Genomic DNA, 60710 nt, shown 5'->3' with positions numbered 1-60710 from the left:
TAAAGTGTACCAATGATATAAAATCGTAGATGGATTTTTCCAACAGGATACGGACGTCCAAGAACCCCACAAACCCAAGTAACACAATCTTCAGGAGTGGAGAGACTCTTCATGTTTTCCGGAATATGCTGTATTCCTTTCTCCTCCAGAAATGAACTGGTGAAGCGGGTGGTGATAAAACAAATTACAATGTGATGGACTCACAGAAAAACTTGAACGTCGATATTAGAATTAACAATTACCATTCAAAGAGAATGAGGCTATGATTAACATTTTTCCGAGCAAACATTTATTATTTTCATTCAAAACAGCACTTATATTCCAGTTATTCATTCTCAACTACCACTTATGAATTTTCTTGGCTAGCATTTAACTTTCAATTGGATGTAGCTGTGAGCAATGATCCATATTTGATACAGTAATTATGGAGAACGTGTTTCAAAAGGTTATACAAACTGTATTTTTCCATCTCACAATTATTTTATAAATTAGCATTGCTGGTTCACCAAAACAGAATTGAAAAATTCATTTAAATTAGTAGTTTGAAACTTTCAATGATCTTTGGTTCTATTATTTCATTTGCAAATCCTCAATATTGATCTATCAATTTTTAACACGCGTACTGGTGCTAAAAGGGAGCTCAAGAACTTTTGACTGTATGAATAAAAGAGAGAATTCAATGACGTTAGTTCTTCCCTAAAAGTTTGCAAGTTGTCAACTTTTTAAAAACAAACCTTCGTAGATACGTAAGTTCGGTGTCGAACTTAATTGGCAAAATAATTGTTGAGTAACTTCTCTGACTTTCAAGTTAACAAACTCAACTTTGCATCATGACCTGAATTATTATATCATGGACTTTCCTTGCAAAAATTTTGAAATATTGACTAGTCGTGGAGAAAATAACCGTTAAAAATAGAAAACAGATAAGAATGAATAATGTTATTAGAATTAAAGCTCGTGAGCTATATACAGCCCGATAGGGCGTAATAACCACTTGGTTTTCAATGCAATTCCAATCCATACCCTAACTTTTATCAGAAGTTTTTGTTTTGAATATTTTGTTAAAATTGAACAGAGTTATTTGTTTGAATAATTATCAGAAACTTCTAAAATATGATGTATTATGTGCGAGTTGTTATATAATATTATGTTATTACTATGTTTGTGAATAAACTCATCTGGATGCAAATCATTGGCAATCAGAGAAATTATTATTATAAATAATTGCCACTTTTATCTAGCGAATCTTCAGAGAAGTACGGTAACTTTTAGCTAGAAGTTTTTGTCAATTATAGGTAGTACCATGGCTTACTTTAGAAATAGATTCTATCTATAGTAGGCTGTGGTAGTACCTGTTGGTAGAGTGTTGACAAGTATACACTATACACCTATTTAAGCCTGGCAGTCAACATTTTCAGTTGTGGTATGGTATGTCTGACTAGTGCTCCACGGGAACGCGCAACCATTCATAATGCATGTTATAATATTGTTCAGTTTGTATTCTTTTTTAAATAATATGTTTGTATTTTTTGTCTCATGAATAATTTGGGCTCTTAAAGTTGATAGGTCGGTTAATTAGATCGGGGAGTCCGATCTTACTAGGCATCAAACCAGCAAAACTGTAGAAATCAATGTGTAAAAACCAACGATCTATATATTTATACTAACTGGATAGCGAACAGAGTAGGCTTTGCCAGCCGAGAAACGGTCCGGCGCCTTTTCAGCCATCCCCTCCACAAAGAGGCACATGAGTAGCACCTTACTGCCAGCCAGAGGCCTATGAAACATTGATAAATTTCATTAAAGCTCCAAAGGTCGAGCAACTTACAGGATGGTTGCTACATGTTCTGCATATAATTGCACCAACAGATTTAAGAAAGGAAGTGATATCTTATTATTTTATCAGTAAGTTGAATATATTTATTCTTTTATGAAGATTGAAATACCATTATTCTAACTATTCATTCTTCCCATTCTAATATTATTTTTTTCTACACCGAGTATATTCTGTAAATAGTTTATTTGGGCTATTGAAAAGAAATAATTGTCCATTATCCAGTCATATAGATTGTTTAATAATTACTAATTTTATTTTCCAGATTATATAGGAATAAATTCATGAACTTCCTGCACATATAAATTAACTGCCTTCTAACCACACTTAATCAGTCAAAGTTTGATACCGAAGACATCTTTATTATTATGACATATTATTAGCTATATTATTATGCTATATTATTACTATATTATTATGTTATATTATTATTACTATATTATTATGCTTTTATAGCATTTAATTGGCTCTTATACATTATAACAATAATATTGGGGTACCGAGCTTCGCTAGTAGTTATTTATTTATTGATAAACAGAACAAAATTCTTTTAAATGATTGGGGAAGGACTAACAGGCTCAGCCCAAAATTTTCTTCCCCAAATTTGTATTTATACACTATAAATAGTCCAAAAAGTACCTAGGTTATGTTCCACACACTTGAATTCTGGTCCAATTTTCAGTCCACAAATTTGAAAACAGAAAAATTTTAATTTAGATTGTTTACAAACCAAATTGGAAAACAAAATAACACTCACTAATCACTTAAAACTGTAATAAAACTGATTAGGTACCTACATTGAACTAGATAGATTGAACTTTATATTAATTGTGAAATTATTTAAATTTAATTGACCAGTATGATTATAATTATTTTATTTCATTAAGGTATTTAAATTTCATTTGAATTGAATTGTAGATTACATGCTAGATATATGTACCGGTACTGCAAACACAAAATATGATATGATGTGTTTAATTATTGCTTAATAAATAAATATATTAATTCAGAATAGGTATTACATATTTTGTTTTTACATGCTTTGTGTGTCTACAAAGTTTCCTTTTTATCAATAAGTAAGATTATTGAGAATATAAAGTGAATTTTTGTAAAGAAGGGTTTGATAGTGCAATAGAAAAGCAAGGGTAGCCTTCCAGCGCTTTGCCTTTCTTGCCTCTTTGTGGTGGGGAGAGAGCTCAGCCCAGCCGGACCGGTTCTTTCAACATGCAGTTCGCTATCCAGTTAGTATTTATATAGATCGTTGGTAAAAACAAACCAATTCTGAATTGTGGTTGAAATGAAAATAAGCTATTGTTATTTGAATATCATTATGAACTACATATCGATATTAATGAGAATAAAATCATTTTGAAGTTTTTATTTGAACTATTTGTAACTTACTGATAAGAAGATAACAAGATCTGTATCAGTATCTCAATATTTTGGCAATTAACACACTCATGCAAGGGAAACGGAGTGAAGAGATGCATGATTATTGAAGATTAGGCTACTATGGTAAGACTCACCTATACTGTCAGTATTGATTGAATGTGATGCATTGATGTCAATCATAGGGATTTCTGACAGTTCATCGTGAATCTCACTATAGCTAAACGATTAATACGGTATCTATCGAATTATATTATCTCATTGATAGAAGATCATAAATTAAATTAAAATAATTATCAGTAACTTCCAGAATATGATATATTATGTAAGGTAAGTTATTATAAATTATTATGTTACTAAGTTTGTGAATAAGATCCTCTGGGTGCAAATCGCATTGTCAATAAATTAGAGAAATTATTATTATACATCTGCCACTTTTATTTAGCAAAACTTCAGAAATTAGCAATATTTTCGAAGTAGGTAGCCTACCAGATATATTATATACTATAGTATGACCAAGTAGACTACCTACAACACAATAGAAGCATTGCTTTCTTTCAATTGGCCCCTATATAGAATAAGAGATGGCGTGTTAGTGGCCCTCAAGTAAATTCCACTTTTTTTACTTGATTTTCAAAATTGAAATAAAACCTGCACGACTGCGGAGTTCCTTACCACCACCACAAACAAATGCTGCAATCAGTCACATAATGTGGGGGAAAGGTAGGGGTCAGACCTAAATACGGTAACTAAAGTGCGAGATAAATTACTTTTAACATGAAGAGGAGAACCCCATTTCTCCCTCCACAGTTTGTAGCGTAGACACAGACAGACATCCTGCGCTCAATTGGATGCACCATGTCATTTTGCTTCATGTTCTTGTGATGAACACATCTCCGTAACATACACAAACCAATATACCTGCTGACCAGTTCACTTCTTGGAACATTGCCAGCAATAGATGGAGGGGAGTGTTGCCGCGTCGCGTTACAAAGCTCTCTCACTCAGACACAAAAGAAGGTGAATGCTGCTAGGTAGTAGGAGTGATTAGTGGAGGATAGAGCATCGGACCTCTCCGTCTTCGAGAAAGAGCCGTGTTAAAAGTAATTTATCTTGCACTTTAATCGGTTTCTATTACGTAAGTTAATTACGGAATGCAAGAATAATTATTCCGCAGCTAGAAAAAAGATTTATTTTGACGTAATGAAAGAAAGTCCTATCACAGGTCAAAAACCAAAAAGCGAAATAAAAACAAATTATACAAAACTGTATAATTAGGTTAATTGAAAGTCAAAATAAAAAAGTACTACATTAGACCTACTTGCGAAATCAGCAACTAATCAGTGCATCACCAGCACCTTAGCAGATCTGCGCTGCTAAATTTGAATCTCCCGTTTTATAACTCGGGCGCTGCATGGATTTCATGTGAGTTGAATTCTCAAACTTTCCACTGCAAGCAGAAAAGAAAGTGAATATTTGTTGAAGAAAATTATATAGTTCCATAATGTTGAATCTTGCGGGTGCGTTTCTTTTTCTTAGAGCATTTTATCTAAACAGAACAAAACTGAAGCGATACATATTCATCCTTGAATATTTCCGGAAGCATATAGAGGTGAGATTTGAGTTTGTGCTAGCAATGAAAATGAATGTTTTGTTCCAAAGTAAATTCAAACTCATTTATTTAACAAAAAAAAGATTATCACTACTGTACCTATAGTGTGGTCCACGTTATAATGGCAGTAGATAAAGATAGAAGAATAGCGATGCCGATTCTCTGCATTAATTAATTTTATTTCTACACTGTCAAAATCATAATTGTCATCGTTGTGGACCTAGAAAAGGATAGTACAACCGGCTTTGTCGAATGATAGACAAGGATAGCAAAACCAAAGTTGATCAAATTCTGTCATTATAACGTGGACCTCACTATAGAGCACTCTACACTCTTCGAAGAACTAAAAATTGTACACTCTTGACTTGAGCAATTTTACTTTCAACTTTTTGTTGTGTTCAGATAAGACTCGCTAAGTAATAGTCCCTATAAATTTACATTAAACGTATTATAATTATTCATCAAGAATATTATAATTTATTGATTAATAATCTTTCAACTCCATAAACATGACAGAATAGGAAATAATTAGAAATGAGTTTCATAATCGATTGGAGTTGAGAATTGACAATCGATTACAAACGAATATGATATCAAGACGCCCTTTTCCGTCACATGACTTGTCCGCTGCTGGGAGCTAGTCTTCATTCGGTCTGACTTATTGGAAAATTTTTTAATTTTAATCAAAGTCTTAAAAATGTGGCAATCTCTAATGGAAACAGCTAAATACAGCCCTTTTAAGAATCCAGTCAGCATCGCTCATTGTGAACCTGCAAACAACGATAAGATGTTATCACCCGTACCAGGACGTACTATTGGATTTGCAGCTACACCAATTCGTCAGCCAGGAGACAGTTGTGACTTTGGCTCACCGAAATACTTCGCATTATGTGGACTTGGAGGTATACTATCATGTGGTCTTACTCATACAATGGTTGTGCCATTAGATTTGGTTAAATGTCGATTGCAAGTCGACCCTGGTAAATACAAATCTTTAATCCATGGTTTCAAGGTTACAATCGCCGAAGAGGGCTCAAGAGGCCTTGCTAAAGGATGGGCACCTACATTCTTTGGCTACTCTGTACAAGGGCTTGGAAAATTTGGTCTTTATGAATATTTCAAGATCCTGTACTCTGATCTTATGGGAGAAGAGAATGCTTTTCTGTGGAGAACTTCACTATATCTTGCAGCTTCAGCCTCCGCTGAGTTCTTTGCTGACATTGGTCTCAGTCCATTTGAAGCAACCAAAGTAAAAATCCAGACAACACCTGGATTTGCTAGCACATTCAGAGAGGCGGTCCCAAAAATGTACGCTCAGGAGGGAACCAATGCTTTTTTCAAGAGTCTTGTTCCACTGTGGTGCAGACAGATTCCATACACAATGATGAAATTTGCATGCTTCGAGCGTACCGTAGAGTTATTGTACAAGCATGTTGTTCCCAAGCCGCGTGCCGACTGCACGAAGGGAGAACAGTTGGTCGTCACTTTTGCTGCCGGTTACATCGCTGGAGTGTTCTGTGCCGTCGTCTCACATCCTGCTGACACCGTAGTCTCAAAATTGAACCAGGAGAAGGGATCAAGTGCCCTCGATGTAGCCAAGAAGGTCGGATTCGGAGGTCTGTGGAAGGGTCTTGGCCCGAGGATCATCATGATTGGTACACTAACAGCTCTGCAATGGTTCATCTACGATTTCGTGAAAGTATCTCTTGGAATTCCTCGCCCTCCACCACCAGAGATGCCAGAGTCACTCAAGAAGAAACTAGCAGCTGAAGGAAAGTAATTCTAAATTTGTTGAAATTCATGTTATGAAAAAATTGTAGAAGCAGTAAGTCGAAATCCATGTAAAAATTATCATTCCATTCAGTAAGATAATAGAAGCCCCCATTAGACCCAATGTATATTAGTTGAAATTAATTTGGACATTGTCATTATTTACACAATAATTTATACGCTTCGACGCATTTTATTTCAAGGTCATTCCATACAACCTCTCTCGAATTTTATCAACTAAGTTAATGAAATCATTCTTGTCCAACTTTGATGATTAGATGCTAGTCTAATGATTTCAAATGCTTGAATTTAAATTATTTCCTTTGAATTAAGGAATCAAAATCTCATGTCTAATGAGCAATATTAGTCTATAGATATTTTGTGTATTTATTTATTTTGTCCTGCTTGTTGTATTAAATTAATGGCTTTCAGCCAAATTTAGTTTGTTAAAACGTCAATCATTTCATCGTAATGATTAATGTATTATCAACTGCATTAGTTCAGTCGTAAAATTATTTCTCAATAGTGTAATCATTCCATTGAATTTAAATTCAAAATTTTCCATCATTTATAGTCTACTAGAGATTTACTTTTATTAAATGATTGTCGATCATGACGAACTTGAAATATTTAAATTTTAATTCAATTTCCACTGATGTTTTACTGGCATATCTTTTCATTAAAATCTAGCTACATAAAAATGTAACCATGAATTCCTTATAAAATTTCAAATTAATTTTTGAAAAACAATTCAATGTTTTAGTTGAATGTTAGTTATGTTGAAAAATTTAGTCATTCCACTCATCTCAGAAAATGCATTATGTATTCCAATAGATTCGCTATTAAATGTTAATCACATTCCATCAAAAATTGCAAATTGATGAACAAAATCTGTTATATTAAAGTTTCAATTATTGACAATTTGAATTTTATTTTCTATAGCACCTCTCAAAAACAAATTATATTCATCTTTTATTATTTATATCTATAATAACCAATTCAATGTGACCTTATTGTATATAAGTTCAAATTTGTGATATGCAATTATTCTGTACATTTCCTATGCCTGGAAAAAGTACAACATGAGTGGCATCAGAACAGAAATTCTGTTTCAATTTATTGAAAAAATTAGCTCTATTCAATTGGCCAAGTAAAAATTATTTTTGCACTTTTCACCTTTCATAATCTTTCTACTGGATGTTTTTCTATTCCAATGTTAACTGATCAAACAAGTAAATTCTTTTTGAACCATTACCGCATGTCCGTGAATTGCACGAATTTCTACTTGACGCCCAGGCTCAGTTGAACTTGTGTGAACGAAACATTTTGCTTGTAACGTGATCTAATTGAAGATTTTTAATTGCAGTTGTAGACTCCATTCAACCGAATGGCCGTTTTCACACTTAACGATTCCCCGACGACCACGACAGGACAAGGAGGCTCTCCGATTAGCTGATTAGATTGACGTATTGAGAATCAATGCAAGGCCTGATACGACAGTACAAGAAACTTTCAGATTGGCTGATTAGTCTGTTGTATTGAGAATCAGCCAATCGGAGACCTTCCTGTCCTGTCGTATCGTGCCTTGCCGTCGAGGAGTCGTTAAGTGTGAAAACTGTCATTCGATATTTGAGTTTCAGTCTGCAAACTACAGTATTGCAAAATTTACTCCATGTTGATTATATACTTGTGATTAAGGACAGATTTTCTGTCTTTTGCATCTGAGAACAAATTAGCTAAGGCTAAGTTGTGTTATAACCTCATAGCTTCTTTATGTCATTTTTAATCAGTTTATGCACGGTTGCACAAAAGCCCATTAATTTTAATCATGCTTAAATGTCACGAGAACCAATCAGATACAGCGTTTCTGAAAAGAAGGCTTAATTGATTAGTTTTCGTTGCATTTAATCCTGGTTGAAATTTAACAAGGATTTGTGCAACCGGGTTTATGAATATTCAAAGATGTTATGACTATAGTCAGGTCCACCTTCTTATAATAGCAGTGTTTGATTCGCAATGGTATTGCTATCCTTGTCTGTAATTCAACAAAGTAGATAGCGCTATCTCTTTCTCACTTTGCTTTGTGTCAGATCTTCTTTCAACAATGTAGAATTAATAATTATTTAACAAAATATTTTATCTTAATAATGAAAATTCATTATGAAATTATTGAAAAATATAATTTCTTGCTTAATAAAATATAATTGAGTACTTATTTTAAAAGAGAATGAACAGTTAATATTACATTAATAAACCTGTATCAGCTACCGTCTATAGAAGACAGAGGATCGGCAATGTTGTTCTCCCATTTTTCTACACTGTCATTATAACGTGGACCTCACTATAGTGTTTTTAATGCACTTGGTGCAGGTTCAATACATTCCAGAAAGTCCCTGAGTCTTGTAACACAGGAATAGAATGCATAAACACTCGTACTCTTGACATGTGAAATAAGGCGAGCTATAAAATACTTATGATGCTGTATATGTGCAGCTTCTTTATCTGTTGTGTACAGATAAAATTACAGAATTTGAAATTTTTATGAAAGTGTGTGGGGCGCCAGGCGAGATTGTGGAAACCGTAATTCCGGCGCTTCACATTCGCCGAATGTCCAATATGAGCGGCTAGCTTTCGTCTTCCGTATACTCTACATAAGACCAGAAGAAGTAGCCATACACTCTCGAGCGTCGTCAGTCGTACGAACTCGGCAAGAGTGAAGCGCCAGCATTACATTCTCCAGATACAGGCGTCCAAATTGAGAGGACAACTGTTTGTAGACTATTAAAGTTTTCATTAATTCAGATGGATTGAAAGCGCATCAAATTGATATTATATCAACTGCTGTGTTGAGCTGGGTTTTCGCTGGTGCGTCGTCGTCGACCACGACAGGTAGAGAATCTCAGATTGGGTGGATTTCAATTTGTCTACGTAACCTAAAAGATTATGTTTTAATGGGACAGGTTGAGCTTAAACTTTTAAATGGCAATATGTTGATATTATTAGAAATGTTTGATTCTTGAATAATAAAGAAAAATAATGAAAAGTTATTTGATTAGCTGTTTTAGCAGAATTGAAATTTGGACATTATAAATGTCAACAATGCTTGCCGTCGTCGACTGCGGAAATTTACGCATAAACGAAAATGCACCTTAAGTAGCTCTTGTAACAAGTATTAGTAGTTATTAGTTGCAAAGACATTTGCAAGTACCGATTAGAGGCTTTTCTGTCAATTGTACAATAATTTTGCGGTCAGCTTTTCAATTTATGCTATTTATTCCATTGAAATTTATGTTGATACACCTTTGATCTAGTGCAAATGTTTTTACACAACAAATATCATTAGAATCTATCAACCTTTATTGAAAAAACGAATCCATATACTGTGGATGTCCTGGCCACCCGACCTAAGAACGGCACAACATCCTGCACACAGCGACATTATACTCTGTGCAGAATTACTTCTTACTTGTGACATGCGCAGCAGAGAAAGCATACAGAGGCGCGATGTTGCCGTTTTGAAACGGCCAGCTTTCTCCAACTTCTAGTGACTGTTCATGTGCTCACGCTACACATGCGAAGTTTCCTGTCTGAAAGCAGTCAGACGACTGACAAATTGGCAACTGCGCTTCTACCTATGGCTATTAATCACAGTAATTGGCTGATCTCCCTCCATTTCTCTAAGCTGCATATTCCTCCAAGTCTAAAGTAAATTTGTACGGACTATAGTAGCGGCCACTATCAATAATGGAATTGAAACATCTTCCAACTCTGAGGGATACGCGGAGCAGAGAAACGTAGGGATACAGCGGCCGCGATGTTGCCATGCTAGCGTTTTGTAGTCTTTGGTGAGTGTTGAACACCTCATGATATGCATACCTAGTTTCCTCTCTGAAGGCACTGCATCGACTGACAACTTAGCAACTGCGCTTGTTTCTATTCATCACTATTTGGCCGAACTGGTTCTCCATCTCTCTGTTCTACATATCCCTCCGGGATGGAAGACGATTTAATTCCACTACAGTTGCTACGGGATCGCAGAACTCGGAACTCAAGTGTTTCCAGTTCAGTGCTCCCGCGACAGCTAGTGGACGCTAGTTGATGGGTTAACACTACTATTGTCACTGCGTGCAGGCAGTTTAGAATTAATCTGATTAGGTGCCGGTTGCACAGAAGCCAAATTCCACGAGAACCAATCAGAGAAGCTGTCTTGTCAGAAAGGACTTCTCTGATTGGTTCTCGTAAAATTGATCAAATAAAATTGGCTTTTGTGCAATCGGGCCCTGTTCATGATCAAGCTGAGTAAAAAGAAGTGAAACACTGATAGGCCCAGCTTTACAGAGTTAACAGCTCTTCGGGCAAGGCATTCAACTAAAAAAGATGATAGATTAGAGACCACTACTGCTCATGATAATCATGATGATTTTTGACTGAAAATCTCAAATATTATGATTTTATAGTAATTATGAATAACAATGGCTACTCTTAGTACAGTAGTAGAAATAAAACGGAAATAGTACCCTTTCTTTAGAAAACGACTTTTACTTATTTTAAAAGGTCTCCACACAAACTTGTAATAGATTTAACAAAATAACTTATGCAAGTTTTGAATTAGTTCAAGATGAATCAAATTGAATGCTGTTGAGATAGCCTCATTAGGCACTCAAAATATGAAGTACCTATAGTGTGGTCCACGTTATAATGGCAGTGGATAAAGAAGATAGCGATGCCAATTCTCTGCATTAATTAATTATATTTCTACACTGTCAAAAACATAATTGTCATCGTTGTGGACCTGAAAAAGGATAGTACCACCGGCTTTGTCGAATGATAGACATGGATAGCAAAACCAAAGTCGATCAAATACTGTCATTATAACGTGGACCTCACTATACCATAATGTTAGCAGTAGATTGAACAACAGCTGTAGTGAGTCTTAATATTGAACAAAAGCTGTTGTGAGTCATAATAAATGATGTATAAGATCAACTTGAAAATTTGACATTAAAAGCTGGGATTGAAACATTGAAATTCGATTATCCCAACTAGAAGTAAAAAGCTAAATTACAATATTAGGGTTTTTAACTCATCAGCTATTAAGTAATAAATTGATTGGTACCTACTCATTCAATCATTATCTGTAAGTGCTAGTCATACATGTAATTTATAAAATGCGCTGAATCAATTTCAAGTGTCAATAAAAATTTACTAGCCAAATATGTCATTATTCTACTATCTATATTCATATGATGCTACTAGAAAAAATTGTTTCTTTTGTTCTAGTTCTCAATTGACCATGACCTCCTGATATGATTTGTGTTTCGATCACGCAAAATCATTGATCTATTTAAAACTGAAAATTTGTCTGGAGTAGAATACAGACTAAAATAAATATGACCTTGTTATCAAAGTTAAACTTTCAAAAGTCGTATCCCAAAAAATCCACTTGATAGTTAGATTTATTCATTCATTTATTTATAAAATTTCAAACAATTCATTGAAATCTTTGTAATGAATTAAATTTAAAATAAATTGAAAAATGCATTAAAATAATTGTTTATTTTTGAATATAGATAGAACAAAGGCTGCAGTGAGTCATGATAAATAATGTGAATTATAGATTGTATTATAGGTATTTAAAATATACAGTATATGGTAGAACCTTACTAAATAATATATGATTGAACCTGCGGTCTGCGGTATTGAAAATTTCCCCCTTGAAGGATCACTCAGGTGTGGAAATATTCAGTAAGCCTACTTTGGGCTACCTACATTGGCAACCATACAATAGCCTGAGTTTACATACAATAAATTTTTATCAATTGGATAGTATATTAATTTTAGAGTTGTGTATTCAAACTAATAAATATTCTTATTAATTCTTTTAAAGGTGATGAAATGGAAAAGAATCGAATGTATATTTATAATTTGAAAGAATCTGAATCAGGGAAACTTGATGAAAAATGAAGCTGAAAAGCTAATATATCAATTTTAAAAATTTGTATAAAAATGCAAATGTGAATATATCCTATATGTGAATATTATCCGACAAAAATCAGCAACTTACAACGTAATGTGTATGACAAAAGCAGGAGAACTGTGTTATTTTCACTTCGCCAAATTTATAGCATTTACATGAACGTACTTTAATTCCAAGATGAATCTCACCAACTTTCTCTTCTGAAAATTAATGAGGTCATCTGAAGCGATGGTTGACTGAATTGTGTTTTATTTTTGAACGTTTAGTTGAATTTACAGCTTCAAGAATAGATTTGGATGACTGCAACATTTTCCTGCTATTTGGGTTCAATGGAATGAAGACGACTCCCATGAAATATTTTGCCTCTCTTACAAAATTTTATTCAGCGAACTAAGAATCGGAATCACTATGAAACTCCAAAGAAAACTACTTAATTTATTATTGGAGTATAAGAATTTGATAACTTTCTAGGTAATAGTTATTTACCATCGATAACATTCCATTCTCTCAAGAGCACAACCTAATAGCAAAAACGTGACTTATCATATCATAGATAAATAATTAAAAAACTAGGTACCTCTAAGAATTATTTGGGTCGATCTGGAATTAAGTTGAAATTTTATAAGTGAAAAAAATTAATAATTATATTTTTCATGTTTTTTTCAAGTTTTATGTACCTACTTATAAGGAAGAATAAACTTTTCTTCTACACCTGTTGCTACAGTGAGGTCTACGTTATAATGGAAAATATTGTAAAATAAATAGTAAACATTGAAGAAGAATAAACATTGAGCAGAGCTCAAGGAGACATTTTGAGTATTTTATAGATAAATTTATCACATGGCAATACACGGAGGTGACATGACTCTACATGGAGGTGACATGACTCCACATGGAGGTGACATGACTCCACTTGGAGGTGACATGACTCCACATGGACGAGGTGACATGACTACTTGCATGGAGGTGACATTTATATTTGAAATACTTCGTCAATAATCTTCAATACAATCTGGCAAGAAAAGTTAAACTTAAACTAAGGGGGAAATATAGTGAGCTGATAATAATAAGTACCTAGATAATTAATTTAATTATTGTTAAAAATAGTGTAAAACATGCATTTTTCAAAACGTTTTACTATGGTAAATTGTTTTAACCCCAATCTTATAGAAAACATCTAAACAACTAGGCACTTGAAAATATTAATAGTTACATTTTACAAAATATTCAAAATTGAAATTTGAGAATCAAAAACAAGACATACCGTATTAGCTAGCCTATTGCCAAGGAGTTGAGGTTTAAAAAATCAAGAAACTCTTTTAAGCAAACTGTAATTTATTTCAAAATAACTGAATAGGAAAGTTTTCTGTAGTAATATATCAATTAAATCAAGTTTCATTTAATGAAACTTGTAATGACCTCTGGAATCTATTACGACAGGTGATGGAACTTTGCATTTTATGTATTCTATGGAATACTTTAAAATGTTGGTTTGCTAGGCCACTTCCAAAATTTCCAAGCTTTAGTCATACAGTTTACTTCAACTTGATTTGGATTACACACTTTATTCACAATTTCGCCGGGTTACAGTTCATTATTATATTTCACCATGCACCAATTGTTTATTTCCAAATCTGAAAATGATACTGAATCACAGTTAAGGAAAACATAACCAAATAAAAGTGTTATCTTGATGATTTTTCATTGAATTATAGGTCAAGCTTAAAAAAAAAACAATAGAATAAAAGGATACTGGAAGTTGCTTGCTGCTCTGTAGGGGCTGGATTGAATGTTGGGTTGATGTCGTCATTATCAGAGTCTGTAAACACCTCATCATAATGTAGCCTGTATTTCTTGTACATATCTGTAAATCATAGTTAAGGAAAACGCAACCCAACAAAAAGTGTTCTCATACTATTTTTTATGAATTAATAAGTTCCGTTCTAAATAATTGATATAAACCATAGAATGAAAGGATACTGCCAGTTTCTTGTTGCTCTATAGCGTACGGGTTGAATGTTCCAATGAAATAGTGAAAACACTTTTTTGATCCACAAGTGAAACAGCTTAAGCTTCGCATTTGAAGATCTTTCATTTGGCTTTTCCAAAAACTTGACGGACCCTCATGGCTCCTTTGAATGTTGGAATGTCCTTAACTAGTATAGCATCAATTTCTTCTATCTCTTTATCATTTACTGAGAATTTTTGATAACATCTCATAAAAAACTTCAAATGAAAGTATGTCAAGTCCCTCAGCCACTGCCTGGTTAGCTATTCTTTTGAGGTAACCCCCAATCCCATCTGGCGCCCCCTTCCCAAGCATCAATTTCTTCTATCTCTTCATCATTTACTGAGAATTTTTGATAACACCTCATGAAAAACTTCAAATGAAAGTATGTCAAGTCCCTCAGCCACTGCCTGGTTAGCTATTCTTTTGAGGTAACCCCCAATCCCATCTGGCGCCCCCTTCCCATGCCCACATTCTGAGAAGTTCCAAGTCATAGACTTTGAACAAAACTTTGATAAATGTTTCAATATCAGATAAAACATTGTTTTGTTTCTATACTGGGTTGTTGAGCTATCGCTCAAGAAGTGAATTGATTTCAAATCCCCCATTTTTTCTTTTGCATTCCTAGGAAATTAATTCCTCCCGAGTATAACCGTAAGCCTATCTATGTTCTGGAACTGCTATTTAAATTCAAACTCCCATAAGGATGAAAATAATCTGTTCAAACATTTCTCAATCCTTATAGAAAATATCTTGAAAACTTATTTAAGACAGGTACATTAAAAAATTTACCTACTGAACAAAACATGCAGTACATTTGATAAGCTTTATTAATTTTTTACAGAATACTTATGTCGCTGAAACGCAAAGTTTCCAAGTTATAAGCAGTATTTAAAAAAAAAACTACCTTCATCAAATCAACCCTCCACATTTTAGCACAGCGGGTAGGAACACTGCCTTCTATTCGAGACGGAATGTTATAGGAATGAGGACTATGTCTACTAGTCTACTTTAACGACTGCAAAGAAAAGAACAGAGCAGAAACAATTAGCCTAACAGAACGACTGCAACGCTGAAAATGTTGTGTTCCATACATTCATTTAAATAATTTTTGTTGATAATGGACTACATTAATCTAACAAATTTTTATAAAGAGTTAAAATCATTATTGTAATCATTAAATTTAATCAATAATCATTCAATTAATCACTATTTTTAATCAATCATATTCATGAATACATCCTGAAAATACAGTCACTATGGTCTTAGATGAATAATATATGATATTTTATGGTCTCAAACCAACTTCAATCAAAGATTTTATATCCTTGTCAAAACAATAGAATGATTGCTGATGTCCGCATTCAGTAGCTGCCCCCAAGAGCTCAGAAGATTTTTTAATTTCGAAAAAATCAATTCTATAACACATTTTAGTATCAGCCTCTGATGAGAGCGGACGCACTTTGGATAGCTCCCTTATCTATTTGTGAAACGAGCGTGTTTGATCATAATGAATTGCCGTAAATGTACGAAATTAATAGTGCGGTCTTCAAAGGACAAAACGAATAAAGTCCAGTGCAGTGTATGTAAAGAGAATTTCCACGGACAGTGCTTGGGTCTTAGTGATGCTGACCTGAACGGTCTCCTCATCTCTGGTCGTGCGTGGATGTGTGCTGACTGTGCGTGTGAGCGTAGGAGGAGTCGTAGCCACAGCGATGGTGGCATTGTGTGTAGTGTCAACACAAAGGACGTAAGTAGCTTAGACGGCTTAAAAAAGTTGATTCACGAACTAGGTGAAAAAATGGACAGTGGTCTAAAACGTCTTGAACAAGACTTAGGTAAATCGCTTGATTTGTGTCATGAAAAGCTCGACGAAAACTCTTGTATACTGGCTACACAGCAGGCTATCATTGATAAACAAAACCAGTTGATTGAGTCTCTCAGATTGGAAAATTTAGCATTGTCTAAAAAAGTCACGGAACTGTCGGTGAGATTGGATGATGCAGAACAATATTCGAGGTCGAACACTCTTGAGATTTACGGAGTTCCTGTCACTCAGAATGAAGACGTCTCCAGCATTATAAAAGAGGTTGGTAAAGCCCTGGATGTTGCAATCACGGAGGATATGATCGATGCCTGTCATCGTTTGAAGCAGCAAAATAACCGGCCATCTCCTGGGATAATCGTACGCTTTGTTCGCCGAGCTATTAAGGAAAAAATGTTGGAGAGGCGACGGGTGAAGAGGACTCTGTCTACAAGACATATAGGCATGCCAATGGATACTCCCGTCTACATAAACCAGTCTCTATGTCCGGCTAGAAGAATTTTATTTGCTAAAACAAAAAGGGTGAAAAATCAGATGAACTTTAAGTTTCTATGGGTTGACAAAACGGGTAACATAAAGATAAGAAGAGACGAAAACTCGGCCATTCATCTAATCAAAACTGATAATGATATCGCAAAACTTGCAGGCAGTGGAAGCGGCGTTGATAAGACGCCAACACAGCTGACTGCGAGTCGAAAAACTAACTAAAATAAAACAGTTATCAAATAAATCCCTGCTATGATAAACCCCAATGCACTCTACTATTACGATACCAATGTTATTTTATTTTTTGTTGTAAAGCTATTTATCTTTCTAATTCAATGTACTGCTATAGTTTATTATTTCATTATTAAAAATGAATTCTCCTGATGTAAACTCTGAATTGATAAAATTAAATTATCAAAATATTCGAGGTTGTCGCACTAAAACCAATGATTTGTTCAGATCTGTACTAGGTGAAACTTATGATATTGTAGCGTTGTCTGAGACATGGTTGAGTAATGAGATTCATGATAGTGAATTGTTCGATTCTCGTTATCGGGTATTTAGGTGTGACCGTGATAGATTGGTGTCTGGAAAGCGGTGGGGAGGGGGTGTACTTTGTGCAGTGAAAAACAGTTGGCATTCCCGACTCATTCATGTCCGGGCGACAGCGCGCTATGAATCTTTACTTGTCAAGTTATCTGCACAAGATAAAGTAATCTTTATCAATGTTGTCTATTTCTCCCCTGAATCTGGTCTTCTCGATTACTGTGACTTCTTTGATTTTATTGAAAGTGATAATAATATTTTTTCACATGATTTATTAATATTGGGTGACTTTAATCTGAATGAAATAAATGGTTCAAGTTTTAATTTTGTTGGTGGTCCTAGTAAATATGCCAGACTGATGAATTGCATGTGTTTATTCAACTTAGTATCCTTTAATAATGTTTTAAATGCCAATGCCAAAACTCTTGATCTAGTGCTGAGTAATCTACCTCTGATTGTTTTGCACGAAACAAGCCCTCTGCTTGCTGAAGATCCACATCACCCAAGCTTAGATATTAGTTTTTTGATTAAAAAGAGCCTCTTGCATCCCCCTTTGAGTATCGAGTATTACAATTTTAAAAAAGCAAACTACTATGAATTTTATCTCACACTTAGAGATTCAGATTGGCATAGACTTTATGAATTCAACGATGTCGATCTCGCTGTAGACTATTTTTACGATTTATTGAATTATGCTTTCGCTTCGCATGTGCCCAAAAATAAAAATATTATTAAATCGAAGTATCCGGTTTGGTTTACTAGAAGCATTATCCAGATGATTAAATTAAAAAAGAAATGTGCACGGAAAAAATCGTTTTCGGGATATTATTTGAACAAATTCAAGGAATTGAGAGCTGCAATAAAAAGTGAAATCAACATAGCACAACAAAATTATATAGAATCTCTACAAAATAACATAAATTCAAACGTTAAACACTTCTGGAACTATGTTGCGAGTAAAAAAGAGTCTAGATCGGACTCAAAGTGTTTTGAGTGGAATGGGTGCAGGTATACCGATCGGGAAGTACCGCAGGCTTTTGCTGATTATTTCTCATCTGTTTACAATAACAGCAACAACCGTAATAACATCCAACATAATAATGATAATGAATCATATGACAGCATTTCCTCATCTCCTCATCTTGACATATTACAAGTTTCATATATTTCTGAAAATGAAGTAAATTCAGCTATAAATAAACTTAAAGCAACTAGATCTTGTGGGCCTGACGGTGTACCAGCATACATTATAAAAGGTTGTAGAGATATTCTTATTCAACCTTTACAATTTATCTTCAATTTGTCCTTGAGATTGAATAAATATCCTAAAAAATGGAAAGCTGCAAGGGTGACACCTGTTCATAAGACTGGTGGAAAGAATATAATCTCGAATTTTCGTCCCATTACTATCCTCAATTCTCCAAGTAAGGTCTTTGAATATATTTTATATAGCAAAGTTTTCAACCATGTAAGACCCGCAATCTCCTCATTCCAACATGGTTTTATGCCATCGCGCTCAACTATAACTAATCTGTTGCAGTTCACCCAATCTGTCTCTTCGCAGCTAGACATGCATGGTCGTATGGATGTTATCTATTTAGATTACAAAAAAGCCTTTGATTCGGTGGATTTTGGGATTCTGTTGAAAAAATTGAAATGGTTTTGCCTGTCTGATAGTTTGATTGCATTTTTTGAGAGTTATCTAACCGATAGGATGTCTTATGTGGTTTTTAATAATCACAGATCTCTTTACTTTACCAATTCTTCTGGGGTTCCACAGGGGTCAAACCTTGGTCCCTTGTTGTTCGTCCTACTCATGAATGATCTGCCTGACCATATTAAAGAATCTAGTATTTTGCTTTTTGCAGACGATGTAAAACTTTTCAGACCTATTTCTAGTCTGGAGGATTGCTGTCTCTTGCAGCGGGATCTGAATGCGATTCATGACTGGTGTTTGAGAAATAGATTGGAAATAAATATATCAAAAACAAAATACATGATATTCACACGTCAGAAAAATCCTTTTCATTACAATTACAATATTAATAATGCAATCCTCGATTGTGTTATCCGTATAAAGGACCTGGGCGTCATAATGGACCCTACTCTTGAGTTTAAGGAACACCTAACACATGTTATGAATGGTGCTAATAGGTCGCTAGGGTTTTTATTTCGAAATTGTAGGCCTTTTACAGCATGTGACGTTGTTTTGAAATTGTACTATGCTACAGTGAGGAGTAAACTTGAATATGCTGCTTTAGTTTGGGCTCCATTTCACAGCAGCGCTATTCTTGATTTAGAAAAAATTCAGAATAAATTTTTAAGGTATCTTTATTTTAAAAAGTTCAACGCATTCTGTCCGATAGCTTTTTCAACAGACAATCTAAGGTTGATATTTAATGTTCAAAGATTGGAAGAAAGGAGATCTGTCAGTTCCCTCTTGCTATTATATAATATCCTAAACAATCAAGTATTCATGCCAGAATTTATAAGTATGTTGCAACTTCATGTCCCGTTTAATAGACCAAAACCAAATATTCTGTTCCACATGCCATTTATCAGAACGACTCATCATTGCAATTCTTATATATACAGAACTTTACGTTTGTACAATAGAATAAGCCACTGCATTGATCCGTTTGCTGACCGTTTCAAAACCTTTAAGAAATCCTGTGAACTAGCATATCGCTCTATAGCTAACTCATGATTGATAAATAATTATACTAAACTCCCTCATTTTTTTTCTCTCTTCTAAAGCCCTATTTTTCATCTCTTCACTATTGTTTAGCTTCTATTTCAAAAATAATATAACCTACTCTTGATCGACTTATTATCATTACTATCATTTTGTTATCCTGTAAAATTGTTATCAAAGGCTTATTTTTTTAGTTTGTTTTGTCATTTTGAACTCCTTCATACTTACAACCATGAATAAAAGTTTAAAATATTTATGTTTACTCAGTATAGATCATAACAATCAGAAGTAAATACAGTATTATAGAATAACCAAGAAAGTTGAAAGTTCACTTTTAATAAATAGATAGATACCAGTACGGTAATCAAAAACCAAACATTTTGTTCACTGAAGCAGTTTCAAGAAATATCAATAACTTCAAAAAAGGCGCCAAAAAATTCGAATACGCTTGATACGGTATACCAACATAACGCTCAGGCCTACAAATTTAACTTTTTTCAACAACTTCTGTAGTGAATAATTTCAAAACATGATATCGATTTAGAAAAACCGTTTTATTATTTAAACCATTAGTATTATTTGAAAGGTTGGAGAAATTATTTATTGCAGTAAATTTCATTGAACTCACAAGTCACTGATCTATTTACATCTGGGGCACGCTTTTCTGTTCTGCTGTTCATCGTTTATGCAATAACCCCAAACTTCCAACCTGCATTCTGCAGATGATAAGTCAAGTCTGAAAGCACGAAACAAAACAGCGGATTGTGTAAAGTTGTGTTTACGAATTCACCACACATTACTTGTCAGTATAATTCTGGTTACCAAAATTTCAGGTTACTCTCAATAGGAGCACAATGAAAGTAACGGTATCCACATTAAACGATGATATATTTGTGTTAGACGTCAGTGAAGATTTAGAATTGGAAAACTTTAAAGCATTTTGTGAAATAGAATCTGGATTTCCAGCGCCTGAAATTGTAATTGTCCACAATGGAAAACCGCTGATTGACGATAAAATATCTATCAAAACTCATGGAGTTCGTGATGGGGATGTTGTAATTTTACAACACATGTCTACAAGTTCATCTCAAGCAAACTTCAGTGCTCCTGATAACGGTAAATATTCATCTAAATTTTCTTATCTCTATAAATATTGCTAGTTAAAAGATTTGAACTACTCAATTCGATAATAATAAGGAGAAGCCCAAGGAATCTTATGTTGAAGGTTATATCGGTGAAGAAATAAAGTATTACAATTATTTGAACATTATTACTGATTTTATTTTTACTTTAAAGTCAAACCAATACATTGAACTCAAACGTTTTACTTAAGGCATGTTACACACACTTCACAGAGACAGAGTTCAGTACAGAGTCACCAGTGCCTTGCCAATCACACATATGATTATTTAGTCTATTTCATTGTCAAACAACACGCCCCCTCAATGAAATAACCCAAAAAAAAATTTATCAATCAAAAACAAGTAAGTTATAAGAAAATTAACATAGTTCAAAACATCTTAATTATTAAAAAATATTATTTCTAAACTTGACAAAAAGTTCCTTTCCCAAGGGTTTTGTGAAAATGTCAGCAATCTGATCTGAGGATTTTAAATACTCAACTTGAATAACACCTTCAGAAATTTTTTCTCTTACAAAATGATACCTTATATCTACATGTTTCATTTTTTATGATGCTCAGGATTATGAGCTATTTTGATAGCAGACTGATTGTCTTCAAACAACAAAATACAAGTTTTCTTATTTTCAACAACACAAAAATCAATAAAATTCCTTTTATCCAACAAGCCTCGCTTGCAGCTTGGCTCAAAGCAACATACTCAGCTTCTGTGCTAGATAATGAAACACTCTGTTGTTTCTTGGTACACCAAGAAATAGTATTACCAAAAACCTTGAAGCAATAACCTGAGGTTGATCTTCTCTCTAAATCACCACCCCAGTTTGCATCTACATAGCCTACAATCATATCATCATTCAATTCTCTCTTATATACTAGCTCTAAATCTAAAGTACATTTTACATATCTCAATACACGTTTTAAATTTTTATACAACATTTCACTGGCACAACTTTGGAATCGACTCAAGAAAGATACAGTACAACACAAATCAGGTCTAGATCCTACAACAGCATACATAAGACAACCAATTAGTCTACGACATTTCTTTTCTATTTCTACAGACTCTGACTTATCTCTAGTCAATAATTCAAAGTTGAAATTTTTATCCATGGGAGTGTCCATTGGCTTACAATCCTGCATGTTGAACTTTTCCAATACATGTTTGAGATACTCCTTCTGACTAATAACAGTTACCCCCTTCTCAATATCTTGTTTGACATTAATTCCCAAGAAATTAGAAACTAAGCCCAAGTCTTTCATCTTGAAATTTTCTTGTAAGACTGATTTCAATCTTGAAACATCATTCTCATCTGAACCAAAAATAAGTATGTCATCTACATACAATAATAGAAATACCTTTTTACCCTCCACAATTTTAGAATACAAGCAATAATCATTTTTAGACCTAGTCAAATTGTTCATTTTCATTACAGAATCAAATTTAGAATTCCAATCTTTTGGAGATTTCTTCAGACCATAAATTGACTTCTTAAGTTTACAAACCTTATTCCTAAATCCTTCTACTCCCTCTGGTAATGACATATAAACGTCTTCTTTGATATCACCATTAAGGAAAGCATTTTTTACATCCATCTGATATACAGGAAACCCTAATTTATTTGCAACACTCATGAAAATCCGAAAAGTTGGCAATTTGGCCACAGGGGCATAAATGTCATTTAAATCCATGCTATCCTTTTGTTGAAACCCCCTAGCAACTAATCTAGCCTTGTACTGAATGTTACCCTTCTCATCATTTTTAATTTTAAATACCCATTTGCTATCAATAATTTCTTGTTTTCTGGTACAGTATCTACCTCTGTCCAAGTATTATTCTCTTTCAAAGCATTTAGTTCAGTTTTTACTGCCTCCAACCACTTTACAGAATTGTTTGATTTCATAGCTTCAGAAAATGTAAGAGGCTCATCTACTTGTAGACTAAGATAACTGGTTTCATAGTCTTTCAACCACACTGGTTTTTTAATCACTCTTTTCTCTCTCCTTCTTATTTCATTACTTTCATCCATCATTTCTTCTCCACTTTCTTCATTTACTTCTACTTCATTGATTCCATCTTCAATATCATTTGTTTCAATCTCAATACCCTCAGCTTCACTTGTATCAGTTTCTTCTACTTCATTATTTTCAATTTCTTCAACTTCATTTATTTCAGTTTCTTGTACTCCATCATTTTCAATTTCTTCAAATACATTGTTTGGATCATTACCTTTTGCGATTCCCTCAATGTCAAAGCCTTGATTTATCTTGAATACTTTGGGGTCAGAATATTTTTCACCTTGGTTAGATTGCTCAACATTTGAAAAAATTACATCCCTAGAAACAATTATTTTCAAGTCAACTTCAAACAAACCATTCGAATTTTTTATGCCTTCCATAATGACTTTATTGTCTTTCAACACCTCAACCCTATTTCCACTAAATAAGACCTTACCATCGTTCTCAGTGATAGCACTTACAGATAACAAATTTTTAGAAAGTTCTGGAACATATAAAACATTATTTAAGTTGCATTTGTCTGATTTGATGTTTCCTACCTCAAGAGCAAACATTGATTCATTTTCCTTGGCTACTCCTACTTTACAACTAATTGGAATGGAACTATCAAATAGTGATTTAGATTTTACCATATGTGAAGTAGACCCTGAGTCAATTACGAAAGTGTCATAGTATTTTACATTCTAGAATTAGTAGTTAAAAAGGATACTTGGTTCTTCTTCTTATCATTCTGTTTTTTACGAAAGTAACAGTCTTTGTCTTCATGATTATTCTTCTTGCAAATACTACAGAATTGACCACTTTTCTGTTTCATTTTATTTCTGCATTCACGGGAAATATGTCCATAATTTTTGCATCTGTAGCACTGGATTTCCGATGTTTTGAATACCACTGGTTGCACAGAATCACCTTTATCAGTAGATAGTCTGCGTTCTTCATTCACCAACCGGGAGGTTAGGTTTGTGAGATTTCTGTCACAAATTGCGGTTGCTTCCCACGAAGTTTGAAAGTGGGTGTATTTCCTAGGCAGGGAGCTGAATATTTTGCCAATAACCATCTCGTCATCGATTTCGTGTCCAACAGATTTCAATTTATGGGTCAAATTTTCCAGACGGCTGATGAAACTAGCAATGTCTTCATTAGCCTCTAGTGTAAAATTGAAAAAGTCCTGCATTAGAGAAAATTTCTGTTGTTTTTCATCACGTTCGTAGATTTGACACAGTTTTTTAAACATTTCACATGAAGTTTCACAGTTCAAAATGTGATTCAAAGGTTTTGAGTCAATTGTAGTTATTATTATTTTCTTGGCTTTAGCGTCCTTCAAATTGAAAATAGAAAGTTCTTTTTCTTTACTAGGGTCGTTTGGTTTTAATTCTTTTCCATTAACAATATCACTAAGTCCTTGAGAGTCGAACAAAATTTTAATTTTAAATTTCCACATTTGAAAGTCTTCATCGTTGGATAGCTTTCCAACCATACCCAAGTCCGAATCACTGGAACCAGCCATTTTTACTTTGAACTCGATTGCCTTACCTGATTTTACTTTTGTGTATTTTACTTTTACTTTTAATGTTTTTACTAGAGTTCAATCACTTCACCGGTATTACTATTTTAGAGTTGAATCTCCGAACTTCCATTGTTGTCTTGCACGAGAGTATTTAGGTTAAAAAAAATTTTTTTTTTACTTGCACACGAAAGATCCAGCCTGGGCCCATAACCTGTTGAAGGTTATATCGGTGAAGAAATAAAGTATTACAATTATTTGAACATTATTACTGATTTTATTTTTACTTTAAAAGTCAAACCAATACATTGAACTCAAACGTTTTACTTAAGGCATGTTACACACACTTCACAGAGACAGAGTTCAGTACAGAGTCACCAGTGCCTTGCCAATCACACATATGATTATTTAGTCTATTTCATTGTCAAACAACATCTTAGGGATAATTATTTGAAAAAAGTCCTTTTCTATTCATGTAATTTTCTTGTACGCATAACTATGAAGTTTTCATGTCTCTATTATTGCAATGCGGAAAAGTGAAACAAAGATTTCAGGGATTGATAACTTGAGCTTCTTTAATTTTGAGCTGGTACCTAGGTTATTATTATTTAGAGTTATTATTTTCTAGTAGGCCTAAGTTAATAATAATCCGGCTTTAGTATTAATTGGCAATTTTACTTAACTAAAAATCAATTCAGCCAGCATTGTTAGGAATTGTGTAATTCCTGTTAGATTTGATAATCGGCTAGTAACCGTAACATAATTTATTATCACTTCAGGTACAATAAGAGTACCTATATCAAAACACTTTACTCCAATTACAATAGGCCAATTGTAAAACTATATAATGTCTTTCCATTACAATAAAACTGGTTTGCATTTATGTCCTGTATTAAATTAGGAACTCAGGTTGGGTCGCTAGTGTAACACAAAGTGGCTTTAACAATTGAGACATTGTGTCCCATGTTTTCATAACTCTAGGGACACCAGCTTTTAGGCCCGTATCATATTTGGACATCAGACTAAGTTGAAATTGAAAGTGGTGCAATACTTCAAATTGCTCTCACTTCTCTATGGACACCTGCTGGGAGACAAATTTTCAGGCCACTATCACATTACGACCAATCAACCGATACTTGATTCTCAATACTTGTTGTTTTGGTCCTTGACTGGATAGATCCAGACAGACTGCGTCAGTTACAATTTCATTTCGGTCGTTAACTGCTAGGACCGCTGGCAGAGAAAAGCCGCTCGTCCTCCAACTCTGACAGAGTTGGGTTTCTCCAACAGTTTCCTCCTTAACAATGACCTGTAGCTGGTGATATTTTCACTTCTGATACACTCGGGCAAATCATTAAAATATTTCAGTGTTGCTATTTGGTAGCTCTTCTGTGTCCTTGACAGCCTGCAGCATGGAACTTCCGGGATTCCTGCCAATCGAGTATTGTGGCTAAGTATTTCGCCTCTCTTTTCCCAGTGTTCTGCACCACTCCTTGCTTGCAACAGCAAGCTGAAGACATACCGTACTGGATGTATATTTCATTATCTGCATCTTTATGAAGAGTGATAGATAACCTGCAATGCTCCAGGTAGTCGGAGAAGAAAATAACTCGCAGTGCTCTTTTTTGCAACAAAAGATTATCCTTGGAGGCCAAAGCATGTCCTCACAAGAGACCAAAAATTGATGTGGCTATGGAACAGCGCATGAGCCATTTATTTATTTATTTAGCGTATGGCTTCCAAGACATCAATCAGTATTCATTCCCATCTTCACTTCTTCAGGATCATATATGGGAATGATCCCTTGTTTCAAGATATACAAATAAACATGAAAAACAAACGTAAACTAAAAAACGTAAACTCTTTTTACATAGTTTATTATTCAATCTCATTCGATTCCCACTAATTCTATATCATGAATGTTAATATTGTTAGCTTTTCAAAATTTCACTGATAGAAATAGTCCACCTGCTATTAGGGTTTTGTATTTTCCCATTACTCCGACTGAAATTCATGATGAATAGTTCCTACAAATTGAACTTCCGCTATTCTTTATGCTCTATTTAATGTGTAAATTCTATTGAAGGTGTGGCTTTATGTACTCTACATCTCTATAGTGTCATTCACTTTAGACTGCCACAGCATGTGACCAATCATCCAATAACATGGATGATTCACGTTCAAACAATGCTCAAAGTTGAAAAAGAATCTTACTATACCATGTTCATTGTATTATTTCTAACATAATGGTCTCACGAGAACAACATTTTTATTATTTATTACCTGCAATCTGCAATCAATCAAACTTCTGTACTCCTCCTCTCAAGCTCCCTGATGATAATATAATTATTATTCTCAGTATTATTATTCAGTAAGGCTATAGTGAGGTTCACGTTATAATGACAGTGTTTGTTTAGCAATGGTATTGCTATCCTTGTCTATCATTCAACAAAGCGGATAGTGCTATCTCTTTCTCGCTTTGCTCTGTTGCCAGATCGTCTCTTAACAATGTAGAGTTAATAATTAATCAACAAAATATTTCATCTTAATTATGAAAATTCATTATGAAATTATTGAAAAATAAAATTTGTTGCTTAATAAAATATAATTGATTATTTTAAACGAGAATGAACAGTTCATATTACATCAATAAACCTGTATCAGCTACCCTCTATAGAAGGAATTGACAAGACAGAGGATCGGCAACGTTGTTCTCCTATCTTTCTCCATTGCCATTATAACGTGTACCTCACTATAGTCAAAATTCAATCCGATGTTGTTCAAATAAAGATTTATTACATCAATATTTAATTGACCTATCTCCTGAGTCCTTTACTCTCTCAAAATACTCTGATTATTAAATATAGAAAGTATTTCAAGTATTTTTGATGAATGAAATGGGAGCACTAAAATATATATCAAACTCAACTAGCACCTGCTAAGATTTGAAAATTAAACAAAAAATTACATAGAACCACTTGATATTGAAAATTATCATTCATCTGGTATGTGCAAAGGGGTTTCTACTTTTTCCCTTATGTGCTCATTCTTGGGCTTGTTCGGGTTTTAATTTTATGAAATATAATAACAATGTGTGTGATTGCTCAAGCTCGTGAGGAAACTTGACCTTCCGGCAGTCGCGCTGTTCTAAAAAGTACAACAGTGTCAGTTTTTTGCTGCAGAAAACTATTGAATGGGGTGGTGTCAGTGAATGAGTCACCTACGCATTCCAAAACTCTCCTCTAATCACTCCACTGAGTTGCAGTATCAACCGAGCAATGGTTCAGTCTTTAGGTGCCATTTAGTCGCGACAGTGCATAAGTCGCACTGTGCATAAGATACGGAAAGACTGTATACGGGGACTGTAAACAAACCAATCACACAGAATTGATGGCCTTGCTTGATGTACCTTATTGGGCTATGAAATGGTAATCATCCAAATGTTCATAGGCGTAAAATAATCCAAGAAGATGTAAAAAGTAATTATACAATTAATTAATATTTTTTCACAGTAAACAGAGTGCGTAACACTTGGAAAATTGGATGTTGTACAAAAAACAACACGCGACTGCTCGTGTGATTGAGTTGGGCGAGACTACCGGAAGGTTAAGGTGGAATGAGTCTCATTTTTTGTCGATTTTTTTACTGACACTGCCTGAAACTGCCCTATTCCATTATTAGAAGCTATCAATAATTATTATTTAGAACTGAACATTTAGAAGAAAATATCTATTTGTGAATTGAAATGTCAATTTAGTACAGTTATCTATTTATTTGGAATTAATACTTATATAGATGTCGATGGTATTGTGTATTGACGTGGTCTTATGTAAATTGTACCTACTGGATAAATAAAATTGATTGATTGTAATGGAGACTTACAGACAACTCGATTTTCTATGAACTATTTCCATTATTCATCAGGTATATCACTCATCACTTATTTATATACATATTGATAGATACAATATATTCTCAACTATGAATGATAGGGGAAGGAACAACAGGCTTAAAGCCCAAAACTGTCCCTTTCCCAAATTTGGAAGAAATTGTCCAAAAATAGGTTATGTTTATCACTTCATAAGTTTAGTCTAAATATATTTTAGAGCTGTGAATAACAAATAGTGAGTAGGTTTTTGATTTTGTATTCAAATTTTTTAAATAAGTGCAATATTTCTAAAGTTTATAATTTATTGTGATTCATTTAGAGTATAAAATCAACCTTCAAAATTTAAAATTTTAAATCATCATTTCTGGACCGAAAATCAAGTGACGAAGCAGTGTGTGATATCACAGTGTATATAACCTTATCTTTTGGACAACATTAACATTTTATCAAAATTTTTGGAGAGAAATAGTACAGGCTTAGCCTAGTTTTTCCTCCAATGTCATAATTGTATTATGATTATAGTATTTTATACAATAAATAAATAAAATAAATAAATAGTCCAATTTTGTGATAATGTATGATTTTGTTCATTTTGCAGGACCTCTGGTAGGGTTGGATTTCAGCGCTATTCAAATCCCAGGACAGTCTCCGGCTGGCGGGGGTGGTAGAGGGGGCGGAGCCAGCAGCAGTGGAGGGGGCGGGGCCAGCAGTGGGTCTCCGCTGTCATCGCAGTGGTCGCAGGTCAATGACCCCGCCCATGTGCGCGATCTCTTCCTCGCCAATCCCGACCAATATGCGCTGCTCAAGCAGAACAATCCGTTGCTTGCCGATGCGCTTGCTTCTGGCCGTTTAGGTAACATCTCAATTACCTATAAATTAATGACATTAGATAAAGGATGAAAACACAGGATTGTGCAGAGGAAACGCATGTTTTTCGAACAGCCAGTACTCGTCAACGGGACAGGGTATTGCCCTGGAACGAATGTTGACAGACGACCCATACTATGCCATTTCAGTTGCTATGAGCGTTGGAACGTACAACATCGTGTGTTCGCTGTTAAGCAGTTTTTTTTTAGAAACAATGAATCTGTAGTCACAGTGTAAAGCTTTTTCGTCAATATTTTAGAGTTGAGAGGGTCGAGGTGCAATGCCCGATCGAAATACTGTACTCCGATGGGTTGCAGCGTTTAGGAGTACTAGTTCTGTGATGAAAAAGAAACCACCTGGTCTTTCCCGTTCAGTTCGTACTCCTGAAAATGTGGACCGAGTCAGTGTCGTCGAGTCGATCGTCTAGGACTAGTAACAACTGCCGTTCTGACTCTGTCTACACTTTCCGGGGAACGGAGAAGACCAGGTGGTTTCTTTTTCATCACGCTGCAACCCATCGAAGTAATATGAAATATTGACGGAAAAGCGTTGCACTGTGACTACAGATTCATTGCTTCTGAAAAAACTGCTCAACAGCGAACACACGATGTTGTACGTTCCAACGCTCATAGAAACTGAAATGACATAGTAAATAACATAGTAAATGACATCGGAGTACAGTATTTCGATCGGGCATTGCACCTCGACCCTCTCAACTCTAAAATATTGACGAAAAAGCTTTACACTGTGACTACAGATTCATTGTTTCTAAAAACTGCTTAACAGCTTACACACGATGTTGTACTGTAGCCTACGTTCCAACGCTCATAGCAACTGAAATGACATAGTATGGGTCGTCTGCCAACATTCGTTCCAGGGCAATACCCTCTCCCGTTGATGAGTACTGGCTGTTCGAAAAACATGCGCTTCCTCTGCACAACTCTGTATAACTCATTCAAAATTATTCATTTATCCAATGCTGATTTATTTATTCATTTCATTTAAACATGCACAAAATCAAAACAATGATTGGAAGAGAAACAACAGAATTAATGCAAAACTATTTCTCCCCCAAATTTAGATAGTTGATGAGCAGATCTGAATAAGGTTATGGTACTACTTCTTATAATATTTCACTAAAATTTACCGTCCAAATATATAAACTATATAATTTGGAATTTGGGTTAATTATTGAGTTGCTGATTTTCGTAGTTTATATTGTTATACATTTATTTTCATGAACAAAATATTTAAAAAGACCCGCTAGGATTTCTTTACCTGTATCAAAACAGTGGGTGATCAAACTTAACCTTTGTTTTAACTGCAGTGGATGTTTCTGTTTCATGTTCTTGATATTTCTGTACAATGACACATTTCTTAAAGTGTAATTCCTTAGAGGCATCTCAACTCTTGAGACGCGTGGTTAGACCCGTCACGGCTAGAGCACATAACCTATAAATTCATTAGATATGATGACTCGTTGGATTTTTATGTTATTTTGTTATGACTATATTATTTAGCTATGTAGTATGGACGTTATGGCGACATATGAATTAGAAGTGTTGGCTGCTATATTGCTTTTATGATTCATAGCTAATGAATCAGAATGTAATGAATTTATAGGTTATTTGGTCTAGCAGTGACGGCTCCAAACACGCCTCTCGAGATGACTTTAAGAAATTGCACTTTTAGTGAGCCATTTAATGTCCAAAAATCTCCACTGTGAGAAATATAATGAAGTGCATCATTTAACAGTCTTTATCTTACTGAAAATTGCAAGAAAGTAACTGTTTGACTCATCTCAATGATTAATAAAATTGACATTACTTTCTGAGTAGTTGAAAATGTGATATTGTGGTAGTTATCCGTACTGGATAAAGAGACTAGATGTTGTCCAACCACATATTTATTGAAAATTGAGATACCGGTTTCGGTTGTTACACCATTATCAATCTCTGTTAAACTGTAAGGTTTCCACCAATACAGGTGGTCAACGTTAGTATAAACACTTCTCCTCTTTAATTGTAGTTTTAGTTTACCAGAAAATAATGATGGTGTAGCAACCAAAACCGGTTCCTCGATTTTTAATTAATCTGTAGTTGGACAACAACTGTGCCGGTTGCACAAAAGCCGGTTAAATTTTAACCCTGATTAATTTCACGAGAACCAATCCCCAATCAGAAAAGGTATTTTTTATAAGACGTAGGTTCTTGTAGAATTGATCACGGTTAAAATTTAACCGGCTTTTGTGCAACAAGGCCTTTGTATTCGAATCTATATAACTTCTCTTGGAAGTTCATTTCAATTAACTGTAACGTAATGTTCAAAATTGTTACAAAAAAGGTTCCTTTTCGTTTCAAGAAAACGGAAGTTACTCATTATATAGTACCACTTTTGGCCGTTAACACAATGAAAGCTTATACTGAAACTTCAAATGAATCACATTATCAAAAAGCAGCTAAACTTAATATCGATTTGATCCCTATGTATCCAGTTTAAACTCAGATTTCGTTTAAACTGGTACAGTGCAAACGCCCCTACACTATTTGAAGTGGAATAATTAAATAATCACGTATACTCTGGAATCTCTTTAAATTACAGAGTAATTTTGATCAAATAAAAGGTTTGTTTCGAAAAAAGGACAGATGCTCATTCGCCGCTGAAATTTCAACCCTTTTCTTACTACTGGACCATCTATAACATACTTTATAACATCACTAATACATTCTTCTTCTTATTTGGATACACGTTAGGGGTATTTTGATATGTAGATTATTTTTTGTAGCAAAAATACATCAAGTACATTATAATACTGAACAACGTAGCTCATCTCTTAATGTGTTTCAAGTTCATCGATTGAAAATTTGCAGAAGACTTTGCGGCGATGCTGCAACAGCAGATGGCAGAGCGAGAGCGCCGCCAAGAGCAGCGACTGCGCATGATGAACGCGCACCCGTTCGACACGGAGGCTCAGCGCCTCATCGCCGACGAAATCAAGCGCAAAAACATCGAAGCCAACATGGAGGCCGCCATGGAGTACAACCCGGAGACGTTCGGCACCGTTGTCATGTTGTACATCAACTGCAAAGTCAACGGCCACAAAGTGAAGGCTTTTGTCGACTCAGGTTGGTGGAGGCTTCAAGTTGATCCATTTTCCACTCACAATATCTTGTGAGTCCCATCAAATTTCTCTTTCATTCTCATCGAAGAAGAGAATGAAAAGACCGGCCACTATATCGATACTGTAAGGCTAGGCGCACACCAGTTAGTCAAGACAAGACATGATCAGACACGTTTAGTCACAATACTTCATATTGTTGCCTATGAAGACATGTCTAATTGCAGTGACTAATCAGTGTGGGCTGCGTCATTAGCAACAATGTGAAGTATTGTGACTAAACGTGTCTGATCATGTCTTGTCTTGTCTTGACTAATTGGTGTGCGCCTAGCCTTAAGCCGTGTCCACACTGAACAAATGTTTGGGCAAACAGTTTGGGCAAATTTTATTCTGTTTGACAAACAATGTTTGCCCGTGGCCAGTGTGGACGCGTCACCAAACAAAATATTTGTAAATGGAGAGAACAGGTTTTATGTTTTACAGCTGTCAGCACTGAAAATGTTTGGAAAACAGTAATTTTTTGTTTGACAAACAAAGATTGTCCAAATTTTTAAAATGTTTTTCCCTGAGCTCCTCAACAAACATGTTTGTCGAACATTTGTTCAGTGTGGACACGGCTTTAGGCTTGTCAAGCTTGTACTATATCTTGAGTCTTCAGCAAAAGGCTTCAAGCAAAAAACAGCTGTTTAATTTGAGTGAGTTTGGGTTTTGCTTCTACGATTCTTTGTTGTCCATTCTTCTCCGCTGCTTTATTTGAGGCTCAAGGTGTAATTTTGTTACAAAACACTTCAAGTTTAAGGTGTGGGTATTATTTTGGCTCGATGTGACAGGCGTTGGTAATGCGACATACATCCCACCGATAATCGATTTTTTGCCACACTCGTACCAGCATATCAGGCGTAACTTGTTCAACCGCAGCCGAATGTGATCCGATTTCAGAGATCATTAAGATTGTCTGGTCGGATCACATTCGGATCGCTGCGGTTGCACAAGTTACGCCTGATATGCTGGTACGAGTGTGGCAACAAATCGATTATAGGTGGGATGTATGTCGCATTACCAACGGATGTCACATCGAACCAAAATAACACCCACACCTTAAACTTGAAGTGCTTTGTAACAAAATGACACCTTTCTCAATTATGTAAGTAATTTCAGTAAATATTTATGTGCTTTCAAAGTTGTAAAGTCCTTCTATAATCACCCTGTACTTTGAAGTTATAAATGAGCCACATGTTTTGTGAACGACAGTTGCTTCGTTCTGGAATCTGCTTATCGTCAAGTAATGCCTTGAAAAACGTTCAGTAAGCATTGGAAAACAATTATTCTGAAATTAGCCATACCTTAACCCCTTTTGAGAAGCCACTGATATGAGAAACCACTGTCGTTCAGAGTATATTTCATTCGACTTGAGTGAACTTTTCGTTGATAACGTCCTGACAAACTATAGTGAGGTCCACGTTATAATGGCAGTGGATAAAGATAGAAGAATAGCGATGCCGATTCTCTGCATTAATTAATTATATTTCTAAACTGTGAAAAACATAATTGGCATCGTTGTGGACCTAGAAAAGGATAGTACCACCGGCTTTGTCAAATGATAGACAATGATAGCAAAACCAAAGTAGATCAAATACTGTCATTATAACGTGGGCCTCACTATATTTACATTGAATTATCATGAGAGGTTCTCAGACGTATGAGTAAACAACTAGATATTGTGTGTGACAATAAGATCAGGAAGTTGAAATACTTGGGCACATTAGTAAGTAATTCTGTACCTCATAATACAAGGTAAACTTGTTGGTACATACTTTATTTGCTGACTGCCAGTCAGCTTGTAAATGTGACCTGTGCGGCTGTGCGGTCACGAAACCATGGTCCTGTACCAAATAAAACTGTAGAATTTGATGATATATGTGTGTTTTTGACCGAGCGAAGTGAGGTCTAAGATTCAAGTCGACAGTTTGGCATTTCTCTTAATGTTTATATGTTGCGCATTTACGGCGAAACGCGGTAATAGATTTTCATTAAATTTGACAGATATGTTCCTTTTTCTATTGCGCTTCGACGTATATACAAGGTTTTTGGAAATTTTGCATTTCAAGAATAATATAAAAGGAAAAAGGAGTCTCCTTCATACGCCAATATTAGAGTAAAAATCTGGTGTGGCGCACTCACACAACATTCCTTGCCGTTATGAAAATTGATCATCTGACGCTAGTGTTCACGCACATCTCAAGTCTACTATTCAAAGATCTGAACCAGCTGGTGACAGGACAATAACGCTGGAGACACACGGATTCTGCTATCTTTTCATAGTGAATCATTTAATAGAATCAACAGTTGCCAGCAGTTTGCAATAATTATTGGATAATCACATTTTCTCGAATTTCGAGCTTATTTTCAATTTTTGGTGGAAATGTTACTGAACATTAATTATAGAGATTTTCATGCTCAATCTTTTCCACTAGAATTTGTTTGTTTCAATTGTATCTGAAGCCTGATAATTGGGAATCTAAAATCAAATTTTGCATAGATTGGGCGGAGCTCCTGAAATTTTTACAGATATGGGACATGTGGCAGTTGATAGAGCTTATCAATGACTTTTTTAGGTATGAATTTAATCTAAATCGTTGGAGCCGTTTTCGAGAAAATCGCGTAAAACCCTGTTTTTGACAACATTTTTTCCATTTTAGCCGCCATCTTGAATTGCATTTGATCGAAGTTGTTCGTGTCGGATCCTTATATTGTAAGGAACTTGAGTTGCAAATTTCAAGTCATTCCGTTAATTGGGAGATGAGGTATCATGTACACAGACGCACATACACTCATACACACACGACCAATACCCAAAAACCACTTTTTTGGACTGAGGGAACCTTGAAACGTATAGAAATTTAGAAATTGGGGTACCTTAATTTTTTTCGGAAAGCAATACTTTCCTTACCTATGGTAATAGGCCAAGGAAAGTAAAAATCAGACTATAGAATTATTCATCATAAATCAGCTGACAAGTGATTACAAAGATGTGTGGAGAAGCCAGTCTAAGCTGTATTTCCATAAGGTCTATTGTATTTCCATAAGGTATATAGTTTCAATCAGGTACTTGTGGATGAGAATACTGCGTGAGGTCTACTGTTCACAGAACTACTAGTATTTCATTATGGAACTGTTCTACAACATTGACAGTGACTCAGTCGAAATTTATCTGTGAAAAAATGGAATACAATCATCTATGAAAACAATATTTTATTGAATAATTTATTGTGAATCTTAAATCAATTAAGAAAGTCCTGCGCTATTATTTATTATTCTTATTCTATATTATTATTATTCTACATTATTATTCTTAAATAACATCAGGAAAGTTGACGAATTCTGTTAATTTCAGGCGCACAAACAACTATAATGTCAGCAGCTTGTGCCGAGAGAGTGAACATAATGCGGTTGGTGGACACGAGATGGTCGGGCTACGCGAAGGGTGTCGGAGTGCAGCGCATTCTCGGCAGGGTGCACATGGTGCAGGTGCAGATCGAAAACGACTTCCTCACCACCTCCTTCTCAGTTCTCAAAGAACAGCCGATGGACATGCTTCTCGGGCTCGATATGTTAAAACGTCATCAGGTTTGCTTTTTTATCCAATCAAATCAATTATAGAGAGGTCCACGTTACAATGGCAGTGAAGAAAGATAGCAGAATAGCGTTGCCAAGTCTATCTTAAATTGACTCCATTTACCACTGATTGTACACAGCTGTTACTCAATGCATCCCATAAAAATTTGATCTAATATTAGTTTCCATTTCCTTGGTAAAATTATCAACTTCATGTCAAATTCATCAATACATTTTTTTTCATAATTTGATCCAAAACTTTGCTTTGAGATCAGATTTTTATTTTCATACAAACCTGAAATGGGGCTAATTTAAAAAGCTGTGATACACCAATCTGAACTTCAAAACAACAGAAATAAAGTTGCTCGGGGGGTATTATATTTCAATTTCTCTTTAAATAATAGCAAAGTAGAAATACTATTTATAATAAGATAATTTTAATGTAAATAATTTTGATATAACCTTTCAATATTATTTATAACCTATACTAAGCATGGATGAAGTCTATGATGGTCATAATTATCAATTTTTAAATTGCCATTTTAGGTATAATTTGTGTTTCTCATACGCATATATCTAAAAATTATTTAATTTAATCAAAAATACATTTTAAATCAATTATAGGACGACTTGTGTATTGAAGTATTTTGGTAGAATTAAGAAAAAAGATGGCGGCTGAGAATTGTTTGTTTAGATCTGTACAGTCACAGTCAAAAGTAAAAATGAAATATTTCTGGCAAACTGACAACATTGCAAAGCTAGAGTGAGATAGCGCTATCTGCTTTGTTGCATGAAAGACAAGGATAGCAACACTATTGTCAATCTTACATTCCTATTATAACGTGGACCTCACTATAGTACTTTATTAATAATTATTATCAAACGAAAATCCAAAGTTAAATGCTGTAAACCACCTCGATGACTTTTGCTACTGCAAATATTGATAACAGTGTCAACAGTTGGATGGAAATTCAACGAGCTACTTTCCAAAAATTATCTGCCAGCCCGGGAATCGAACCCGGTACCTCCCAATTGCCAGTCAGGTATGCTCACCCTTACACAAAACTGACAATCTCTGGATAGCAGCATTCATTTTATTCTAGGTCTCAGCGGCCAATCACCCTACATATGGAAATTGATGAGAAATTTCATTTATTCAAATGCTAATCCGGTAAAATTTAATAATTATTATTAAACGAAAATACAAATTTCAATGCTGTAAACATCATTACAGATTTAATCAGCCAAATCAGCTTTCAACAGCAAACATCATTAGCTCTCATAGAATTCCCATCTAGCTGTAAACCCTGTTGTCAATATTTGCAGTAGCAGAAGTATTCGGGGTGGTTTACAGCATTTAACGTTGGATTTCTGTTTAATAATAATTATTTATCGATATTAGCATACGAATAAATGCTATTTTTCATCAATTTCCATCTGTAGGCTGACTGGACGCTAAACCCTAGCATAAAATGTAATAACCGATGTACAGTGGAGTGCCCAGTTTCAGTAGCAATAACACATTAGATCATGCATCATCTTGTGTTCCTTGTTGAACAATATTTAAAACGGATGAATCAGTTCAATGAAACTTTTGTTTAGATTTCAATGTCGAGCTTGATGGTTCAATACCTTATGGTAACACAATACACTGTAACTGTTGTATGGTAATACAGCTCTAGTTGGCTTTCGTTATCCTATCAAGTTGCCAATAAATTTTTATTTTATCAATAATTACTCGTATCTTGTATGTTGTAGTGTTCAATAGACCTGGAAAGAAATGTTCTGAGGATAGGTACGACTGGAACAACCACACAGTTCCTAGGCGAGCAAGATCTCCCTGAATGTGCCAGGCTATCAACAATTGCCAATGAGGACGAGCTACTAGCATCCTCTGCCAATCAAGACGAACTCTTGCAACAGGCCATAAAGGACAGCATCTCAACAAGTGAGTAACGATTCTCTCCATGTGATTATTTAAAAATAGTTTAGTTTCGGATTACATATTGTTTTACTTATTCCGTGCATTTTGTATGCAAACGTATGAAGATTGATTGATTCTCAAATACCAGTGAACGTTCCGGTGAAAATACTAGTAGTTCTGTGAACAGTAGACCTCGCGCAGTTATAAACCACAGCCTCCTCTTATACTGTCCATCAGAGTAAATCCTGTCTGTATGTCGTGCCGGCGCGATTGATTGATTGATTGATTGAGTACTTTATTTATGTAGAGTACAATATACAGTATACACTGGCTTATACACTTATATACAATAGCTTACAATACAGCAAAATTATAGATGAATTTACAAAATATAAATTAAGAAAATAATTATTGAGCTGTATAAGATATGAAAAACAGCAATTTGAATAACTATAGATAAAAGAGATAATATTGTTATGCGTCTACATAGATTGGCGGAGCTTTGAACATATCAATGTCCATTCTTCGGAAAGAATATTCGAAGTATCCTTCCCACTAACTCTCTACCAATATATATATCTACCGCGATATCAGTGTGAAAATGGCTAATGGCTGTTGGGGTTGGTGTATCAAAAATTCGAACATCAAAAGCTAATCTCCTTCAAGACATACTGTCAACAGGTCAGCCCGAGTTCAAAGCAGAGAAAGGTCGAGAGACAATACTATGTTATTTTAGTTATTAATTATTATGCGTTATTGCATGCAATCAATAGTTCATTTAATAGTGCATAAAAATTGCATTCAATGAGGCATGCAATTAATAGTTTACACAGCAGCTGATTTTTAACCAAGTTACATTGGTTGCGTTCAAACCACTGATCAATTCCATCGTGTTTTTTCTTACGTTCAGTAAAAAACCTGATCACAGATGAACCACAGAATGGAAAGTCGGCTAGTATCCTGACGCAAAAATCCGCCATCTTGAAAGAAAGTGTAGCATTCTAATATAGCGGTAATTTTAATTTATAACAATATGATGCAGTCACGTGTTGTGGTCTTGGTGCACTCAAGTCTTTGTTGGATTGATACCTTCTATTCTGTGGCTGAACGGTTGCTCATGAGTCATGACTTACAGATGTTTCCTCTGCTGCTTATATTTGTAAACAAAACTAGAACCTAACCTTTCTCATTGTATAATCAATTGAAATGGAAAACCATCAAGTGGTTGGAGTTGTTTAAAATGCTTTGGATGACATTTAAAATCTTATTAAATTCATGTAATAATGCATTTCTGTGCTCCCAAATACATTATAATGGAGTCCATTATATTGTAAACAACCTCGTATTCAGCCATGTCTGTTTACGTTCAGCTACTCTACGTTCTTTTCCATCGGTAGAAAAGTATGATGAGCTGATCAGTGAACGAACCGGATATGACGTTTTTTTCCTTATCAGTTGGACCAAATACCTTGAAGAGGTATAAACCCACAATGCCTATGCCTTCCCAATGCTAGCTCTTACTTGAAACTAAAGGCTTTTAGCGCGAGATATTATATAATATATTTTGTAATATTATAGATTACAAAAATCTTCAAGATCTTTAGTATTTAATAATTTACCAGATTGTCCCCTCAATGGCCGATTTCAATTCCAAATACACTAGCTCTGCATGGGAATCTATGCATCTTTAAGGTCTTTGAGTTAGACCGAACAGTGCCTTGTCAGAGCCACGTTCACTCACCAGTCTCATCGTTCACTCACCGGTATCATCGTTCACTCACCGGTCTCATCGTTCACTCACCGATCAGTGGCTTTATTTATTTATTTATTGATCATTTACAATCAACTTAAGGACAAAGAAACAGACTACAGTCCAAAACCTCTTTTCATCCCAATTTCATAAAATAAATTGTCCAAATAAAGGTTATGTGCGACTTTCCAATTCTTCACTAATTTCCACATTGAGACAAAACACAAACACTTGAAACAATTATTAATTTTGAATTTGGAAAGATTAAAATCCGAATTGATAACAAAATTTCTTCTACTTAGTACTCAAAACTGTAAAATAAATATTAATTTGAAATATTTTTGAACGCAACCATTGAATAGCATGCGACATGGCACGCAATTTATAATCCACTCGACAGCTGATTTATGATTAATAATTCTATAGTATCAGACTATACTAATATTGTACTATACTACTAATATTATACTACTATTTTACTCTAATATTGGCGTATGAAGGAGGCTCCTTTTCCTTTTATATTATCCTTGAAATTCCAAATGTCCAAAAACCTTGTATATACGTCGACGCGCAATTCAAAAAAGAGCATATCTGTCAAATTTCATGAAAATCTATTGCTGCGTTTCACCGTAAATGCGGAACATATAAACATAAAATGCAAACCCGTCGACTTGAATCTTAGACCTCACTTCGCTTGGTCAATTTATTATTCCCATGAGTTGTAATGGTACTATTCATACTGGCTGGGGTGGGCTGAGTGAGAATAGTCCCATTAGAACTCATACGAATAGTATTTTCGCTGTATTGGATACTTACACTGATAAGTGAGAATCCGCCTTCAAGCTTCAGTAATGTTGAAAGTAATTTTTGTGTGTAACCACTTGCTTTGATGATGAAAACAAAATTACATTTTACTATACTGACTCCAAAAGAAATGCAAGTACATGCAAGATTTCATTTGTTATGGAATATTTCATTTTTTTATATAATATAATCTCTTTCGGATGTTTATTATTTCAATCTGCCAACTTGAATTCTGCCAACTTGAATTTAATCCATCTGAGAATAATTGTGTCATTGTAATAAGCTCCAAAAAAAATAAAATTTCCTCTATGTTTAATAAAAATATCTTTGAATGGATGTCCTTTACCGAACAAAATGTTACCCTTGATATATTGAGCTAACTAAATGGATATTAATACTTCATAATTTCCACACAGAACTATGGTTGACTCCTTAGCTGGTCTTATTTACTACATTGATGAAATTGTTACCATTTCAAAAACGTATTTGATGAAATAATTATTTCAATTTTCTGTGTTTAGTGAAGGTGATTTTGTGGTAGATAGACCTATCCATAAAGCATCTTTGTCATCACTACTACTTATTCATGTAATACCATAGATAAACGATAGCTTAAGAAAATATCCTATGGTATAGGAGATATATGATATATCTATGGGATATATGATATCCTATGGTAAGAAGACGCCCTACGGTATAGGGCGTTTATGTTCCAAATTTCACTGTTAACTCAAGCCGAAAGTCCTAGTAGTTCTTTTTCGTGACGCTTTGTGACCCTGGTAGACCCTGTAGTAGTAGTAGTAGTCATACTGTGACGTTATTATAATCTCACCCAGGCAAAACAGTAATAATAGACAGTAAACGGCTTGAAATTGGGAAACATAAGCGACCTATACCATGGGATATCTTCTTTGCTATCGTTCTCTATGATATTACTATTATTACTTCTATTACTATAAAGTTAGTACTACTATTTATTTACTTACCCTGATACAATTACATGTGGCAATTTATCACTATTAGTATTTCCCCCAAAAGGGTTGTCGTTATATTAAGATTTAGGGATACCAGATTATGGTGTCCCAGGTTGGTTTCATTATGTAATACAGACCTTAGAGGCCACTGTGATTGAGAGCTCTTTTCCGATATTGCATCATTCATCCGTGAAGCTTTTTGGCTGGTGTTATTTTTCTTATTTCTCACAATTTTTACAATAAGTTAATGTTTTGTTAATTATAGACCGAGAATATTATTTAAAGATTATTTCAATTTTTTTCATTTATCACATTGTGTACAAATACTTAACATGAGGAAAGGCACAACAGGCTCATGCCCAAAACTGTCCCATTTCCAGTTTATACTATACTGTCCAAATCAAAATGTTAGTTATGTCACTTTCAGTTTTCAAAATACAATATACGCTTTTCAATACTCAGATAAACGAGCAAATTTTGAATCAAATAGATACTATTAAAGTATAGAATCAAAAAATCTAGAACAGTAACTTAAAAATATTGAAATCAATCTGAATTACTCTGATTCCAACTACATACTTCAACAGCCGTGATCCCAATGGCCCATAATGCTATTTCCATAGGGTGAATCACGGCTATAAAACTTTTCAGAGCACTTCTAGATGAATTTCAATTCCATTTTTTAATTTTAAAGGGAAGAGGAGCTTAGAACTCATTCCATTCTCAAATTTTGGGCATGTCAATAAATTAAAAATTTAGGTATAACCTGTCCAAAAGTGAAAATGTATAGGGAATAAAGTTCTTGCTTTTAGAAAAAACGACTAGCAATCAGATATTTTACAATAAATGAATTAATCACTCACTGGACAACGAGATCTTTCGGCAGTTCCGCCATCTTCTTGGTTGTACTCATAGACAAGTAGAGCTACAAGTAGAGCTACTTGTCTATGAGTACAACCAAGAAGATGGCGGAACTGCCGAAAGATCTCGTTGTCCAGTGAGTGATTAATTCATTTATTGTAAAATATCTGACTGCTAGTCGTTTTTTTCAAAAAGTGATTTAATAATAAGCAGTTCGTGATGGAAAACAACATTGAAGGAATAAAGTTTTTCCCAATGTATTATGTGAATGCAATACAATTTCACTCTTCATCTTCACAGTACTTTGATTTCATTAATAAAACAAAATATATAGAAGTTTAATAATCCCTTACATCTTTCATATTTCTACCCTTACAAAATGCAATAAATCCAATAAAATTTAAGCATTATATCAGATACAAAGACAAATTGAATCATACAGAATAATACATAAAATACTTGGTCCATTCTGGTTTTCAAGTGCTTAGTTATTACATTAGCATTCTGGTCCTCAAGTCTTTAGCAATAACCTTGATTTCAAAGTATGTTTGAAAACCCCTGAACCTCAATAAATTATAATACATAATTTTCTTATTATCGGTGTCCCAATAGGTAAAAGGAAAACCGACCACTATTTGTGCTTGCATGATACCTCAAATGATAACGAGTATTCAAATTCAATGAAAAAACGAAAAGATTGCTCAGTTACCAAAAAAATTGAATGTGGAATTGGTATGATTTATTATAACTTCAATTATATTAAATACGCTGTAATGCTTCATACTCTGCCTAAATAATTATTCAAGTTTGTTTATGAGCTTGTACGTAATGTTTGTTTCGTTCTTGGGTACTTTTGTCATTAAAGTTTGTTGCATTCAGTACAATAAGCTGTGCATGAATAAATAATATTATCATTGTTATGCTTTTTTTATTGTTAAAGAAACGACTAAATTCTTTCAGGAGCAAATCATTTTGTTAATTGTTTATACAAAGACTAGAAGCAAACTCTAATGAGAGAACATTTTTCATAAATCAAAAGACTGTTTTGCGCGTTTATAATTCAATTTATTGGAATAAGTAAAATGAATCTTTCAAATATGATTCTTGTATTAAACTCCAAGTATGCATTGTTGTATTTTCTCAATATAAATTATTGTACCCTATTTTCAAGTATGATTTTGTTATTTCGTTTTGTGAATTCTACCTAATATAGATTGTCGGATTCGACTGTTGAAAACACGAAACATCAATTAAACATTTTGTCAACAAAAAATACATAAAAAACCTTGTGGTTGATGGTTCTTTGATACAAATATCAATCAGATTCTGACTTTATAACCTGATTAATCTCACTAGGATGTTGATACCTTTGAGTGTGAATGATGTAGGATATATTGGCTTACGTAAGGCATAGCTAACAGTGCTGATAGTTTCAAGTGAATCCCAGTATTCTTTATTGATTCATACAATAAAACCATCATCAAAAATGATAGGGAGACAAAAAATAAGGTAACATTGTGCTATTCATCTCCCAAATAGAAATACTATACTATAGTATAGTTACTTGTTTGTGCTTGTGGCCAGGTGCGGGTGCAGGCGCCACCCCTTCCACCAGTGGACCGTCAGCCAACGTCAATCGACTAGATCCTGCCAATTCCATCTTGCCATCCGACAAATTCACCGAAACTGAAGTGAAGGAATTGATAAGTCTCGGATTCACAAGAGAACAGGTATAATATATGTATAGAACACCTAAAGCCTCCTCCGGCACACAGGGATAATAGTGGCGTCCACTATACCGAGCCATTAGTGGCGGCTACTAGAATTCCGTCTATTGTCCCTATGAAATGAGAAGGGCACAGAAGGGAAACTCAGTCAAAACCATAGGACCAAATCCGAGTGCACAAGCGCTCAACGGTAGAAACTTGTTTCTTTTGTGTAAAATAAAAGATTTTTCTTTTGAGTTTTGAAAGATTTTTCTTTTTTGTGTTTTGAAAGATAGTAGATTTGGCGCAGATTTCAACCCACAATGGAGCCTAGACTTGCAGAAGGAATAGAATTCAACACATTTAATTGAAGTTTACACGAAAACACAAACTATAAGTTACTATTTGTAGATTTGGCGTCGATTTCAACCCACAATGGAGCCTAGACTTGCAGAAGGAATAGAATTCAACACATTTAATTGAAGTTTACACGAAAACACAAACTATAAGTTACTATTTGTAGATTTGGCGCCGATTTCAACCCACAATGGAGCCTAGACTTGCAGAAGGAATTGATTTCAACACATTTAATTGAAGTTTACCCGAAAACACAAACTAAAAGTTACTATTTCTTCTGCAAATCCTGGCTCCATTGTGGTGTGAAAAAAGCGCCAAATCTTCATCTTATCTTTCGTTTGGAAATGGCATCTGCTGAACCTTTGGGGTCAAGTCATTTACATTGGTTTTATTGAGAGTATCCCTTCTGTGTATTCTGTGTGATAGGCATTTTTCCACTACTGACGGTCACTACTGGATAATATTATTCTCTCTGTGTGCAGGTGGCTTAAGGGTGACGCCTACGTAATTGCCAATGTGATGAATTGATCTGATGGATTCAGAAACATTGGGAAGGAATTTTGTAGTCATGACTGAAAGTTAGCGAGGCTAACCAATAAATTCCAATGATATTTTGATGAGGGGACAGTATTCAATGTCTGCATGCTACAATAAAAGCTGCAAGTTCACTGATATACTGGGTGAACCAAAAGTTACAATATCCCATGAGGTTATGTAATCTAAGCATGATGAGTATTACTTTTGGGTCAACCTGTATAATGGAATCATGCATTCTTGATTGCAAGGAATTTTATTCATTGAAAGACTTGTTTTATTCAAAGCATAGAATAATATTGGTCAATGAGAGTAATAAGTTGAAACTCTGGGGAATTTTCAAGTTATCGTTGAATCAATGTTCGTTCAAAGGCTTTGAAAGCATTGTTTTTGCAATATTATTATCATTATTGACATAATACACAAGGTTTTCATAAATGATGAATTTACTAAAATAAATACAATATTGTTACCTTCTCTACTCGAGTTTTATCAGAGGATAAAAATGATATTCAATAGTATACGACAAAATATTAAGGTTTTATTAGATTAATATGGAGCAATTTTACAAAATCTTTGGAAACAGTTTTGAATCAATTTATCAATTTTTTTTCATAATCAGTACAATAACAACAACATACATGATCAGAAAAGTACAAAACAGTGTGAACTTGCTTGGAGATAAAAGGTTGTTTATCAAGATCATAATCTTGAAACTATTTTGATTTTTTTTTTACAATAAATGAGTCTGTTAATTTGGCTCTCAGCATTACTAAAGTTTCAAGTACTGTAGTATTTTAATGTATTATAAAAAGTCAAGCTTGAAGGTTTTCAAATAAAATAAAAATATTCTTTATTACATTAGATAATGCAATATTACAATTGTAATACAAAAATTGTATGGAATACCCCTACGAAGACTATACATCTGTGTGTAGGGGTGATTGCTTTAGATGAGATATGAACAACACATTTTGGAGAGATTTGTCGACTGGTTCATGACGCAAGGGTGAAACAATCTCTCTTCAAACTCAATACAGTATTAAACCGTGAAAAAGTGTACTTCAAAATATGGGCTCATTTGATTTTTATTGAAAATTTGTTGATTTTTTTTTCAGGTAATATCAGAGCTGAGGAGATTCAATGGAGATAAAAAACAAGCTACAGCCGCTTTGTTTGCAAAATCTCTTCGATTTTAAGAACGAGCCAGTACATTAAAAATGGGGAATGGCGGCGGTTCAAAAACAAAACCACGAAGGCTTCTGTCACAGTTTCATATAATTTCTAATACCAAATGGTAGTTTCTATAATGTCTGTATATTACGAGTATTTTACACTCAATTATGTCAATAAAAAATATTGAAACTTATTCTTTGATTAATTTTGATATTAATTAGTCACTACTCTTATCAATTCACCTTCTTACAATTTGATACTCAGTTACTGATGATTAATTCTCATGATAGATTTATTTCACTATAAATTTCTCACATGACTCATTTGTAGCCCAAACTTCAGACCGAAAAATAATTTCTCAAAGAATAGGGCATGGTAAATGTAACAAATAATAGGTTGGACAAATATTAATTTATAGTTGACATCAATTTCCATGTAGAAAAAAATTGTATGGATGAGGTTTTGTATTTTCAAGACACTAGACAAAATTTTCACTTAGAATTACTTACACAAACTTAAGGAGAACAATATCAATAGTTAATGACTTACAACAATAATCTTTTTTTAGATTACACATATAAATGAATCGAGTTCGCACATGTAGGCCTATTTAATAGAAGAAGTCACAATTATTTCACAATTACATTACCATCAATTTAACCATAGAATCATCCTTTTCAGTTCTTTGATCAAACTTAGGTAACTGGATGCCTTGATCTTGAGTTATTTCAATAGTTTCAATGAAAGTTTTAAGTCCCCTTACACCTATTTTAAGCAGATTTATATCATGCTCTGTTTTTGCTGATTCTAACAAATTTCTAAATTCATCAAATATTTCATTTTTAGCGTTGGTTAATTCGTCTAGATCCATTCGAAAATTATTTTGATTCATATCATCAAAAAGCAAATGTCTTGTATCATAATTCAATTGGTTTGATTCGTAATTTAATTTTTGGATTTCACGGTTCAATTCATCTTCATCAAAATTTAATTGCATAGTGTCACAATCAAAATCACATGTACTGGAATTTGATTCGTTTAGGAACGCATCCAATTGATTTGTGTTGCAAGACATTTGGGTTGTGTCATAATCCAATTGATTTGTGTTGCAAGCCATTTGGGTTGTGTCACAATCCAATTGATTTGTGTTGCAAGCCATTTGGGTTGTGTCACATTCCAATTGATTTGTGTTACAAGTTATTTGGGTTGTGTCACAATTTAATTGATTTGTGTTACTAGTTATTTGGTTCGTATCACAATTTAGTAGAGTTGCATTACAATTCAATTGGGCTGCATTAAAATTAAATTGGTTTGTGTTACTAGTCATTTGGGTTGTATCACAATTCAATTGATTCGTGTTACAAGTTATTTGGGTTGTGTCACAATTTAATTGATTTGTGTTACTAGTTATTTGGTTCGTATCACAATTGAGTAGAGTTGCATTACAATTCAATTGGGCTGCATTAAAATTAAATGGTTTGTGTTACTAGTCATTTGGGTTGTATCACAATTCATTGATTCGTGTTACAAGTTATTTGGTTGTGTCACAATTTAATTGATTTGTGTTACTAGTTATTTGGTTCGTATCACAATTTAGTAGAGTTGCATTACAATTCAATTGGGCTGCATTAAAATTAAATTGGTTTGTGTTACTAGTCATTTGGGTTGTATCACAATTCAATTGATTCGTGTTACAAGTTATTTGGGTCGTGTCACAATTTAATTGATTTGTGTTACTAGTTATTTGGTTCGTATCACAATTTAGTAGAGTTGCATTACAATTCAATTGGGCTGCATTAAAATTAAATTGGTTTGTGTTACTAGTCATTTGGGTTGTATCACAATTCAATTGATTCGTGTTACAAGTTATTTGGGTTGTGTCACAATTCGACTGATTTGTGTTACTAGTTATTTGAGTTGTTTCACAATTTAATTGATTTTTGTTACTTGTTATTTGGGTTGTGTCACAATTCAATTGATTTGTGTTACAAGTCATAAGGGTTGCGTCACAGTTCAATTGATTCATGTTGTAAGTCATTTGGGTAGTGTCACAACTCATTTGATTAGTGTTACACGTAATTAGGGGTGAGTCACATTTCAATTGATTCATGTTGCATGTCATTTGGGTAGTGTCACAACTCAATTGACTTGTGTTACACGTTATTTGGTTCGTATCACAATCTAGTAGAGTTTCATCACAATTCAATTCCGCTGTATCAAAATCAAATTGGTTTCCATTACAATTTAATTGGTCTGTAACACAATTCAATTGATCTGTATCACAAGTCAGATCATCTGTATCACAATTTAAAATATCTTCTCCACAATCTAATATAAATGGTTCAGCTTCAAAGTTCAATTCGTCTGGTTCAATTGACAGGAGGGTTTCTTCACAATTCAACGGCGTTGCTGCACAGTTAAGCTGATTCACTTCAGAGACCAACTGAGTTAATTCATAGTTAGTAGGCTTATCCAAATTATTTTCTTCAGCTTCATGACTAGAGACATTTTCTTCAGATTCTCGACTAGAGACATTTTCTTCAGATTCACGACTAGAGACATTTTCTACAGATTCACGACTAGAGACATTTTCTTCAGATTCACGACTAGAGACATTCTCTTCAGATTCACGACTAGAGACAATGTCAGTTTTTGAAGATAATATGTTTGATGAGTTATGCTGGATAGTTCTACCATCCAGATTGTTAACTTGACACACTAAATGCATATGCTTACAGAGATTTCCTTTCACAGAAGCATCAGGACAAGTACATCGGTATTTATGAGAACAAACTTTGCAATATTTGCAAAATAACTGACACTCGCAGACATTTTTCAACGATTTCACCTTGCACAGTTGCTCATCAGCAGAAACTATTTTCCATGTGGGTTCCAAAACATCATTGCATTTGACTACAGAGTCTGCTTTTAATTTTAAAGACATCTTATGACGAAATTTGATTTTTCGTAATTCGTTTTCAGAGGGTAGAATATTCTTTGAATCATTACTCCTATTTCCTGACCTAGAAGATTTATGTGAAACAGACTGAGTTTTGCCTTCTGGACTCCTATTTCCTGACCTAGAAGATTTATGTGAAACAGACTGAGTTTTGCCTTCTGGACGCTCACACTCCAATTTTATATCACATAACAAATTAAGATGAGCCAAATCATTTGAATGTCCTAAATGTGTCCAACAAAATTCTACAATTACACTTCCTCCAGGTTTAAAAGTAGCTTTTATCCTAGATGGGCAGTATGCATTGATTTTTAACGAACCTTGAATCTTGAGTTGACGTTTTCTTTCTACTACCGGCTTGTAAATACCGGATCTATGGCAAATAAAATAAGTAATGGTAGAATTATTGGTCGAAACCCTTCTTCCAGTATTCTGAACATATTGAACTTTTTCTTCATCTTCCAATCGTTGTTTCCAATCATAAAAATCAGCTTCCTTATTAAAAGTTATAACCTCTGTCTCTAATTTAATGTTATGACTCAACAAATGACATTGAAGATCGCCGTAGTTATGCTGGATGCTGTCACATACTGCACATTTCATTGCAGCAGAGTCTTTGACTTTTGGAGACAAGTATTCCGGCATTTTATCATTGGGATGAATTCTAATGTAATGCCTTTTCATACTGTAAGGCTTTGTGAACGGTTTATGACAAATGGGACACGACAAAGATGACATAGTAAATTATTTTTCAGTACCTACCTACAAAACTAATAATCAATAATATTTGGGAATCGTCACGTCGCACTAATACAAACACAATTTATTATTTGAAATGAATTCCATATTTAGCTGATATAATAATCGAATCAATAAAAACTGTTCAAGACTGCAGAAAGCATTTTGTTTTCACAAAACTAAGATTCTCATGAATTATAAAAGTTCAATGTTTATTGTTTATAACATAAAATATCCATACTTGTTGTTTGTTGAGGTTAACTTTTTTGACAGAAGTCGGAGTTTTCCTTTCTTTGTCCAACAGAGCGCACTAGTGTTTTACTTGAACAGCTGGAAATCAGCATTTCATTCATGGGTCTGGTTTTATCCATCAGTGTTGCCAGATGAGGGGAAATTTCGTAGATCTGAAAAGGCGCGAAAGCAATACCTACTATAAAATTAGCAGCTTCTCTTTTTCAGTAGGCCTACTTCAATAGGCAATAACTACTATTACTTAAAAAGTAATAGAAGGTATTATTTTAGTAGGTATTATTTAGGTCTTATTTAGTAGGTATTGCTTCAGGCCCCACAACTAATCAATGACGTCATAACAATAATGTAGACTTCATGTGAAATACAAATCTCCTAAATTTGGTTGGTTTTCGGACTAATTTTAGATACAGCAAAGGGTGACCTAACAAGTGTCGGTGTCGTGCTATAATTAAAAGCAAATAATTTAAATATGAGCCGTTTCGTATTTCGCTACAATACAGAGTGAGTTATTCACTGAAACATAAAAACTTTCCTCCAGTCTCAGATCAGAAAAATCACTCATCTTCAAATGCGCATAACCCAAGAATAGGAGTTGATTTTTTTTTAGTGATTTTTCTGATCTGAGACTGGAGGAAAGTTTTTATGTTTCAGTGGTCAACACGTTAACTCGCTCTGTATTGTAGCGAAACGTCTTGTAGCACGACACTCTTGTTATCTATCTATAGTTCTAATATCAACCAAATCTGGGAGACTTGCAATTTTCATAAAATCATGGATTTTTGCAAAATTGGTCAAAAATTAAAATCGCTCTAACTCTTGAAGGGACGGATTCAAAGATTCAAAGAACCTCATACCTTTGGATTTTTGTACTTAGTTGGGCAGTAAATAATTATACTAAAATTGGAACGATACAGAGAAGATTATAATGGCCCCTGCGAAAGGGAACTCTTAGGAATGATAGTACAGTAGGCCTACTTGCGGAGAGGAACAATAATAATAATAATACAGTATGTCATCACATTGGCGAAATCCAATCCTATTCTTGAGTTATAAGCATTTTTTGAAGATTAGTGATTTTTCCGATCTGAGAGTGGAGGTAAAATTTTAGGTTTCAGTGAATATAACTCACTCTGTATTGTAGCGAAAAGTCTCATATGATAGCACGACACATGTTAGATGACCTTCTATCCATAGCCTGAATATCAACCAAATCTGGGAGACTTCCATTTTTGTTAAAATCCATGGATTTTCAAAAATGGAAATTCATGGAAAAAGGAAGTCTCTCAGATTTGGTTGATATTCAGGCTATGGATAGAGGTTCACCTAAAGGTGCGTACAGATATACGCGCCGCGAACATGAGCAATTCACTTTTAATCAGCTGACTATATCTGTATTTTTACATAAACGGTAAGATACAGATATAAAAAGCTTAGCATCAGCTGATTAAAAGGGGATTGCCCATGTTCGCGGCGCGTATATCTGTACGCACCTTTACATGTGTCGTGCTATCATATGAGAGGTTTCGCTACAATACAGGGTGAGTTATATTCACTGAAACATAAAATTTTCCACTCTCAGATCGGAAAAATCACTAATCTTCAAATGTTTATAACTCAACAATAGGAGTGATTTTAGCAAAAATGGAAGATTTGTATTTTTCATAAAATCCATGAATTAAACTTCATGGATTTTAGCAAAAAATGGAAGATTTGCATTTTTCATAAAATCCATGAATTAAACTTCATGGATTTTAGCAAAAAATGGAAGATTTGTATTTTTCATAAAATCCATGAATTAAACTTCATGGATTTTAGCAAAAAATGGAAGATTTGTATTTTTCATAAAATCCATGAATTAAACTTCATGGATTTTAGCAAAAAATGGAAGATTTGTATTTTTCATAAAATCCATGAATTAAACTTCATGGATTTTAGCAAAAAATGGAAGATTTGTATTTTTCATAAAATCCATGAATTAAACTTCATGGATTTTAGCAAAAAATGGAAGATTTGCATTTTTGATGAAGATTTCAATTTTTCATTGCATGATAGTGTATTTAACAAGCGTAGTGTTGAGGTAGAAAATAGTATGTTGTAGAAAACAGTACCTACGTAGTATCATAGAGAAACAATAGCATAAGTAGATATCCCATGGTATAGGGCGTTTATGTCGCAACTTTTACTATTATCTCAAGCTGATTACTGTCGATTATTGTCAATTTTTACTGTTCTGTTGGGGTGAGAGTGTATGAACGGCACAATTTGAGAGACTACCAGCGTCACACAGCTGCATGGGAAAGAACTACGTGAACTAGTCGGCTTGGGATAGCAGTAAAAGTTGCGACATAAATGCCCTATACCATCTACTTATGCTATTGTTCCTCTATGATATAATCTGGAAATTGAACATACATTTTACTAAAGTGATAATTGACCTGAAATGACCATAGTTTCAGGTAGAAAACTGCAGTAGTCGCTAAGCAGCTACTAAAAGTTGAAAGCTTTTCAGCTAAAGCTGAAAGCTAAGCAGCTACTACTGAAAGCTCATCACAAAGTGGACGTGGATTTCCCTGCATTTGACTAGCGTGAAAGCGGGGTGTTTCCAGTGTGCAGTGCAGACTCCAGCAGGTCCAGTCTCCAGTAGTTCCAGTAGGGCTGCTGATTATTACCACCTCCACCTACCACTCCCCATCCAGGGCAGGTGACCGCAGCGCGACTGAGAGGGACTCAGTCACCGTTGGCCTGTCCTCAGACAACAAGCCTCTCACTTTCTGTTTTCAATATTGCTTACCGCCGGTACACAATTCCTCAGTGAGTGCGTTTTCTTGGTGAAAATTAGTCGCCTATCGATTCAACGAGTGATGCTCCGCCTCTCGCCTAACCAGAGGCTGTACGCGGACATTCTGCATTGATAATTTGTGTATGATATTTTTTTGCTGGTGACAAACTTTATTGTGCTGTGTGCCTCTGGATTAAATTCTTCATGCTACTGCAGTAAATAAGGTGAGCGTAACTTCTTGAATCATTCTATTTATTCACTATTTAATTCATGAACAATTTATTAGTTATTGATAATCAATCAGTTATAGTTGTCATTGCTTATAGATAATGATTAATTGATTATTAATAGAGGATATTTCAACTATCTGCCAAATGTGTGCATATTAATAGGCTATAGTGAGGTCCACGTGAGAAAGATAGGAGAAAAACGTTGCTGATCAATCAATCAATCAAATTCTTTTATTGCTGTAACATTTTTTCAAAATGCATAACAAAGTCAAAACATATAAAACAGATAAGTTATAACAGTCATAAGATCACAGATTATGTATCACATATTATCTAACAGTTCATTTTTATTGTATGGACATTTTTCAACAAGAAAAGTTTTTATTCTACTCTTGAAACATTTAGTCTTTGAACATTTAAAATTATCAGGTAAATTATTAAACAGTATGATGCGATACTCAATGAAACCATTAAGTGTGTATGAATAATTACATTGATTCACTCTAAGTGCAGACGCATTCCTAGTAAAATGATTATGAACAGTATTATTCTAAGGAATAAATACCAAATTCCTCTTAATATACTTTAAACACTCAAAAGCATAAATAGCAGAGACAGTTAATATTTTCATTTGTTGGAATAGAGGTTTACAATGTGTCCGACCATGGACATGAGCAATCACTCTTATTGCATGCTTATCCTCTGTCTTGTCAATGCCTTCTATAGATGGTGGCTGATACAGGTTTATTGATGTAATATTAACTGTTCATTCTCGTTCAAAATAATCAATTATATTTTAAAGCAAGAAATCATATCTTTCAATAATTTCATAATGAATTTTCATAATATTAAGATGAAGTATTTTATTAATTAATTATTAATTCTACATAGTTAAAAGACGATTTGGCAACAGAGCAAAGCGAAAAAGAGATAGCGCTATCCACTTTGTTGAATGATATAGATAAGGATAGCAATACCTTTGCTGATCGAACACTGCCGTTATAACGTGGATCTCACTATAGTGCACTAGATAACTTTACAAAAACCAATTGTTATAATGCATATCTTTGAAACTCACTTGTCTCCACAGTCTCCATAATCCTCCACAGTCTTCATAATTTTAAGTGTAAATTTAAAGTCGGTTATATTTCTCTCTCTTTTTTCACAGAAGATACTTTGAAATACGCTGTGAAGGTTGATAGCAGAAGGAGCAAAATAATTTGTATGATTAGGTGAATTTTTCCAATTTTCCTGAATAATCGGTGCTGTTTCAAAATTAAAATTTTATGAAAAATAGAGGAAAGTTATTCAGTTAGTAATAGGATAGGCCTCAATTTTCACTTTTTTTGCATCAAAGAAATAGTATAATATAGTCATTTTTTGATGGGGGTGGAGAAACATTATGCTTCTCTTCATATCCTGTACTCCTCAAATATACGAGAAAAAACTATCACTGAGATAATAATGGGGTTTATATGAAAGAGATCTTCGCATGTTTGGTTTACATAGCTTATCATCAAATTACTCCAATCATCCCTCATATGGTGTTAGAACTATGAATAAACTCATTTTCTCGATTATAGGCTCTTCACAATCAATTTAGACGAGCTTCAGGCATCTCAATAGGCTCTGAATTCTTCTATCATCCCCTGCGACAAAAATTATGTTTCTAAATTCTCCTGCGGAATTTCGTATTGAATTCTCCTGTAGAATCGATTCATAAGACTGCTGGGTTGATTATTCAATGGATTGTTAGATTTCAATTGAACGAGCTTGTTTCGAAACACTCTCATCAAACCAAATAAGAATTAAACCAAGAATGAGTCAGAAGCTGGTTTGAAATTTTTAAAGATTCAACCAATTCCATGTTTACGAATTGTTTACACACCTTGCTTAGAATAATTTGAAGCTCTACATCTTATTTTCCCCTCTACTCTCCTCCCCGATTCTAATATGGTATTGAGTATTGCTAAGTACTTTGCTGGACATGAAGACTTCGATTAGTATATTTCACAATAATTACAATGACAAGTGAGTATTTAATTTTGTTTGTCACGGGTATTTCGTCAAATCTTATGTAATTCTCATTAGAAGCGGTCGACGAATTCAATAATTAAACGAGTATCCCGTATCAGCCGTTCAAGTAAGCGATCATTGGTCGGTCGGTAACTGCTTTTCACCAACACACACACACACACTCTACTTAATTAGAGAGCAGGCCTTTCATACGTTAGCCATAATTAGCCGAAATGAATAAACTACAGTTTCGGGTTGGTTCAGTACTACCAATAATCCATTTCTATACTTATAGTATGATATCAAAAAATATAGCCCAATTTTTTATCTGTTATTCTGTATCTATAGTTCCTGTATCCTGTATCCTTAGTTGAATTACCGTAATGAAATTTATGTTTTGATAGAGAGTTAGTGGGAAGGATGGATATTTTGAATATTCTTTCCGAAAAATGGATATTGATATGTCCAAAGCTCCGCAATTTATGTAGTTGAATAACAATAGATATTATCTTTAGTTATTACAAATATTGCTTTTTCCATATCATATACAGTCCAATAATTATTTTCTTAGTCTATATTATGTAAATTCATCTATAATTTTGCTGTATTGTAAGCTATTGTATATAAGTGTATAAGCCAGTATATATTGTAATCTACATAAATAAAGTACTCAATCAATCAATCTATTAGTGGAGCTGGTTTCAAGCAATCAGCCATCGGGAGAACCGAGAATACGTTGTCGGGTGTAAATATAATCTGAGTGATTACTTACGGCTTCTTCCTATTTGGTCCTTGTCATTGAGAAACATTGTATTCCACAAGTGAGACATCGATATTTTTGACAAAAATTCGTGGATTCTACTAATATGATAATATGCAATGAATTTCGGGGTACGGAAAAAGAATAGTTATCCTTTGAAAAATTATGTTGATTCGGGAAGTAACATAACCGGTATGTGGAACCTGGAACGTGGAAGATCTTAATATGGTTCAATATTATCATTTTTTGTTTTGGGTTTTTCGTATTTTTTTGCGAACGTCTATGATATGAATGGTCAAATAACATTTAGAAATATAGTGTAGTCTGAAAAAGCCTTCATAAATAATATTTGCTCATTACTTTAATTTTTTTAATAAGGGTGATTCCCACATAAGCTCTTTGGCTTGTGCGTGGGTAATGAGTGAGAGGAATGCATGAGAGATGACGACTACTTTTCAAGTAGTCGGGACCGACAATCCTTTCCTCTTATATTCTTTTTTCTGATAATAACACTTTCCAAAATAATGTTCTCCACGTAATCCAATCCTAAAGATGATTATCCCATACTATTAAACGAGCAATTTCTTTTTATATGTTTGTATTTCACCAAACGGCTCTAACGATTCTCACGAAATTCAGAATATAGTAGGTTTATAATATAAAAATTCGATTGCACTAGTTCTCATCCCTGGGAAAACTCGCTGAAGGACACTAAAAGGATAATTATTAATCATCCTTGGAAAAACAGCTGATAATAATTATTTCGTCGTATGTTGCTGATGGAAGTGAGTGAGCGAGCTCATGTGTGTGGGACTGGGTCAAAATTATGACTCAGCTGTTGAACTTTTGTAATCATTCAATCAGATACTTAGTGCCGGTTGCAAGAAAGCCGGGTTATTTTTAATCCTGATTAATTCCAGTAGATCCATCTTTTTGAAATGATCTCTGATTTGGTTCACGTGAAATTAATCAGGAATAAAATTTAAGCGCCTTTTGTGCAACCGGGAATTTGTGAGGGAAATTTTTGCATTCCTCTGGGAATTAATCTCAATTTACTGTGATTAGATTGAACATTTCTGTATGAACTATGAATGTTATTATAATTTGTTCTTTCGTAATAAATGTTATGCCTTTGTACCCCAGAGCGAAGCTCGATCCCCGATATTAATCATTTATTTAGAATAGGTTGTCATCTATTCTCACATTAGACTGGTATTCGCTTCAATAATCCTGCATCTACGTCTTAAAACAGTTTCTCTTTTCCTAACTATATTATGGTTACAAAGTCCAACTTTAAGCTTGATCTCATGTAGCCTACAGGAGGTCATGTTTCAAGAAACAAGCATTTATGAATGAAGGGATGAAATTAGGAAGATTCACCTCATGTTCATTATTACCAAAACTCCTCGTCTTATATTATTCAAATAAGTTACTCGTTGAACCTGTTACTTCGGATCGTCCTGAATACTTCACAAGTATTTCTCAGCTATTGCAAAACAGTTCCAGTATGTATTTATCATCATGTTCGTTGTAGAATGGTATTTTTCTCACACGCATCGCGAACGATGAAATGCCAGGATGCTAATTTGAACACCAAATTAAGCTGCCAGTGACTGTTGGATGTTTAGATGAGAGCAGCAAAATGGGCTGTAAATTACCGGTTCAAAAGCACATTTCTCCTGTTGACAAGGACGTCTACATTTTTGGTACGAATATTAATGTTTCATTAGTCGATGGTCAGTGAATGAGTCTTCTACAAAAGACCAGGTTATGGCGTTACTTGATTGGAGATTATTTTACTGATCCTTGATCATAACTCACATAAATTTCTGATATTCATAAGACTCTTTTATAGGCTGAGTGAATCCCACACAGATTTGCAGAAGGCTTCTCCAACCTACTGAGAAAAATCTAATCTATCTGGAGATCCATTCCGATGTTGAATATCATACATTTAGGGCCGGTTTCCGATTTCGGGATTTGGAAAAGTTCTAGCATGGATAAAAAATAGCGTAAGTAGATATCCCATGCTATAGGGCGTTTATGTCGCAACCTCTACTGTTATCTGAAGCCGTTAGTTCATGTAATTCTTTCCCGTGAAGCTGTGTGACGCTGGTAGTCTTTCATATTATGCCGTTCATACACTCTCACCCCAACAAAACAGTGAAATTCGACAATAATCAACAGTAATCGGCTTGAGATAACAGTAAAAGTTGCGACATAAACGCCCTATACCATGGGATATCTACTTACGCTATTGTTTTATCTATGGTTCTAGACAGCTGGAGTCAGAAAATTGGCTTTCCGAAACGGGGGGTAGTCGTAATCATTGCCATAGTCACGTTTGAATAATTTCGAAAAACTAGAAAACTGAACACAAAATAAAATAAAGAGATAATAGTGTTAAGTTTCAGCTATTTTGACTTATTAAGGAATGTTTAATTTCGTCAAGGAAAAATGTTTCCAATTATAGAAATGAGAAAATAAAGATTATAAAAACTGCTACTACGCCCAGTTTCGAAAAGCCAATTTTCTGACTCCAGCTGGAGTCTAGAATTTAGCTAAATCCAGAGCTAGGAAACCGGTCCTAATGTTCTATGTGCATAGTAGTCATTTAGTTATTCAATGGGTAGTGACTACAAAAATGTTCCAATTACTAAATTGGAATAGAAATGAGAATAAAATTGAAAGAGAAGGATTTATTCCCTTCTTTCAAAAAGAAAATCCTGGAATGAGCTTCTCAGTAATATTTATAATTTATTGAATTTTTTTCATTGGATTTTCAAAATCTTCATGAGTGATGATTTCATTTGAGTGACAATCTTTTAGAGACCTCATAAAGATATTGAAAATGAGCTGTTTAGGGAAAAGAGGAGATTTTATCAACTAAATTAATAATTAGACAGCGATAAACATGATATTGTACTGGATGATCTTATAAATATATTCATGTGATTAATCTTTCAGGGATCAATTTCATTCACAATAAGGTTATTGATTGATTGAGTACTTCATTTATGTAGATCACAATATATACTGGCTTATACACTTATACAATAGCTTACAATACAGCAAAGTTTAGATGAATTTACATAACATAAACTAAGAATATAATTATTGAACTGTACAATGATATGAAAAAAAATCAATTTGGAATAAGTATACAATATAATATTGTAATGCATCTACATAAATTGGCGGAGCTTTGCACATATCAATGTCCAACATATAAGAGTATAGTTGAGATATAGTTGATATATAAGAGTAGGTTATGAGTATAGTTGAGAGTATAGCAAAACAATGAGAAATAATTTGTGATGTTGATCAACATCATGTCGATTATCGAACTGACATCAATTGAATTGGAGCATGTAACTTTGATTAACACCGGTCATGGGCTTGATTCCGATCCAGTTTGGCATTATTTGTGGCATCTCCATTCCTCATTCCTCAAATTTAGACGTATCAGAGAATCATTGGAATTGGAATTGGAATACTTGTTATTCTTCCAATTCAGAAATTGGTTAATGCCGAAACTATATTCCTGACTTTGATATCAGAAAAAGATTCTGGTACGGTACCTATAGCTCATTATTGCTAGATTGAGAAAGAGCTACCTATACAGTTTCAATAACCAAAAAATAGTCTTCATTCTTAATCTTTTCTTCCTTTCACGAGTATATGTTATACGTAATATAGGTAGTAGTTAGGTAGTGGTGATAGGTAAGCCTACGGTATTTTCATCCTTAGGTCCCGGCTACCTAGAAAGCAGTCGTTAGGTCATGTCAGAGGCCCTGAAATTGATCATTTGCGACCTGAAAACTCTGACACCATACCTGAGCCAGCCAGGTCACTCGATATTATTATTATCATCATCCTTAGGTCGTTAATTTCCAGAAACATATTTTTGGAATTGAACGTCAAACTCAAATAAATTATTAAAAAATAACTTGAATATTGAAGTTGAAGGTAGAATTAATTTATTTATCAAGAAATGAGAACATATATTACAATAATAATAATTATGGGATGATGGAAAAGACTCATGTCCAAAACTGCTCTCAATCCCGAATTTGAAGAGACTTGCCAAGGGAGTCATGAGAGTCTCTTAATAGATTCTTCTTCTAGTCTCGGTTCACCAAACTGTACTCCAACAATTATTATTAAACAAAAATCCAAATTAAATGCAGTAAATCACCCCGAAGAAATCTTCTGCTACTCCATCTGTAGACTGTACTCTAACAATTCCAATTTCAAAGATCGAGTGACTTACACAAAATCATAAGCCAAAATCAATATGAAAGTATTCAAGAATATTTCCTTTGAAAATGTCAATATTAATATTCAACTCTAATTTGGCTACGAGATAAATCAACACTCAAATCAAAGCTAAACTACTGCCCATTAATTAGGATATGAATGAATCATTCAAGAGAGTAAACTATAAACAAGATGAAGTACGGTAGTCTAATTTATTATTAATTTGTTATTTTTTGGAAGAATCTTAAGCTGGCCACTGACGGACGTTCCAACTAGCCAATACGACACCCAGAATGTCCTCTGATTGGCCAATCCTTACGAACAGCAGCTGCTGATTT

At 34.2% G+C, this 60710-nt stretch overlaps 4 protein-coding genes and 1 non-coding gene across 6 annotated transcripts; 4 read left to right on the top strand and 1 right to left on the bottom strand.

Moving 5' to 3' along the window:
- The first annotated feature begins 5420 nt into the window (after nucleotides 1–5420).
- LOC111049789 (phosphate carrier protein, mitochondrial) lies at nucleotides 5421–7526 on the top strand. Its single transcript, XM_022335961.2, has one exon. It carries the CDS (start codon nucleotides 5533–5535, stop codon nucleotides 6613–6615), a length of 1083 nt encoding a protein of 360 aa, XP_022191653.1. The 5' UTR covers nucleotides 5421–5532; the 3' UTR covers nucleotides 6616–7526.
- An 8574-nt stretch (nucleotides 7527–16100) lies between these two features.
- LOC120350296 lies at nucleotides 16101–17123 on the top strand. The gene has a single exon (XM_039422929.1). It carries the CDS (start codon nucleotides 16101–16103, stop codon nucleotides 17121–17123), a length of 1023 nt encoding a protein of 340 aa, XP_039278863.1.
- A 3481-nt stretch (nucleotides 17124–20604) lies between these two features.
- Nucleotides 20605–46571, top strand: LOC111049788 (protein DDI1 homolog 2). 2 transcript variants are annotated; one of them, XM_039424902.1, is made up of 8 exons: nucleotides 20799–21258; nucleotides 29291–29545; nucleotides 32430–32684; nucleotides 36072–36304; nucleotides 38051–38240; nucleotides 43218–43337; nucleotides 44190–44335; nucleotides 46321–46571. In XM_039424902.1, exons 1-8 carry the CDS (start codon nucleotides 20997–20999, stop codon nucleotides 46399–46401), a joined length of 1542 nt encoding a protein of 513 aa, XP_039280836.1. In that variant the 5' UTR covers nucleotides 20799–20996; the 3' UTR covers nucleotides 46402–46571. The 2 variants fall into 2 exon arrangements, with proteins under 2 accessions (XP_039280837.1, XP_039280836.1); XM_039424903.1 differs by lacking the exon at nucleotides 43218–43337 and having other exon boundaries at nucleotides 20605–21258.
- On the bottom strand, nucleotides 45722–50219 carry LOC111049785. The gene has a single exon (XM_022335949.2). The coding sequence runs from the start codon at nucleotides 50073–50075 to the stop codon at nucleotides 47910–47912; it is 2166 nt and encodes a 721-aa protein (XP_022191641.2). The 5' UTR covers nucleotides 50076–50219; the 3' UTR covers nucleotides 45722–47909.
- Nucleotides 50220–51197: 978 nt separating this feature from the next.
- Nucleotides 51198–51304, top strand: LOC120350742. The gene has a single exon (XR_005571011.1). It is a non-coding gene; the product is annotated as a U6 spliceosomal RNA (small nuclear RNA).
- Nucleotides 51305–60710: the final 9406 nt, after the last annotated feature.

Source organism: Nilaparvata lugens, chromosome 3, assembly GCF_014356525.2.
Source record: "Nilaparvata lugens isolate BPH chromosome 3, ASM1435652v1, whole genome shotgun sequence".
In the NCBI taxonomy this organism is placed as follows: Eukaryota; Metazoa; Arthropoda; class Insecta; order Hemiptera; family Delphacidae; genus Nilaparvata; species Nilaparvata lugens.
The sequence above is the reverse complement of the archived record's forward strand: the minus strand, read 5'-3'. Positions and strand labels throughout refer to the sequence as shown.

Coding starts and splice junctions, on each gene's coding strand:
- LOC111049789 (XM_022335961.2), top strand. CDS start 5,533: ATGTGGCAATCTCTAATGGAAACAGCTAAATACAGCCCTTTTAAGAAT.
- LOC120350296 (XM_039422929.1), top strand. CDS start 16,101: ATGAATTGCCGTAAATGTACGAAATTAATAGTGCGGTCTTCAAAGGAC.
- LOC111049788 (XM_039424902.1), top strand. CDS start 20,997: ATGAAAGTAACGGTATCCACATTAAACGATGATATATTTGTGTTAGAC. Junction 32,685..36,071: donor GAAGGCTTTTGTCGACTCAG/GTTGGTGGAGGC, acceptor TGTTAATTTCAG/GCGCACAAACAACTATAATG. Junction 44,336..46,320: donor TCGGATTCACAAGAGAACAG/GTATAATATATG, acceptor TTTTTTTTTCAG/GTAATATCAGAGCTGAGGAG.
- LOC111049785 (XM_022335949.2), bottom strand. CDS start 50,075: ATGTCATCTTTGTCGTGTCCCATTTGTCATAAACCGTTCACAAAGCCT.